This window comes from Macrobrachium nipponense, chromosome 5 (genome assembly GCF_015104395.2).
Source record: "Macrobrachium nipponense isolate FS-2020 chromosome 5, ASM1510439v2, whole genome shotgun sequence".
NCBI classification, from domain to species: Eukaryota; Metazoa; Arthropoda; class Malacostraca; order Decapoda; family Palaemonidae; genus Macrobrachium; species Macrobrachium nipponense.
This window is the reverse complement of record NC_061107.1, coordinates 141895776-141948275: the sequence shown is the minus strand read 5'-3', so window position 1 is coordinate 141948275 and position 52500 is coordinate 141895776. Positions and strand designations below refer to the sequence as shown.

The following is a 52500-nucleotide window of genomic DNA, read 5'->3' as shown; positions in this document are numbered from 1 at the left end:
GAAAACACTTAAATGAATTAAATAAAAGGTTGGATTTATGCTTACCTAACCTGGGGGGCCAGCGCCTTACTTTCGGTTAGGTTGTCTCAATCCTATCTATAAATTCACAATGCCCTATTTTATGTTAGGTGAGGGTCCAGCTGGGCAAAGCCCACCTTAGGTAAGACTAGGTGGAGAGGTTCCTGCGTGGGGAAGACCCCCAGGAAAGTAAGGACATGGCTTCCTAGGTTATGCCAAGTCAAACTCATCCTTGTATTTCATCCATTTAGTGTTTTCCCTTACTCAAAGGATGCCAATGAAATGGCCCTCAGAAATTTGTAACCCATATTCTAAACTCCAGAATGCAATAATGGTTTCAAGTAAAAATTTATCTGTTTGCATGTGTAAGCGTATATTTGACCAGGGTTGGGGTGGTCAATGCCAATGTTAAATAGTGAATGTCTCAGCTCACATTTGCTAAGTTTACGATAAGCCCGCCAGTCCAATCAACTGTACGTAATTGGGTAGGCCTACCTATTAATGTCTGATGGAAACTAGAAAAGGTGTGTGGGTCTAGCAATCTCATCCTTTAGAACTAGTTGAGAAATCAGGAGTCTGTAGGTACCCTTTTGGCCCAAATTTTCCAAAATGCAAAAATCCAAACAAGGAGTTAAGTCCGAAATAGTACATAACATTAAATAAACGGCTGACACATACCTCGTAATTAGTCTGGATGGAGAGGCGCAGACGTTAACGATGATGGCGCAAGTTTAGTTTTGAAATAAATGTAAATCTAGGTAATAACTCCGCGTCAGGTATTTCTTTGGAAATAACATTTCCGCATAGTATTTAGGATGCTTATTAAGAATTTATAGTTATTTCTCGGGGGTCGACTGTAATTAAGCCCCAGGGGAATACTAAACTTCGAAATATATTTGACGTCCCAACTCCTAGTGGCTGCCGTATTCGCGGGAACATTCCTTGCACAGTCCTTGCGGAGTTATCGCCTAGAATTACCGAAATAAACGTTAGATGACGAAAAAGTTTAAGCTAATGATGATGTGATCATGAATACCATTGCTAAAAATGCCACTTTAATCGTTGTGACAAGAATGCTAGTAACTTAAAGCGAAAATATACCATCAACAGTAAAATAAAAATAAAAGATTTTTTCTGAGGGTAGTGCACTAACTATATCTTCCAACCTCATCATAATGAATCGACGAGGTCGACGGAACAATGACATTTTTAAGCAATTCAATTCATACCTTATTGACGAAGCCACATACTAAATATTGTTGCCTTTTCCCCTCTAGCTGTTGTTAGGATTGAGAACTTCGTTCACCAAAGTGTGAAAGCTAGACAGACCGAACTCAGTTGTGGAATGTGAATGAAACTTGGTGAATCTGAATCGGGGAGTACTACTACTACTGAAAAATGTGTGCAGGTATGGGCCAGCAGAAGGTAGCAAACGCCGTTGAGTGTTCCCTACAACCCTACACGTCAATGAGATGAGCACTTAAACAGTCTGACAGATAACCTCTTACGTCTGGACGCTCATCCGTCTAACGGTCTTGGGTGGACTGACAGGGTAGCCGGCTTACGGGGTTAGGCAATAGAATATTGCAACTTAGGTAGAAGAGGCTAGGCGATAGGACCTACTTATGTAGCCATTCAGGATGAAAGGAAAATTCAGAGCAAAAGGTTACAAAGGTGTAACAGGAGGAAAATCTGGCAGTTGTACCAAAAAACAATATTGTTAGAGGGTGGGAAGTAAGATGAAAGAAAGAATATGAAAGGAGATACAGTAAAAACAATGAAAGGGTAGCAGCTAAGGACAGAAGGGACGCTGGAAAGAACCTGATGCCAAAAGTGTACCGCACGTGAGGTGCACAGTACCAGAGTCAAAATATAAAGGGTCTGCTCACGAGGCGGTACTAAAACCTATCCCCGCCCTTTGTGAAACATCATCAACTACAAAAGGACCATATCTTTATGAAACTATATTTACGATAACATTTTCATATAACTATTTTTGCAATGGCGTTTCTTTATATAAATTTTCCTTTTATTGCATGTTGCCGTATATTACGTTAAAATACAAAGAATGCTCTTTCAAATGATATATAGCATATTACAATTACGATTACTTTCAAACCAACAAGCGCGCACATAAAAAATTATCTACGCACACAAAAATGTGCAATTACTTCATCCGTCAACCTACATACATTCACGTTTCGTAGCGTAACTGACTAAGGGATGATGACAGAAAGAAACTGAAAAAGGGATTAGAAAGCTGATAGAATTTACTATATAATGCATAAATAAAATTGATAGGTGTTCTCAGAAATTTTCGAGTAATTCTAGGTCAAAGACGGACCAGAATTTTTAAATTTTATGTTTATATTTTCCACATTTTTCTTACATAATTTTTCATCTTATTACGTTTTGCCATAAACCATGTAAAAGTACAAAAAATGCCCTTTCATTTGGTATATGACACATTACAATTACAATTATTTTCAAACCCATTATCGCGTACAGAAAATACTATCTACGCACGCAAAAAAAACTTATAAAAAATTATACTTTCATGGAGATCTGAAATCTAGCCCCGCCCCTTGTGAAACGTCATCAGATACATCCAGCCAGACTGACGAATAACTTTTTGTACTTTTTTCGAAAATATTATAATCGTTTGAGGCATGCATAATTAATACCTTTATGTATACAGTTTGTTATATGTAAACTTATGTGTTCGGAAGTATATTTATGTGATATGAAGTGCTAATGAGAAATTTGCTGGAAATGTGTTCCCTGTATCATTTTCTTCATCATTTATTCCTTTGATACCTTTATCCGTATATAATGTAATTCTTATACTTTTGATATTGTTTTCTTTTTTGTGGCCAAGTCGTGCAAATGCAACTGCCATTTTTTTACACTGCCTGTATCACATTTTCTTTGTAATTATTGCATAACAATAAGTATTCACAATAAGATGGAAACTATAATTAATCTATCATTCTAACCTTTATCATAAAAAATTTGTTGGTTTTTCAAAGTGAGGTACGAACACAGTGATAGAACTAAATACATTTCTTAAGAATTATTTAAAATCTTGAAATATTACTACCTGAAAAGAGAAGACGAGAGAGAGAGGAGATGAGGAGTGAGAGAGAGAGAGAGAGATCGAGAGAGGAGAGAGAGAGTTTGTCATGTTAAAAGAAATGGACTTGAAGAGAATACAGCAAACCAGTATATAGTTAAGTGAATAAATAAGTAAAGAATAAACATATGAAGAAAGCTGGAGTAGCTATGTGTGTTCAAACTGGTATATTATGTGCAATAAAACAAGGTTTGGTGACTAAATGAGAGAATGGGTATTAAAAAAATCAAACATGTGACGTCTACAGATTTTATCATCAAGATTTTATGAAAAACACCACGCGATATGGATTAAATGTATATAAAAACTAAGGGTTCTTTAAGTAATTCAGTGGAGAAACACGGGAGTGTTACTCTTGTGACGTCACAGTAGTAGCTCCGCCCCCACTGCCGAGTTGAGCAGACCCTGTATACTTTGAATGGTTATTAAAAAACATCAAGCATGTGACCTCTTTACAGGTTTTATCAAGATTTAATAAAAAAGAAAACCATGCGATATGGATTAAATGTATAAAAACTAAAGCTTCTTAATTCAATGGAGAAGCACGGGCAGTGTTACTCTTCTGACGTCACAGTATTAGCTCCGCCCCCACTGCCGAGTTGAGCAGACCCTATTACTTTGACTCTGGGCAGTACTTCACCATCCTAAGGTGAGCGGGTTAGGCAATATTGATACCTGTTGGAATTCTTGTTGATTTAGATTCACGCCTTGGTGTCCGTAGTAAACAACCCTCTCCATTCATTGTCCTATAACATGCAAATTATGCTGGGTCAAATCATTACTACAACCACACCCCCCCCCCCATTTTCCTACAGCCTTGTAATAACAGCGGAAGGAAGATAGCAGCCACTGAATGAGCTTCGTGAGTATAACACTCCTCAGTGGCGTGGTTGGTATGGTGTTGGCGTTCCACCTTGGTGGTCGGGAGTTCGATTCTCGGCCATTCCATTCAGGAGTGAGAGATGTGTATTTCTGATGATAGAAGTTCACTCGCGATGAGGTTCGGAAGTCACGTAAAGCCGTTGGTCCCGTTGCTGAATAACCACTGGTTCCATGCAACGTAAAAACACCATAAAAAAAAAAAGCGAGTGTAACACTGGACTGATCGTATTATTTTCAGTTCCGCTCACTCACCCGGTGAATGTCTGCTGATTTTTGCTTAGTTGTATGTTCTAAAGGACCTATTCTCTTATCCTTACGTATATTGTGTTCAATTCTCTTTCTAAGAATGTGTGGGTTAGAGGGGGGACCACTTAGGATTATATATGATATATGTATTATATATATATATATATATATATATATATATATATATATATATATATATATATATATATATATGTGTGTGTGTGTGTAAAGTACACATATGGTATAAACACATTATATATATAAGCGCACACACACAGTGATTGTTAAAAATTTAATCCTCATTAAAATAAGCAAAAGTTTGGTTACTAAAAATTATTGATTGAAGGAAAACAATGTCCTATTATTCATAACCATGGGGAGCCACATGACCAGGTGCCCCCCCCCCCCCCCCCCCCCCCCCCCCCCCCCCCCCCCCCCCCCCCACCCCCCCCACCAAACGGCTTACATCTGCTACTGCTAAGAGTTAAATTATTTTCAAAGGCAATGTGACCATGATGAATTAGTTCTCTTGTAACCGCCATGCAGTTACCTCAGGCCACTTGTAGCATATTAATGTATCTGCAAAAAGGCCAAGATTATTGGCCAGGACCACAGATAGGACGTGTCATTCTTTGTTACAATTAATGTCTGTCCGGCAAAACGTTCACATGTCAGCCAGATCTAAAGATTTTTCTTTGCAAGCAAAATTATGTTGTGAAGGCAATAGAATCAAACGAGAGCAACCATATAAATACCTTTATTAAAGATACAGAGCTGCAATAAAAATTAAAATGCCGTAATTTGACTATAACTAGAACAAAATGCGAATAAAGAGACAAATACAAACCATCAATTAGGTTAATATAATAATAATTAATAATAATAATACTGTGACATGTCACAATTATCAATTACGTGACTAGCAAGGGAATTTGCAGCTTCTGTATACATATCTTACAGTAGGACTTTTTTTTTTCTTTTCTTTTTATCAGTATTCCACTTATGGTCATGGATTTCTCAAACTTGAATTTGGGTAATGCATTTTTGGTTTCGGTGAATCATCTTAACCATTAACAATTTCGGTAATTTTCACAGGAATAGAAGAATATAGATTTCAAGACATCTAAAACTGGACTGCAACATGAATTGACTCAAATGTTGACCGTCTGCATTTCTCTCCCAACAACCCAATTCCACCGAGTGTCATTAACAACCCTTTACTAGTCAAGAATATTCTTTGGCTTGGGCTTCCTCCAGGGTGACTCCTGACGAAAGAGGACTAGAGAGGATAAACCTAAAAACTGAGGGCCATGAGCTGAAATAAGCGCGGAAAAGAAGAAGGCATGGAAGAAACAGAATGAGCGAGAAAGACATAGTATTATTGAAGTGGGTCTATAATGAACTAAGTGGGTATGTGAGTGAAGCAAGTGAAAGACACCATCTGTCGCGAATCTTTTGGCAGTGTATTAGCACGTTGTGTTTTGGAATAATCTTCCACTTTGCTCCTCTCAAAGTCTGCCCCAATTTAAGGACAAACCTTTCCCAATTTTACAGTGGGCACAAGCACCTCACTGTGAAACATAATATAGCATGGAACTCAGTGGCATAAACCTTGAGTAAAAGATATTCGAAGTGAAACAGAATGGCAACTGAAGAGGCAAGTCAGAGCTTGTCTCTATAACTCCAATGAGATCTTTCATCATGCTGATATCCTTACGCATTCTAATACTACATATGACAGGATCAACACTGTGTTGTCCAGTAGGCAGGTATGAACAAAAGGTAAGGATTTTGTAAAGGATATTAGGGGAATTTAAGCCTCTTCAGCATGCTCCTCCTCATCCTCGTATTCTTCTTCTGCTGTGGCATCTTGATACTGTTGGTATTCGGAAACTAAATCATTCATGTTGGATTCTGCTTCTGTGAACTCCATCTCATCCATGCCTTCTCCTGTGTACCAATGGAGGAAAGCCTTTCTTCGGAACATAGCAGTGAACTGCTCAGAAATTCGACGGAATAGTTCTTGGATAGCAGTGGAGTTGCCGATGAATGTGGAAGCCATCTTAATACCTCTTGGTGGAATATCACAAACTGCAGTCTTGACGTTATTAGGAATCCATTCGACGAAGTAGGAGGAGTTCTTGTTCTGGATGTTAAGCATCTGCTCGTCCACCTCCTTCATGGACATGCGCCCACGGAAGACGGCAGCGACGGTTAGGTAGCGACCATGGCGGGGATCGCAAGCAGCCATCATGTTCTTGGCGTCAAACATCTGTTGGGTGAGCTCGGGCACAGTCAGAGCACGGTACATCTGAGAGCCACGAGAGGTCAAGGGTGCAAATCCAGGCATGAAGAAGTGGAGTCGAGGGAATGGGACCATGTTGACAGCTAACTTTCTGAGATCGGCGTTGAGCTGGCCGGGGAATCGCAAGCATGTCGTAACACCTGACATTGTAAGAGAGACTAGATGATTCAGATCGCCATAAGTGGGGGTGGAGAGTTTCAGTGTCCTAAAGCAAATGTCATACAAAGCTTCATTGTCAATACAGTAGGTTTCGTCTGTGTTCTCAACGAGCTGGTGGACTGAGAGGGTGGCATTGTAAGGTTCAACAACGGTGTCGGATACCTGCAGAGGAAATAGAATTCAGTGTCTGAATTTCCATACACATGATATTCTAATAAACACCTACAAAACTATAAATAATAATAATAATAATAATAATAATAATAATAATAATAATAATAATAATAATAATAATAATAACAAAAACAACAACAATAACAACTAGCAAGATTATTAATGCTGTACTTTAGTAACAGTAATGTTCTTTATCATCGCTATGTAAATATATTCATGAAAAAGGCAGTAAGAGCAGTAATTGTAAAAGACGTAATCACAATCATCTATATATACATATATATATATATATATATATATATATATATATATATATACACACACTAATATTAGATGGTATAATTCTCTTATACAACATTAATAAAAATATATTATAATAAATCTAAAAAATACTCTAGTAGCATGAGTCTTAAAATGGAGAAACAAATCCACAGTTGTGTATATGTATACTACATAGTATATTATAGATGAAACTGTACAGACAGCTTTCGGGAATCTGTTCGGTTCCCATTTTCAATCTGACGCGTTGGAGTCTTACATCAACACGTCAGCCTGAAAAGGGGAACCGAACAGATTCCCGAAGGCTGCCTGTAGTTTCATCTTTACATGTACATTTACGTAACTGTGGATTTGTTTCTCTAATAACGATTACTAATAAATGCATGTTCCCTGTAATATTCACGAACATTTACTTCGAACAAAAATCAGGATGTATGAAATATAAATGCAACTGATCAGTGCTGTTAGAAAAATATCTCATTAAAGTACTTTTGGGCTGGGTACGACGGAGAAGGTGTTCATGATACGGTCTGGGTATTCTTCACGGATCTTGGAGATGAGAAGTGTGCCCATTCCTGACCCAGTGCCACCGCCGAGGGAGTGTGTGAGCTGGAAGCCCTGAAGACAATCACAACCTTCGGATTCCTTACGTACTACATCGAGGACAGAGTCAACCAATTCAGCGCCCTCTGTGTAGTGGCCTTTGGCCCAGTTGTTGCCAGCTCCGCTCTGACCTGAAACAGCAATGAAGTTTGTCATTAGACGCAAATAAAGACTGCAGAGTCGATGGAAATACTTAGAAGTGGAAGAGAGAGAGAGACACTCTGTTCCTTCTTTTCATGTTTACGAGCATTTTCTTTCTATTTGACCTCTTTTCATTCTCCTGCCTACTATCAAGAATCCGACGATCGAAACCACAGTTCAAGATCAATCGGAAACTGACGAAAAGCAACGACAGGTAGCTTACCAAATACAAAGTTGTCAGGCCTGAAGAGCTGCCCAAAAGGCCCAGATCGGACAGAGTCCATCGTACCCGGCTCCAAGTCGACAAGAATGGCTCTGGGTACATATCTGTAAAACACAGAAGCAACACCACATTCACTGAATATAGAATCCTTTGAAGTCAGATGTGGTCTTAATAGAGAGCTGATGATATTTCACTATATCTTTTTTTCTGCTACAAGCAGTTTTACAAAGAGAAAATTCTTCAGGGATAAAGTTGGCTTTCAAAAGATATTTTTTCAAAACAAAAGTATGTAATGCAGTGATGTTGATTTACAATACACAATAGTTTTAACATGTATCCGGTTGTGTAAAATGCAATACCAACCATCTACTTAAGTCATTGAGGCAGCTAAAAATATACACAAGTTTGTCCAAATGACAAGATGATTCGCGTCTCATTTGATCTTGAAGGAAATAAATGAAAGGTAACTCAGCCTTTTTTAAAAATACTATTACTGAATGCCTATATCCCTCTGAAATCGATATATAAGATACTGTATACGCTGACCAACAAAACAGAGTACACCGCACTTTATTTGTTCGTACATTTTATTACAATTATAACTGTCCTAAAATGCTCAGGACAACATGTGACGTCACTGTAAACTCGCCTCTCGGGAGAAAAACGTTCGTAGTTTGTACTCTTCCTTTGTATAATTATTATTGTTGTTTAATGGTGTCATAACTCATTCCTTGTTATTATCTGTGATCATGGTTGATTTTAAGTTTATCTTATGCAAAAACCATCGTAATATTTATATTCGTTTTTTTTTTGTACATGACTTAAGAGTCACAATTAATATTGATATTTGTAATTTTCACACTGCTGATGTGTGAACAAGCATAAATAGTTGTAAGGGAGGTGCACAAATTCAGCACTATCTAGATTACTCATTAGTAAATTTATACATGTATATATGTATGATTAGTTGAAACTGTATCACATTCGAACACTGCTGGGTATGGCGGGATGTGTGGCTGGAGAGAACGCACATTCAGGCGTCCTAAGAGAACTCAGAAAACCATGGATCACGGTCTTGTTCTCCAGCCGTTCCCCTGGGTACCTTAGTCCCTTTACCCCACTGGTTGTTAAATATTGTGAAACATTTCTTGAGGGGAAGCTATATGCGATCCCACTGCTGTTGTCCAAATAGGTATAGTTGCTAGATATAAAGTGTTTTCTCCTGACCATTGTGTCAGTCGGTGTTTGTATTTCAAGCATGCCATTAGTGTAGCCCAGTGAGCGAATTAACTAACTCAGGTTAGGCATTGGAACTGCATTGCAATTATGTTGTGATGGTCAACTTATTGGTCATCGCTTGTATTCATGTATTCCCTTGTATTTATGTATGTTCACAGAGTCCCCCATTTCTTGGGGTGGTTTGGTAAGATTCCCCATTCATTTGGATGATTTAGAAGATTACTCATGTAACCTACTGTTATTTGGAGAATTGAACTTTATTAGAATTCTCTGATGCACTCTCACTACTTTAAATATTTCATTTTCTTTGATTAACCATTAATGAAAGAAAATTATTCTGTTTTGTAAGTTTGTTTTAATCACATTATATTATCTCTTAATTATCCATGGTATTTGATTACCCAGTAATAGCCTAGTAGCATATTTTTGACCAGTGCCTTGCGTTGTTCTGTGCCTTGATCCTTAAATACAGTCCACTCTTATACCTCTAGTCCTGGGAGATCCTCAGTAGACTTGATGCATGAGCCTCAAGCTGCTTGAGATGTTTCTGACTCCCCAAGTTTCTACTATATACAAGGTGGACCGATTCTAAGGGAGGGAGGGAGCAGAGTCTTTGGGTCCGACTTGACTACTTCCCAAACCAGAACTATTGGGAGTTAGGGTGTTCTCCACAATAATTCTAAAACTAGCAACAACATTTCTGACAAATAGCTGACGTTCTGTTTTATTCATGTTTCTTATTAGTAATTTTCTCTTTCATGTTTACATCAGATCTGAATTAGAATGCTTTGGTTGCCTCGCTGCTCGTTCTAATCGATTAATGTTTACCAGATCTCAATATTTTATGTTGCATATCCTTCACAAAAACAATTTTAAATACAAATACATTATTCAATATTGGTAGGACAGGTTTGCAGTTGGCCCAAGCTGATAACAAGATAAGCCCAAGGTAATTGACAGATCGTAAAAAAATATATAACTGACTCAAATTGCTATTAATAAGCTCTGCTGGAGGGTGGGTGACATGTTGGAAAGGCCACGTTGGAGACAGTCCACATAACTGTATTATTATTACTTTGAATATGTACTGTTCATAAATATTTGCGAGTGTTCGTACTGTAGCTGGACCAAATAGTTCTTAGGTGTCGAATTTCTTCAGTTCTTTCTCACTGACTCCTACAATCTTCATTTCACACCCGTTTCACTTTCACATTGGCTTTAGCTCTCATTAGAGTAGCTAAGTGTTTGAATGGGCAGCCGGACCGTCACCCATGTCATTTAAAAAAAAAAAAAAATAAACCACCCTCTTGAATGAAGTAAGAGTTCCTTATGGGCATAACTGTCAGAGGATTGATAAGTGACATCTGTAACGTCAAATCAGATTGAACTTACTTGCCACCGGTGGCTTCATTGTAATACACGTTGATTCGTTCGAGTTGCAGATCGTGGTCCCCACGGTATGTTCCCGTGGGGTCGATGCCATGCTCATCACTGATGATCTCCCAGAACTGTTGAGGAAAGATAATTAATAAATAAATAAAATACGGCATAGTCACGTAAATGCAGCATTAGTAGCAGCAATCTTTATTTCTTATCAGCGATGAACAATGGCCATTTTTAAAAAAATACTCGCACGCAATGATAAAGATAATTTTTTTCTTATTTTTAAGGTAGAAATACGGATAATTATATCAGGTCTAACGCAATATTCTTATGATTTCATGTCTTTCGATTTTCCTCTCTCTTTCTTCCCATTTTCCCCTTTGTCTAGTACAGGATCCATTTCAGGTGGTCTCCAAGCTATTTTTACGTTTCTATCATCCTCTCTTATGTCCGAAGCGTACTGGATGCAGTATGGCCTCGAGTGAATAAATATTTGCACGCAAAACTTTATTAAAGGGCAAGCGCATTACTTTTGTCATTGTTAATTCAAACACATATGGAAATATAAATGAGGAAGTACAAGCCAATGAAAAAAAATATAATCTGAATTGATTTATCAATAAGCTGGGACTAATTATACAAAAATTAAATCTGAGAGCTTCGTCTGCTACATCAGTCTGGTGATCGATGACATAAGAAGCTACACTCACAGCGAGTCGAGAGTCAGTTAATGCTGATGCCTTCTAGACAAAATGCTACTTTGTGACATAAAAAGTTAAAAAGTACTTATCGCGATGTACAGGGCACAAAATATTTCACAATTTCCTCTATTTAATACCAACCATACACACAGCCGAAATACATGCTATATAAATTATAACAATAAAGATAAAATGTACGTAGCAAAGAGTTTCTTATATGGCACACGTTTGGGCTGTAATCATACTCGGCAGTCCAAAGACACACACACACACAGATTTTTTTTTTTTTTTTATCAAATTAGCATATCTCTTTCTCACTCAACAATTTTCAAAAGTTTCAGAGAAGTACGATTTAAAACTCAATCAGATATTTGATTAGAAAAATTATGACTGTTTCTATGTGCGTGTATGCTCACGTACTTGTGTGGGCATCTTTGTTGGTTGTTGCTTGTTAAACATTACAAAGTTTTGCACAGTAAGGACGGTAAATACATTGAAGGAACCCATATAATTGATTACGAATTACTGGTACGGAAAGTTGCTAGACATTCATAAAAATTTACCACGAATATGGTATGTTAGCCTTGGTTTGAATAATAGGAGTTGCTATGAACGTTGGGACAGAGTTCAATATATCTTTACAATATTGTAGATTACATTTAATTTCATAAAAGAAATGAAATGCACTTCATCGAGGGCGAAAGAAATTCAATTCGGTAAGCCTTCAAATGCAGTCTTAGCTACTCAAACTTCTATATAGCACTAATGTTAGCTTATACTAAAGGCCTGTCATTTTGGTATCTACCCATGTCTTTGAATGAAGGCTGGATTTATACGAAATTTTCGACGAATCATCAGTTAAAACTCGTGTCTTCCTTTTAAGAACATATGTCCATCATGTAAGTACAGACTTTACAAGTTTGTTTCAGTGTTATTTGCATTCGTACTAGAAGTTGTGTATCGTCTGCCAGCAAGAGGGAAAAAAGGCATGCCATCTCAATTTTACGCGTGACGCCACTCACGAATGTAAAAAGAAAAAACTGAAAACAAGCCTAAAAATGCACAGTTCCTTTGATACATTGGGCTCACCTTTGAACTGTCGAATGTCATTTTTTAAATATTTATACACACTCGCATGGAGCCCTGGAAGGCCAAGGTCTCTCTCACTGCAATGCAATTGGAGGCAAGAGAGCGGTTGTCCGTGAGGAAAGAAATAGAAAGGTCGAGGGAGCAACAGATCCTGTATAAGAAGAACAGCAAAAGATGTGGGGGGAGAGAGAGAGAGAGAGAGAGAGGTCGCTTGGTGGGAGTGAGGGACAGGAAGTGTTAATGAGGGTCACTTATCCCCCCTCTCTCTCTCTCTTTCTCTTTGTCCACAACCAGCTTCTCTCTTTCCCCACCCATCGCTTTAAGGAGCTTTCTATTTGTATGTGGAACAACAAACAGCTTTTACATTAAATCGCGTTTCCAATCATGACTTGTATTTTTCTGTTGCTAAAAACATATTTATATCACTTATTGCAGCATGAACTCAAATTTGGTGCTTTGTGTTCAAGGATGGTTCTGAACCGAGTTCAACCGACAGTAAACTATTAGAGATTAAGGCAGAAAGACGGTGCGAGGAGAAAAAACACAAGAAGTGTCGCCATGTGTTTTGGGAAGACAGACTTGCAGGGATAGAGAAAGAATACAAACAGCATAATGAGGAAAGACATGAATGTGGGATATTCTTCCTTTGCTTTACTTTCTATTTAAGCCCTCTCAATTATTACCGATATGAGAGGTAGAATTCTAAGGGGGCATTGCACACAAGGAACGAGGATAGCCAGGTCGAAAACAAAGAAATAACTTATGAACCTGAAATCTTACTAGCTCCTATGACAGAGATTATCTATTTTTAATAAAAATCAGTTATGCAGACAGATTGCGTTGGTTTGGTATTCGTTCGCAACTCATCGCGATCTCTTCTTGTATTGTTGTCATTCATCAAGTGTTCGCTAGCGTTTGTGACACCATGGGAATGACTAACTTATTTCCATGCCATAAAATGACCAAATCTCATCAAACCATCTCATTGACTTTATGTATTGACTTCTTGCCTGATTTCCATTCACTTCTCTGTGCGGGGTTTCATCCTACAGTCACTGTTTAGTTTTATTTATTTATTTTTATTCTGCAGGGCTGGAAAATGTATTTCATTACCCAATCAGCCAGAATTAATCCAACAGGAAACTGGCAAAAATATCTGACTCAGAGTAGTCATGACGATTGCACCTGTTTATAGTTCCTTCAGCCTGATTCTTATGAGAAATCCTTCCATAACAGTCTACTAACAAGAAACGCTTCGCAATTAGGTTAGCATATGTCTAGACAGTACCCCGACCTGGACGTGCGTTACGCTCTCGTGCGTCACGAATGATTCATGGCACGGCAGGGAATACCCTGAAACTGAGTATAAAAGTCCATTCCACCACTCACGGAAGACCATATACAAATCGAATTCAAAGGCGTAAGCATTCTTGAAGTCACTGAACTTTTACGAACTTCAGGACTCGTTAATAATTCGAATACGAGGGACAAAATCGAGTTTACTTTGTGATTTGTAAGCAAAAGCCGACCACATGGAAACAGACATGATCTATAGGAAGGCAAATTCAGGCAGACCTCGAATGTACCCCACCAATAAGAGGTGGGGGAGGTTCCCTATCAATGATAATTCAGCCGTCAATATTTCTAAATTCGCCGAATAACGAATGCCTATTAAATTAATTTTTACATACGGGTAGACTAATCTAAGAAAAAGTTAAACTTCACGATGCCCAATTGTAAGCAACAAAACTTGAACGATCGATGAAGGAATTTCCTCCAAAAACAGACACCTGGAGACACTGAAAGGTAACAACATTATTTTTCAATACAACACCTGCTTCTGTCTAGATCATAAATGAAGGATTCTAGAGGGAAGCGATCGAGTCATTACCTTCTTTCAAATATTTTTAATAAGAGTTCCAGAGTTAATGATACAACGTTGGAGTCACCGATTCATAAGCGAACTCGGATGATGACTCTTGTCACTGGATTTTTCCCACCATTTTCATATTTCAGTTTCATTGATTTAATTCGCTTGATCTCTCAAATCAATAGATACTCCTTTCACTGGCTCTGATGTACGAATTGCAAGCTTTCTCTACGAAAGGAGAGGGTTCGATGGCAAAGATGAATCACCTTTTGCGAAGTGCTGCTGATATATAAAACAACGAAAGACTTAAAAAGAAAAATCCAGAATTGTTACGGGCTTTCAATAAAAGAAGTTAAGTCATTACATGTTCTCATCTGAAAGCTTTCGCACAGGAATTGGTTTAAATCGAATAAAGTCAAAACATCGCTGACATACGATTTAATAATGATTAAGAGTCCAAGCTAGCCTAAGAACTGCTAAAGTCTTGCAATAACTCTACCATAATTGCATTCATATATACACTGTACCTGTTAACAGCCGCTACAGTATCATCTCTAACTCTGTAGTGCTGACAATACCTTTATATATAATAACAATTTCATCTTTGCTCGTTTCAAACTAGCGTCACAAGGTTCTCCAGTATATTGTTAGTGAATAACAAGAACCGAGAGACACAAACATATTTTCCTGAAAGAATCACATACAAACATGGGCAATATCCATCCTCAACACCGGAGTCGCGGAACATTTTACGGAGCGCTGCGTTAAACGGTGGCAACGCCACCTCTCTTACTATCTTAATGGGTCTTTGGCTCGCAATGCCACATGAATGTGAATAGTGGCTGTCAATAATGTAGTGTTATTGACATTGCTTGGCTCTTGGAATGTAACTGAATACATTATGAATGGTTTCACTCCGACGTAGGTGTGAGTATTACCTCGTCGAAGCCTTGGCGTACTGGACATTCGCCTTTGTTATTTTTTCTCTTTTCTTCAGAATATTGTACATACACATATGTATATATATATATATATATATATATATATATATATATATATATATATATATTATATATAGTATATATATATATATATATATTTCCTCAGTCGCGACCAAAAATAGTTGACTGCCAGCTTGGTAACAAAAAAAATCACCACTGTAGTCAACAAAAAGCCATTGTACTCCCGCTTCATCCCAAAAAAAAAAAAAAATTCACGGCTCGAGCTCTGGTCACTCATTTCGTTGGCTGCGAGCTCTACCACAGTACAACAAAGCCAGAGAGAGGTAGAGAGAGATTCTGAGAACCTGTATGACGAATGGGTTTGCAACAATTGATTGACAAGAGTTCAGTGAACTGAGTGTTGACAAAGTTGGCTACAGAAAATAGACGAAAAATGTAACGCGCGATACTGTACGTATTACTTTTTTGTCTTAAATCCTTCAGTATTTATGAACTGATCTCCTCTTTCTGTAATCCAAGTCAATGGCTCCAGTGGGTATTTTTTCCATATAAATAGGATTCACCTTCTGAATAATTATAACAATACTCCGTAGGAATGTTAGTGCCGTCAGTGCACCTCATGCGGTACACTGTAGGCATTACTTCAGGGTCTTTGAAGCGTGCCTTCGGCCCCTAGCTGCAAACCCTTTCGTTCATTTTACTGCACCTCCGTTCATAATTTCCTTCTTTCATCTCACTTTCCATCCTCTCCTAACAATTGATTCATAGTGCAATTTCGAGGTTTTCCTCCTGTTACACCTTTCAAACCTTTTACTGTCAATTTTTGTTCAGAGCTGAATGACCTCATAGTCCCAGTGCTTGGCCTTTAGTCTAAATTCTATATTCAATTCAATAATAACAATGCAAAAGATATATTCATTATACTGTTAAATTTACTATTTAAAATTGGAATATTTTTCTGACTCCCTTAAAATCTTGTAAAATATATACTGATATTATTTCATGGAAAGATTCCGAGTCCTTCGATAGTCGGTCAATTTGAAATCTTCAGTTCAGTTTAATGTTATCATGAGACATCTTTGTAAACGTGACTTAGTCCTTTAAAATGTCAAATGTCAATTCTTTTCATTCGAGTCCAAAAACGTAATACTAATAAACGTAATATATAGCTTACATGCTCGCATAATACAGGACTGCAAGAACGTTCTACTCGACGTCAAGGTGTATGAAAATCTCTATGAAATAGTGTTTCAATTGTTAGGGTCTCAAGGTCGCTAATGCCTGGCAGCAGTCTGGAGTCTAGACTGCAGATAGGTGCGGAGGAGGCAAGGGGGAGGGGCACCAATGGGGAGAAGTTACGGGTGAGGGGAAGACTGAAGGAAGAAGCAGAGGGGTTACAGAAAGAGCCATGTGAGGGTGGGGAGAGGGTCCTTAGGACAGGAAGAGGAGGAGTAGGTAGAAAAGAGAGAGAGAGAGAGAGAGAGAAGACTGGGAGTGGGACTCATCGAGAAACCCCTTTTGGCACTAAGCTTTCAGCAAAGTCGAGGTAGAGGTCAAGAGGATTTGGGGGAGGGCAGAGTGAGGATAGATTTTTTCTTCAAGGGGGTGGAGCACAGGCTCCTGATAATCGATACTAGCATGTCGACGGTATTGACCTCCTCTCAAAGAGAGAGAGAAAAGCATCATGTACAACTGTCTCTAGAAGCTGTCTAGAGACGATGCCAGAACAGAGTAAAGTTCTTTTAACCAAACAAATTACAGAAGTTCAACAGAAAAAAAGATATAAAATATAAAACTAATTGTTCTAACTGCCACAAATCACACAGACGTATTTTCGACTGTGCCGGCTTTATATTCCTTGAAATTTCTCTTTTCATTCCTTTAGCTTCTCTACACCTTTTCCTCTCAAGGTCACATTATAATTTCTGTTTTTTATTAAGGCTCCCCTCTAGAAATAAGGAAGGTTCTCGTTTGAGGAGATGTTCTTCCATAGAGGTAGAAAGTTCTTCCGAAGGGGAAGAAGATACTTGGAAAAGGACGCGAGAGAGGTTCTCCCAACAAGAGTGTCAAGATTCTCTTACGGAGAGGAGGTTTCTCTCTAGGAGAATGAGAGTTAAGGCCCTTCAGACGAGGCCGAAAGCGGCTTTCCCCAAGAGAATAGGAAGGATCTCCCTCAAATAAACAAGGAGTCCTTTTCCAAAATAAAGGAGAGTCTAGAGTCTGTCACCGTGACAGAAGAAGGTTCTCGTCGCGAGGAAGGTGATCTTTCCAAGAGACTGGGATGGGTTTTTCCAAGAGACGGAATTATTCCATCTCAATATCCGCATTTCCTTCGAATCTGGAGTAAGCTAATGAGTGCACATTTTCTACCTGTAACAAGGCTTCTGTTGTTCATAGACAATGAAGACTAAAATTATGTAAACAAGTTAAAATATACAGAATTAACACGTGAACATCTAAAAGTATATGAAATTGGGTCGAGTAATTTGTAAATATTTGAGAGAGAGAGAGAGAGAGAGAGAGAGAGAGAGAGAGAGAGAGGCGAAATCAGTTTAAGAGATCTTGCACGCACCGAGACAATATTCTTTAATTGGTCGACGTGCCAAATCATTACCAGCATCACTGAGTCGGAACTCAGTCGTTTCACGAACCCTTTGCTTCGTGAATATTAACAGTTCCGAAGTCATGACATCAGAATCACAACGACATTCTGGAGATTCATACAATGAAGTGTGAATAGGCACCACACAGATTTCTGTTGCACAGACGATCTTTTCTAATTCATTAATGAACGAGAAATATGAAGTATCATATGTAAATAGAGTGCTCACTCGCACACGCACAATCGCGTGCCAACGCACATCACGCACGCACACACACACACACACACACACATATATATATATATATATATATATATATATATATATATATATATATATATATATATACATATAATTTATTAGTACATGCATACACAAATAAGTGAGAATAAGCGTTCCATCATATATATGAAGGTAATGGTAATAGAGGCTATTGTACGAATTACAAGGTCATTACATAATCTAGTACCCTACACATGGACAGGTGCATGTATGATTTGGATTGATTGGGGAAGTAAGTCAGATTACAGGACTGATATAATCAAGGAAGAGGGTGTGTAATGTTTGACTGGAGAAATGCGTGTCATTCATAGACCTAGGAAAAGCTTATGTTGGAACCAACAGAGAGACTACTATGTGTATGGTGTTGAAGATATATGATACAGAAAATAATCTGTTGAGAGCCATTTAAAGTTTTATGCTGGAAGCAAAGATTGTATTATACATTGACGGGAGAGAGGGTAGGCAATAAAGACAAAGATGTTATGTGTGCGTGGCTGTTCAATATCTAGATTCATGAACGGAGTTATGTCAGGAGTCAGGGAAAGGACAACAGATGTAGGTTCAAAGTTGTGGTAGAGAAAGATGAGTCGTGAATGGAGTGGTGATTGATTGATGTTTTTGAATAATACAACAATTAACTGGGGATAACCAGTAACGGCGTTTGAAAGCGTTTGCAGGATAAGAAAGTTAAGAGCAAATGTAAGAGTATGGTTCTCTTTAGTACAGTGGTAACAAATGCTTTTTTTTTTCTTTTGTCATTAAAATTGCACTCGATGTTGTTGGAGACATATTGTACCTACATGGCCAAATGTCCCTGGCAAGCCTTGAAAATGAATGAGATACATAAGAGTGGGTTGTGCCGAAATACAGCAACATACCTAGCCTGGGACTAATGACTCAAGATTGCTGTTGTGGAAGTACTCACGAAAAAATAACAGGGACAAAGATTAACCAATCAGGAATTGCTGACGAAAAGAGCAAACTGTCATGAATTGCTGACGAAAAGATAGACCAATCAGGGAATTGATAGCGAGAAAGACTGACCAATCAGGAACTGCTGGCGAAAATAAAAGAGCAACCAATCAGCAATTGCTGATAAAAAGGAAAAAACAATCGGGAATTGCTGGCGAGAAAGGCTGACCGAACAGGGGATTAGTTTCCTGGAAGATGGATGCTCGGGAGGCCGCTGGCGAGGAAATCCACTCAGTCGAAAGGGGTAGGGGGAGAGAGCTTGCTCACAAACAAGACCATTCAGGAGATTGCCGGAGAGAAAGAGCTACCCATCAGTGGATTGCTGACGAGAAAGTTTGACCAGTCAAGGAACTCCTGATAATATGAAAGAGAGCTTGAAGGCCTATCTGAACAAATTCAATCGCAAAACCTCCCTTACATATGGAAGAACATAATCTGTCATTTTAGAGGTAAACATTTCAAAAGTAGAATGATGGGGTCGTCAATAAAACAACTCCACCACCTTAATGCTCAGATTCTCGACAGTCACGACGAACTACATTAAAAGGGATAGGCGATAGAGTTTCATGACGTACGATAATTCAAGCACCAAAAAGAAAATAAAAAAACAGTATGATCTTGAGGTGGCAACACCATAGTGTTCATGATCCTCGCAATTAAATGCAATCTCGTAAACAAACAAGGATAAAACTGAATGTCAAGTCCATAGCTCTGATCTATATATATATATATATATATATATATATATATATATATATATATATATATATATATATATAGAGAGAGAGAGAGAGAGAGAGAGAGAGAGAGAGAGAGAGAGAGAGAGAGAGTAAAGACGTTCTTAAGTCACTTAGTACCATCGACTATGCAATCATTCCGTTCAACGCATGACATCTGCAGTACGTTGCTGAAACTGCCTGCTAGTCTTCACACCTGTCGTGGCATCAGTGAGAGAGAGAGAGAGAGAGAGAGAGAGAGAGAGAGAGAGAGAGAGAGAGAGAAGCCTTAGGGTTGGGTAGATGTCGACAAGCCCTCAACCGGAGAATACTGCATTCACCTTAATTTAATCATCATGATCACGACGGTCCTCGTCTAACAATCAGCATGACACGTGGGATAGGTAGTAAATATCCCTGCGGTTCACCCAAGTTGGGCTTGACGCTGTAATCGTCATCTGCATTAAAGGAAGACTTCTGCAGTAGGTTTTGGCCCACGCGACTAGCACGCCGAGGATGGATCAATAGACTAGGGGTCTCTCTCTCTCTCTCTCTCACATTTTCTCTCACGCTCTTTCCCTCAGTCCGCTCTCACTCTCTTTCGTCTGGACAGGCTCCACCCTCTTTCCGCCACGCCCTATGGCGCGTACGACTCTCACAAGGCAGCTTATTTCACTAAGTGACCTCCCCCGGAATTCCCCCTTCGCCTCCACCTGGATGGATCAAGAGATCGGCCTTTTCTTATCAGGTGATCAGCGACTTTGACCTGACTTGGTTACGAGGTGCCAAGGTTCCGTCAACGATCAACGTCCCTTATCTTTTTTTCCTTTCTTTGTGGAGGGTGAGCCAGTTTCCATTACATATAATGGGGCTGTAAGGCTGGCACAGAGGCTGATGAGGAAAGTGTCCGTCCGTCCGTTGGCTCTTTTTCTCCCTCTGCTTTGCTCGGAGAAACAGAGGGCGGGGTCAGGTAAGGAATAATGCTGCATCACGGGGTTTGTGGCACCGCTTTAGGGACAGAGCTGGACCCTTGCCTTTCCAGGAGACACACGAATCGCAGCCTCGCATGTTTGAATCCTACGATTTGACAAAATTACTTATACTAACTAGAGAGAGAGAGAGAGAGAGAGAGAGAGAGAGAGAGAGAGAGAGAGACATATTTACGTGATGACTCATCTATGTGGCAATGGCACGTCAAGGAGCATATTTCAGCTGAGCATTACAAGAGAGCTCTCTCTCTCTCTCTCGCATAACGTTTATTGTGGATAATTGTAAGTCAATTGAATGTTTAAAAACAACCGTAAGTAATCTATGGGAATCTCTAACAAAGAGCGTGAATTTAAAATGAAACACATGTTTTACTGGCAAGCTTAATTAAGTACGCCGTTATTGTCACGCCAAAGAATCTGGAACAAAGGATGCCTTCCGTCTGCAGAGCTTCGGCTGATCCAAGACCGGCAGCGATAAAACGTAATTGGAAGCCGACTGGCAGCGATATTACTGACTCTCACAAATCGGTACTGCAGTGAGGAGTCACGGCAGCTATGCCGCACACAAACCCAGTCCTCAGTTTGGACTTAATCTAGGAGTAAAAACTCCCTCTCAGACACGCAAGGCTTTCGCCTCAAATATTCCTTTGCTTTATCAGCGTATGCATTGATTTTCGTGAGTATACAAAGGAACTTAGCGTATCGTCTCTCTCTATATATATATCTAGTAGTAGACATATAATATAATATATATATATATATATATAATGATATATAATATATTATATATATATAGATATATATTATATATATAATAGTGCATATAAAACACACATATATGCATAAAGAGGAGACAGTTGCAGCAAGAAGGCCAGAATCAGAATTCCGACGAGAACAGGGCAATTTAGTTGCAAAGTGAGTGTAATTAGTGGGGAATAAGGGCTTGCGAATAGCAACCTCTTTATGCGACACTTATTAATAGACAGTTTAACACCTTCTGGCTTCATCCCTCTAAAGTGGAAAAGGTCTGCGGGAATCTGGCGATCCACCATCCACAGGCACATGACAGTTTGCCACTAATATACATGTGACATTTAAAGAAATATTTATACGCTTTTTTATTGTATGTATATATATATATATATATATATATATATATATATATATATATATATATATATATATATATATATATTTGTGTGTGTAGAACTTAGCATCCATGCCCAATAATTATACCGTATAAGAAACACGAGGTAAAATTGCAAGAATTGGCAAACAGAAATAGCCTCAATTCAACTGCCACGAAACAAGCTTTAACCACCACTATTTTCCCAAATGAAAAGCCTTCACCAATAATGTACTTCGCTCCAGTAAATTTTCTAAGAACACAATCTTTAGGAATGATAGAGTTCTGTGGGCCAAAATAAATGGTTCCACAGGAAATAATGACTACTAAGCGAGGACCTGTAAGATGCAGGGAGCATCAGGCAGCCACTTGACCGAGTTGTCACTCAACACCGCGCCAGGCCCTGTCCCTATCCTCTCTCTTTTCTTTTCACCATTGCCATCTTACAACGGTTGTCACCGCCCACCACCACTCCAATACATAGGAAACGGAATAAAAGGTGATCATGCACATATACCTCATTACTGCAGGGAATGGGCGATTTTTGAGAGGAACCGCTACACTTTCGATGTTTGCATTTACTGCATAATGACGAACGTATGGTTTTATGATAATTCATAAATGAAAAAAAAGTTATTTTTTCATTTTTAACGCAAGAATTCTTGATGACCTAATGTTATTATGAAATATTAGGACCCTCTTAACGTGTTTATACAGCTGGTAAAATTATAACCTAGCGGTGTATATGAATAGGCATGTGTATGTTCACAACTGTGCCAGTATCATTGTGAAATATTCAATCCTACTCTTAATTGAATTAATTCAAACCTTTACTTTAGAATGATGAAGCTTACACGTTTCCCCTATTACGTGAAAGAATCATATCTACATTATTTAAAATGATTTTACTTAGGGCTCCCCGGAATATCATTACAATTAAAGCAAAGAAAAAGTTATGTGGACCCACTGAGCAAAAAAAAAAAAAGAAAAGAAAAAAAACACCACCTTGTGCCTCACCTACCCCGAAGGTCATACACAACCATGTGTCGTTTTTTTAGCCACTTATTTTTCAAAGCACCTGAGATTGGACATGGAACGTCCGTCTTTTTAGGAGAAAAAGAAAGAAAACAAAAACAGGGGGTTCTGACGGTAAAAAATTTGAAAAAAGAAATGATGAAACTGAGGTTAAATGGAACACTACTGGTAGACTACCGCTGATATATCATCTATTTTGTAAAATACTAACGTACAGTATTGTGATAATCTTACATAAAAGGAATGTGTATCAATGCATACAATTTTGCGTGTAATAACTATAGTTTAACTGTATCTTAAGTCTGTCTCAGACGCCACCAGACTCCTTACTTGGCACAGGCTGCTTCTGACTTTCCAACCCTGGATATTAAGGGACCAATCTAAGTCTCAGCTGGAAAGAGTTTCACTTCCTACATTCCCTCTTTCTACTCTCATAATAGCAAAACATTGCCTCAGGCAGTGGGGTGACCAATCTGATGATATAGCAGGCATTTTCCAATGACGTCACGGGAGAAAATTGATGACGTCTAGGTTGCTTAAAAGAAATGCCAGGGGTTAGACATAATTCAGGGCAAAATTCTTATTTTATTTATCTTTTTTAGTATTATTATTATTTTTACCACAGTTCATCGGCAAAAACGAGCTCTGTAATTTCAATCAATAAAAAATAAAAATAAATGAAAAAATGTAAAAAGGAGGAAAGTCCTCAGTTCTTCAATTATTATCCATGACACAAATCGGAGTGGACGCAATCAAGCTCTCCATCTGACGAAGTGCACCCATACAAGTAGACCGACCACCATTAGCGAGCGCAACGCGCTTACCCCACCGACTGGTCTAAGGCAATGGTGTAATTTAACGCAGGCCCTGAGAGAGCTATTTGATACCAGAGAAGGGTAGAAAAAATCCCCACTTTTTATTTACAATGTATCGGTAATACTTTTTTCACAACAACATACATAACGATAACAATGACATCAATGTCCTCCAAAGCAAGCGACGACAATAACAGCAGCCATCATCTCGGAGGGTTCGCTCTTTAATAAAAAGCATTCTCTCAATGTAGGGAACGTCACACTTCATGACTGAAAAGGATCAAGATTTCTTAATCACTTGTTGTCTACCAAACAAAGAAGTACAAGAATTAACAAATACAAAACTGACAAGCATCATCAAGTGTCACTTTTTCTGTTCCTTCTCTTAAGACGACATTCAAGCATAATTTGAGAATCTCGTTTCGAATCTACGAGTCTCTTGCACAGAGCCATTTGCCAGTTGTATTACAGTGTAATATATTTCTAAACATATATATATATATATATATATATATATATATATATATATATATATATATATATATATAATACAATCACGCTACTTCATTAGACCCTGTGCATCAAAAACCGAGGTGCACACACTCGTGTCTTCCCGAAGCTTTCCATGTATTCAAAGCTCAACTTCTTTGCCCTTTAGCCTTTGGCGTCACAGCATAAAAGGTCAATGGAACTAGTACATGCCACAGACAAGCAAACTTGAGGTATCTTTATTTTAACTTTAAGAACCATCATGATTTTTTCTCTTTTCTGAGAAAGTAGTATAACAATAAGTTATTCTAGTCTTTTTAGACCAATAATATTATCAATGAAGTTCATATATGCAAGTTGGTTTTCACTATTATTATTATATCGTTATTACTTTCACCTCCATACCCCCATTTTTAATCGTTACTATACTTGAGTTGTTATTATTTCATTGTTATTACTATTATATTCAAGTTCAGTACTAATGACAGGGGTTGTTCCAGTTTGTGACTCGACTCTTTGGTGCACCGTCTAAGTATGTATCGTTTAAAGATGCTACGCCTCTCACAGGATGGGAGGGGGTGTCAAATGAAGTAGCTTCTCGCCAGACTTCACTTCCTGCACCATATATTCTTAAGAATTGTGAGTCTAAACCATTCTATGTACTATGGTGAGTCTGCTCTTCATTCTGCGGTCAAGCTTTTCATATTGGACCTAAAGCTGCTTTTCCAAAGCATCTGTAAATTTGAGATCTACAACGACCATCGATACGAATTAAACAAGACGAACTCTTGTGGCCTTTACAATTATTATTATCATCTAACATAAAAACCAGACCAGGACGTAACATATCTCTGGTATTGGCTAAATAATCCTTAAAACATTTCCGAAATTCAAACACCCAAACGCAACTCAGTAGTTCAAATAGTTGTAATTTTCAAAGTAAAGATTCGATAATGAGACCAAAATGCACTATCAATCGTTCGTCTCCATTAAGACGATCAGGGAAAATTATTCCGGTTTGTCATATATATAAAAAAAGTAATTCATGTCTACAGTTCAGCTTAAGTGTTACTGAAAAAGAAATGAGCTCAGACTCTTTCCAAAGATTATTGTTTATCATCTCTTGTCCCATCTGCAGAAGGCCTGCACCCTCCAGCCAAGGATGAGGGGAGAAAGGGGCGTGGCTGAGCACCTTTGGTGGAGGTTGAAATGGAGGCGGCGCAGAGAGGGGAAGGGAAAAAGGGGGCGTGGCCTGCCTTGGCAATGAACTTCAGGTCCAGAGCCATTATGAATCAGCCATTTTAATATTTCTCTTATTATTATTATTATTATTATTATTATTATTATTATTATTATTATTATTATATATGTTAGAATGTAGTACGTGCAAAAGTTACCTCATCAACATAACTGAAAGCAAACCATCCAAAGCAACTTTCACCAATAAAGGAATTACAAAAACAACTGCATTAAATCAATCGCACTCTTAGACAGCGGACTGTCAAAAATAAAAACATTGAGACATCAAGCAAGCAAGAATAGACTCAAGATACTAATATATTGCGACATCTACATTTATCACAAAAACTATTAAATATATACAGTATAGCCCGTTTAATTAAGAACAACACTGGGATGGCAGATTTTCAATATGCTCAAAGATACAGGATCCCCTGCTATTAGATGCTCTAACGTCGCAACTTGAGACATCAAAAACATGTGCGTTGGCGTTCACGAGAGAGAGAGAGAGAGAGAGAGAGAGAGAGAGAGAGAGAGAGAGAGACTAATGGAACAAGAATGTCTTGCTAGGACGTCTTATATAAAAATTAACGATGATTTCAGTCCAAAGTACACGACACGATTGTTTTTGTTTACCAGCTCCAAAAATAAAATAAAAACCGAGCGTTTTCTAAATCTCAACGGATTCGACAAACTTAATTGGAAAAAAGTTCCGGAAAAAATGTGAATGATGACTATTGAGGCAAAAGTTCACCAAGTATAGCAGTACTCTACCGTAACTACCCTAACAAAATGATTACTAAACAACTGTGACGAATTTATAAACCATGCAGGATATCTTTTTCCTTTATTTTCTTACCCTTTGGGTTTGTTTGTTACTTTTGGTAGGTCAAATGTGAATTGTCAGGTCTATCTATCAACAAGCGCATCTCCCCGAGGATCTCGAGTTACGTTACTTAGCCTAGGCCTTGTAACGGAAGGCGACTCGCATCTCCATCCATCCAACACCGCTAATATCATCGTTGCCAACGCCTTCCCCAAAACACTTGAAAAACTCAAACATATCATAATAACCCTCTCGCTACGAACCTCGTTTGCGTGTACTGTTCAGTACTGTATTGTTTAATATCTATCAGTAGCGCGACTTTAATGAAATCAATTAACCCTTCAGTCAGGCTGTATGACTAGTCGACCACTTGGAAATGCTCGTTTGTTATACGGTACAGGAGGATCTGACGAGATGATTTTCAATTGCGATTAGGGAATCTTAATGAGCGGGTAATGTGTAGAGGTTGCGATGTCTTCATAAATATTTTACACGTATACACACAGCTGTAGTCTGTCTCATGATCCCCTTCACCCACACCCAGACCAAGCCGGTAGTTGCTGATAGATATCAAATTATCACTTTTCTACACAAACAAATAACCAGTAGAGAACTTTTGTTATCAAAAACAGCACACTTACTTTGGCCCCAATCTGGTTGCCGCACTGGCCTGCCTGAATGTGCACGATTTCTCTCATTGTGTGGTAATACTTGTATATCCCTGTGAAGTTATAGAGCTTTGAATGCCTCGACAGCGGCTGCTTCGCGGGTTATAACGGAGCTTGGCCCTGGCAACGCGCAGGCGCTCTCCGCAATGCTGCCAACATTTCCGATCACGTGTGGCTACAAAATTAATAAAATTATTGTGAACACTCGAAAATATAAATATTGACTTACATTTTTCTATTTAAATGGTACACTTCAATAATCCATAAAGACATAATGGCATTTCATTCGAACAAATGAAGACAAAAGTGTTTTTATAGAGTTGGCAACTCCGACATATCGATTTTGGCGCGATCGATGAGAACACACCCATATCGATGCCAATCAAAAGTGTCATGCTACTTCCTAAATAAAACATTATCTGTTTAGAATGCTATAATTGCAGATAGTCAATTAAAAATTAAACTTCATAACGAACACGTGTGTGCGTGCGTGTGAATGTGTATTTTCTGCATCAAGTGAAAATAGTTTGTTTCTAATATTCTAACGTTCAAACAAATAAACGATTTTATATACTTAATTTTTAATTAAACAATCATAACATTATCTACAATTACTTAGATTTTCGCAAGCCTTTATGCTGGTGTTTTGTTTACTTTTAATGTTAATCACTGCTGCATATTTGTGATGTAATGTACCGGCTTAATGCAGATGAACTGACAAGTAAGTTAAACTATCTGTTATAATGCTTAATTTTTATTTGCCTTTCTGGAATTAAATGCATTCAAAATAGATCATTTAGATGCTTTCAAAACACCTGGTTTGAAGCTCATATAATATATATGTATATATATATATATATATATATATATATATATATATATATATATATATATATATATATATATACAGTGTGTGCTTATTAGTGTACAGTATAAGATATATTTATAAATGATCAGTTCAGACCAGAGTCAGTGCAAGAAGAAAGCAGAAGCTGTTGTTTGGTAGGGATGGCTATCTACTCTTAATGTATCATCAGGTCCAAGAAGTGTGAAGCTGCGTGTACTCAACTGATACAACCTGTGCAATGACAGTAGACAACTGCCATGAACCACAAGCAACTCATTCTTTTCTTTAAAGCGAAGAATTCTGGAAACTTCCTCCTTTCTTTTTCAACAGCAGTCATCCAAGATATTATAGTCATTTCTCAGTAGTGGATTAGACTTTAGTGCCTTGTTGAGTCTTACCTTAAAACAACAATTCTTATAAGGTTGTTTATAATTCTTTTTAAGAATCTCTTTTTCTTTACTTGTTTTAACAGTATCTACTCTTTTCCCCTTAATTCCTTCTATACTACAGTTCAGAATTTATTTATCTTTTTTCTCTCAAGTATATTATAGTCCAGAATCCAAATATGAAATAATGATATGCAAAGGGAAGACAAAGGATAAAGAATTATTCCTTAAAATAGATACTAATTGCATAAAGCTAAAAAAAATTAGCTTACGGAACTTACACAAACAGAGGAGCAGAAATAAAAATAAAAATTAATAAAGCAGAGGCGGGTGAATGAATATAAAGAAATTACGGTTCATCTCATGAGGAGGAAAAATCGAAACTGCCTAAATTGAATGCACCATCAATGTAGCAAAGAACGAAACACCGAAAGGAAAATACGTTTAACAAAACACTGAAATCAGGAAATGAATGATCTTTCGGGCAGCATAGCCAAATTAGAAGATAAAAATGAATATCTTAGAAATAACATGAACATGAAATGATGACAACTGTCATACATTATTAACATAATTCAATGGTGATGTGTCAAAGCGCCTTGAAAATAAGCATCTCCGAAACAACCCTTTAATAACTTTTCCAGACTTCGCCAATAGTAAATTGAACGCAATTCAAATTTCCCAGTTATTACAAAGCCCTGTTTCCGTTTGTGACGTTCTTGTAACACGCCTTGAAACTTATCGGTCTAATCGTCTTTCCACAGAGCGCTCTCGAATGAACGGGATCCATTTCCCGCATGAATGGCGCTCACTCTCATTTTACTTATTCACCTCAACCAATAAAAATTCTACTAATAATATTGGCAATGTGCATGTAGTTGAAAAAGATCAGTATTGTTAAATGCTCACATGGGGCTGATTAATGCCTTAAACGAGTGGTACAGTAGCCAAGTTCCTGGAATGTAAAAATACGTGGCTATAATGAAGAGAAAAAATTATCTCCGGGAGGTATGAAACGTGACGGACACATACGTGAATAATTATAGTATGTAAATAACACGACACAAAATAGATTTTATAACTGAGGCAGAATCTTAAAGAGCATGCAGTTCATTTGACAAGCAATTTCGTTGAACACAATTCAGTATTATGGGAAGAATTCTGCAATGTAAGTTTCTTTATGTTAAATATCAAACCGTGTATATACTTGACAAATCGTATTCTCCCGAGGGCCATGACCCATCAGGAGATTTAAGAATTTAGATTTATATTATCATGCAAGACGCTTCCCCTAACCAACGGGAAAACATGACTTCGTTGGTTTTCCTCCTCTAAAATGAAACCTACGGAACCTCAACGTGCTGTCAGGACCCACTAAATGGGTCGTCCTGCGTGTTGTCAAGTCTTGGTGACTCATCAAGCACAGCACCACCAAGGCAAATTAGCGTAGAAGAAAAAAAAATAACAAGGGTTGCGGTAAGGGCGACGCCTGTAGAATCACCTCTGCTCTTTTGTCTCCCCATCATTTAAAAACAGGGTTTGCTGATTAGCGTTTGCTGATGAATTTCACTCGCCATGTCTTCTGGTAGAAATGCCCCTAGAACTACGGTCCCTGCCTAGAACGACGGTCTAGGTATATTATACCTAGACCGTGCCTAGAACAACATGACCTCTTTCTGCGTCAAGACACCCTTGTCCTTCACCTTGAATCATAGCCAGCACCAGATCGGGAGTGCGTGATAGCTCGTTTCTGTTGCCGATGAGATGGTGGAGATAACAACGCCAGTTGCTAAGTTATTTGCTATTAAAACACTATAAATCAGACAAAAATTCTTTCAGAGACTGAAAGGATGGACAACAAACATCGTCAGTTTTTGTTGACAGCTGAAAAGCTGCCAATAGACGAGAATTCTCCCGGAAATCTATATGGAAGTATCTATTTTTATTCCCGAGGTCGTGCTCCGGAAAGTGAAAAAAAAAATTACGAAGCTATTCATGTTATATGATTGGAGCTGAAAAATAACCTGATTTATGGATCTCGATTTAAAAGTAATATTTCAATATTCCTAGGTAATTAGGTTACCTAAATCAAAGTGCGAGGAAATCGTTATTTTATATTGCTATGAAAACATAATCTGAAATTATACCTTGTTATGATATATATATTTTCCAGCGTTCTACATTATTTACATTTTTTAAACGAAATTTCCAGAGTAATTAAAGTTTCCCAATATCCAAAGCCCCAGTTTAGATCATTACAATACAGTCTAATCTACTCTATAACCAGACTTCCACACCTACAATTTCCCTGTACTTCTGCATCATAAGTACTAAGTACATTAATCAAAATATGAGCCACCTTTAACTTTCCGGCTTTCTTTTTGCAAGTTATGCAAATGCTGGGTACTCTCAAGGCATGGGAGAAAATCATCCCTACTTTTCAAAATTAGATCTTTATCCATGATCACAGACTACGGAGAGCCAGGCCACGTTCTCATATCCGACAGGGATTACTGCAAGCTGGAGGTATACCTTAGTATATATATATATATATATATTATATATATTTATAATTATATATCTATATATTATATAGTAATTAAAATATATAATAATATATATATAAATACTATCTTATATACATATAATATAAATAATAATATATATATATATAAAATATATATATAAATTCTCTGTTTTTTCTTGGATGTTCCTAAGGGCTTTACGTGTCTGTAGCCCGCAGTTTATTGACGCTGAAATTAAAAATATATGACATTGCATTGAAACTTAAATACCCAAGGACCTTTGTAGATGTGGCATGGAAAAGAGCTAGAAAAACATTTTATTCAACTAATGACAAACTTGAATTTAGTAAGCATAACATTCTAAAATTACCCTATGATGAAAGGTTTTTAGATATTCCTAGAATTTTAAAGCTTTTTAACATAAATGTTGTTTTCAGTAATATTAATGTCAAGAGTTTAATAATCAAAAATTCTCCTAAAGATCTTCCAGGCTGCATATATGAAATTCCTTGCAAAAAGTGTGATAAAGTCTATTACGGACAGACCGGTAAATCTCTTTCACAACGTCTCAAACAGCATCAATATTCTGTGAGAACTGGGCAAATATCGAATGTATTATTCGCACATATGAGAGATTTCGATCATCCTATTAACTAGAGTCAAGCAAGAGCCTTAATCCCATGTAATGACACAGTTAAAAGGAATATCATTGAATCTTGTTTCATCAAGTCAAATAATAGAAATGTTCTAAATTTAAGTCTTTGTTTATTTAAACTTAATTCTTTCATAATGAAAAAAGTTGTAGATAAATATAAGCAGCAAAATTAATGTATTCAGTTTTTACATGTTTTGGACTGTAAAGATACTTTGTAATTTCGGATAGGGTCAAATCTGTTTAGGTTTGTGACCGTGTGATATCCGATAATCCTGGATTATCTCTTTTAATTTTTACCCTTTTGACAATTAACCATTTGGTATTTTTGATCTTGTTGTGTACCTGAGACCTTTCTCTCCAAATGTATTTCATTAGCTCCATGACAATGTCTTAGTAAAGACGAAAGCGCTTGGATTTCTGACTATCATTTCCCTGTGGGATTCGCTTATACTATATATATATATATATATATATATATATATATATATATATATATATATGTATATATATACGTATATCATATCCACAGGTGATATATCATATATATATATTAATATATATTATAAAATATATACATATATATATATATATATATATATATATATATATATATATATATATATAGATTCATCAAAAGGAAATATTTACCTTACATCAACAGGATCACTTTTCTTGACAACAGAGAACATGCGTCGCACCATTGCGACAGCGAGAAATTCTGTTTTGTTAATTCTTTAAAACATGACAAACCATCTTAAGTACCTGTAAAGTTGTAAAGTTTAATGATTCCACTTAACATGAACATTATTGCGACATTTTACTATCTTCATCATTAGCTTACCACTTTCGTCATACTGTTCATGTCATAATTATTTCCAAATGCTATTATCGTCTCCATTCTTATTTTTACAATTACAGTATTCTTATTGTAGAGCTATAATATCATCTTCACTATTTTTACCTTCATATTCATCAAATAACTACTACTACTACTACTACTAGAGCTACTTAATAGTAGCACTATTACTGAAACTTGATTAAAATTTGCTTTAAGAGATTATTTTTCATTCTAATACAAGTGTTGAAAAAAGGTGACCAAGAAGCCTGAACACCGTTTTCTTTTTTCTGTTCGTGAACTTTAAGGTGCAACAAACTTTAAACCAAACCAAATATAACTGAGGAGGACCACTTTACCATTAATGAAATTAAAGCAATCCACTCATTAATGAAATGAAAGAATACAGGAAACAATCATTCATTATATATATTATGATATCAGTAGATAGTAGATAAAACCTATTCCCATGGAACAGGCACAAAGGGGCCATTGACTTGAAATCCAAGCTTCCAAAGGATGTTGGTTTCAACCTCCCACCGCAGACCCTACACAGGGACAGTAACTGATCATGATACAGAGCCAGAGATTTTTCATCGCCCTGGGGAGGCGCGAACCCTTGACATCTGAGAGGCATTTCATGACGCTAGGCACCATACCAGCGGACCAGTAAATTAGAAGAACAATTCATTTTGAGTGGCAAAATCTTAGTGAGGATGACAAGCACCATAAATGAAAGTAGAAGTGCGTGCTTAGTCGGTCTATATAGAAGTCAATCAAAATAAAAAAAAATAAAAAACTCGAAAGATATGTTAAAGCTGACAACACTAAAGAAATAAGAATTTCGTAATGCTCTGTCGGTCCTCGTTCAGGTATGCATATATGAATACTGAGCGGAAGTTTGCATGGTGCCTGTAAAAGTATGAATGAAAATATCGAGGAGTAAAAGTGTCGGAGAGTAAATAAAGAATTCGTGCAGCAAAGAGTTTGTGGCACTCACTTTCCAGAAGGGTTTACATTCATATGAATATGAATTTATAGGTATAGACGTTTTTGTATATATATATATATATATATATAATATATATATATATATATATATATATATATACATATATAGAAATCTATAACAATGGTCACACGGACATAAGGGCATATATATATATATATATATATATATATATATATATATATATATATATATATATATATATAAATATGTTGTGACGAAGTGCCAATTATCTGGTTACTACACTTACAATTCATTAATTGTTACCTCACAACAGCCAGACTTCTGAATGCTCTGAAGGCAACAGTGATTCCTTAACAACTTACTAGTATTGCAGAAAATCAGACTAACTTCATCAAAACAGGTTTGAGGTAATCTTGTAAGTAATTAAATTAATCAAAAGGCATCACTCCATCAACAACTTTAAAAGTCTAAGTACTTCCCTGGTTCAAATTAACTTCAAGTAAATTGAAAGAAAACAGACCAATTACCACTCTATGTTTCTACCTAAGCAAATCCTATAAATATACTGGTTTAAAGAAACACATAAAAATTTTAAAATACAAAAATGTATTTTTAAACTCAAAGTTTATAAGTGAAATTCACAATATCAGGGAATATTACTGTTACTTGAAAACAAAGTAAAGTTTAATTAATTCTTGAATCAATTAAGTAAAATTAAATCAATATTAATTTATCACAAAATTCAAGAAAATTAATTTAATTGAAATTCAAAAGTGTTAGGTAACATCTAAAATTTGGAAATTAATTTACAAGTGCTACACAATAATAAAGCTTGAAAAGAATTCTAAGTAAATGTAAATTAATTCACAAGTGTTACATTCAATTAAATGTGCAACAATTAAGTAATGTAAATAACTAAGTTAATTAAATTGTGAATGCAAATGAAAACACAGAAAAATGTGGAAAATACCAAATTGTAAAAAGCAGCAATCGCACAGAATATAAAATAAAAACACACACTTCAATAAGAAAATGGATAAATGCACCAAAAAATAAACACTTCAATAAGAAAATGGATAAATCCACTTCAAATGAAACAAACACAAAACACAAAAATTTGCAATGTGTAAAAATGTAAATCTTTTCAATCAAACCATTGTAACTATTAGTTATTAGTTTTTACCAAACCACTGTTACTATTAGTTATTAGTTCTCTAAACCATTAGTTATTAGTTGCAACTAATAAAAATATAACACACTTTACCTTGGTATACCAACTTCTTTCTTCAAAAAATTCACCAATTCACAGTATTTCACAAAATTAGGCGCCGTTACACTTGTACAACGTCTGTTCAGATTCCACAAAAAACACTAAATAATACTAAATAACTCTAAGAAATATCAAATCTGAAATCTAAAAGTTACGAGCGACCAATGTCTAAGAATAAATCTTTACGTTACTTTAATATCAATTATGGCGAGAGAGAAAGAGAGAGAGAGAGAGATGTCTGAACGCAACACGGTTCTAAGAAACAATGAAAAACTCTTCCTTACGAAAGCTGGACAGTGGAGATGGCAACAAAACGTTTGGGGCAATGAAAAAGATGATGCAGTTCTTTCTAGAAGCTTCTATTATGACGCAACTTTACAGAAAAATCGTGAAATCTACACATGGTTTCGGCAAAGACATACACGTATGAAACCAGATAGCTTAACAAAGACACGACTCGATTGAGACAGACTCGAGTAAAAGTCCCTATCAGACGTGATGACAGGAATCCAAAGCACAACAGAGATCTCTAATCAAACGTGTTGACAGACTAGGGAAGCAAACAGAGATCTCGAGTTCCTCTTATCTAGAGGCGATGACACAATAGGGAAACAATCCGAGTTTCGAACGGACAAAGATAATCTCTCTCTTTCTTTACATTCTACGTCATATACTTTTAAATTATGTTATGCGAAATCTGAAAAAATGTTGCAAAACTCTACATATAACATTTTATACAGTCAAAGAGAGGATATATGCATTTTGAAAGTAGTAATATATAACATATATATATATATATATATATATATATATATATATATATATATATATATATATATATATATATAAGAATTTCCTTTCGGCAAACCAAAATAAATTTGGAACCAACAAAGAGACTGCAAGTGAAGAAACTCTTGAGAAGGTGTTCTGAAAAAGGCTTGTTTGTCAGAGGCATGCAACCGTAACAGAACTAATTATTCATAAGCATTTTGGGAAGAGTAAATGGAGAGAATTGGGTTGTTTAAAGTGTGTCCCGACACAGAAGATAAAAGATGAGTTGATGCAAGGAAACAATGGGGTGTCTGGAAGGATCACAGATGGGATCACTGGGGCAAATGTAGGAATACGGTTAAGTATATCTTAGCTAACCAGACCATTGAGCTGGTGAACAGCTCTCCTATTGCTGGCCCCAAGGATTAGATATTTTTACGTGGCTAGGAACCAAATAGTCACATCGGGACCTACAGCTTACTGTGGGATCCGAACCACATTATATTGAGACATGAATTTCTAATCAACAGAAATAAATTCCTCTGATTCCACGTTGGCAGAGAGGGGAATCGAACTCGCGACTACCGAATCGGTAGGCGAGCACGCAACCCACTCGTCCAACGAGGAGCAGTAGGAATATGGTGGAAGTGTGGAGGAACCAAATCAGTGGATGGGAGAATTGTAAAATGCAAAGCATATTAAAGAGAAAAAAAGGAGTGTTTGGAATAGACCTGCAGTCTTAGAATGACGTGGCAGAATAAGAAAAAAATGAAATTAAGATGAAAGGGGCGGAAAAAAGCCGAAAAGCATGAAATTGTTAGGGGAAAATACGAGCCATACTACCGGGCAAATATAGATGTTTCTCTATACGTCAGTATACGTCTGGAAAAACCTGTGGAGTAAATGAATCTTAGCATTGTTAACAGATCAAGAGATGCTGGTTTTAGACGACAGTCTTGGTGAAGGGAGATGAAAGATAACTACGTAGAATTCAAACCAGAGTGAGATGCTTCATTGAAAGCCTCAGAATGCTAGCAAAAATAGCTGCCGAGACCTCCGAGAATGCTAAAATCAACGGCAGGAAAAATGCCAAAAATGGATTGTACTGAGAAGTGCGGCCATAGTCCTAGCAACTTCATCCCTAGAACACCACCACCTCCAAAATGGGCAACTGCTACCAAACTTTTCTTTCAGCCATTGCTTAAACAAACTTGATCACCCCAACTCATATTGACTAGAACAAGCTGCTATTCTAATTTTCTGGCTCGTGTCCTGCTTTCTATATAAAAATACCGTCGTATATCTTTCCAGGATGTATATCAATACAAGATCATCATAATTCTTACCCTTTGTCATTTGCCGTTTGTCTTATCTATAAAAGAATGATCATTCCTCTTCCATTCCCATTATTTAGACCTACGTTGCACATCCCAGTTTTTCTCTCAGTCACACTGGCAGTTGATCCTGTTACCCAATCACTGCTGGGTTAACTGGTGGCTGGTAAGCAAGGAATCGAACCTTGTACCCAGGAATGCGAACCATTGCCTCCGGCCCCCCAAATATGTAGTATAAGTATATACATATATATAAATTGTGTGCATATGCAAGTTTTCCAAATTGGAAATAGTTCTAAGTTTTAAAAGACAATGGGAAATTGACAATGAACTGAATTTCCATAATATAAACAAACAAGCCGCAACAACAATACCGAAAAATTCCCCCAGTCTTACAATTCAGAAGACCCTCCAGCTATACTTTCCCTGTAGGCGCAGTTCACGTCTATAAAAAGTGTGGTGACGTCACACAGGATGAGGGGATCACCGTCGCTGTAATCGTAGACCCATTCAGGGAACGAGCTTCTCAAAAGGGCAAATGGTGACCTCATCTATTTAGCTGTTGCAGTTATACTAAGACTGTGTATACGTTCACTTGTGTATGTATGAGAAGAGAGGATGCTCTTATATTTAATTTAGATGCCGACGTTGAGTGAGAACTCAAGGATTTGACATTAACACTCAAAATCGGTTATCAATTACGAAGTAATTATATTTGACTCATTCTCTCTTTCTAAAAGACACCGACAATAGATGTTGGTCAAAGGCCCATAAACACAATCTGATTGCCATTTGGAAAGTAAATATGTTAATTAAGTTTAGGACTTCAACCCTAATTACATTCTGATAAACGTAGTACTTGCTGAGTGTATGCTCAGGCAATGCAGAATTAAATCCATCTTTCAAGGAATGAATAAGCTTACACATATCATACAATGCTCATGCAATCACAATCGAGATGTCCACTCATATCTCTTGGAAGTTCGGTTTTCTTGATGATCTGTAACGAGTTTTCATAGGCTACATCCAGGTCAAAAGATCACCCTTTAGACCTTGGGATACGTGGTCTGCTTGATGAAGTAGCCCTCAGCAGTTGGGGCAGAGCCCTCTGGTTTCTCTGTTTGGCAACATCATGTCCTTTACATTGACCCCATCAGATGCTGGTACCCTTAGGCAGCTGGGTAAAAATATTAAGTCAGGCTATAGCTCTCGTTCTGATGCATACATGTATGTCATGTGTACACATAAATATTCTTTTCTCAGAAGTCTGTTCACAGAAACACCTGAACTGAGTTACGATCTTTGATACTGTGATTGAAACATTCGCTTGAACCACTCAGCTGGAGAACCATGTATGGTATTCTGATGTTCTGCTGTTCGTATGTATATAATTGTTAACTTAGTTATATACAATCGTGTAAATAAAAACTCACAAACCTATTAACACGTGCTCATACACATACACGCGCGTGCGCGCACACACAACACATATATATAAGTGGTTAGGGTGCAGTAATGGCAGACACAAAGGTTAACGAGCATATGTATCTTAGATAAACAGATGCAAATAGACAGATGACGTCTGATAAATTGCAGTCCTCTGTCGACTGAGTTTGAAAACTGAGGAGTTGAATATGAAGGCAAAGACAGATCTGAAAAATGCAAGGGTGGAAGAGGTTAGTGAATATTTGAGAGTGCTCGTTGAAGTGACTGTTGAAGATATGAAGAGGTCAGTCATAAAGCTGAAGAATGGAAAGGCGGCGGATGTTGATGGAATTATAAATCACGTTGCTATTAGGGAGGGCATTTAAGGCCTTCACCTGGTCGTACACCGTTCCATGGGAATTCATTCGATTATGGAGATTGTAGCCCGTGTTTTGACGATACCCATCAATTATGTTGTGTGAATATTACACCTAGCAATCACATTAATTTTTGACTCTGCACGTTTTCAATAAGAAAGTTTGATTTATGAAATTTAGGCCGTTAAGCCAAGCACGGGGCCACTTATGAACATTCAGTGCTTAAAGCAGTCAAAAGGGGGTGTTGGAGTCGTTGGATAGTAAGATAAAGAGGTCCGCAAAGCAGAGATGAAGTCCTTCTTTCCCACTGTTATACCTACATTATAGGGTCGGTTGCCTGATGCGCCTTCTTCACTCCCTTATATCAAAGGCATCATCAGGCATGGTTTATTGTTTGGTAAAGGGGGCTTTTACGACCCCATGCCCTTGCTGTCATCAACCACAGTTATTGGCGGTGGGCCAGCCTTTTACTAAAAAGTAAGACTGCAAGGCAGCAGTTTCCACAGTTGTTGGTGGTGGGCCTAGCCTTTTACTAAAAAGTAAGACAGCAAGGCAGCAGTCTCCACGGTTATTGGCGTTGGGCCTAGCTTTTACTAATAAGTAAGACTGCAATGCAGCAGTTTCTACAGCTGTGGCAGTTGGACCTGCTTTTACTAAAAAGTAAGACAGCAAGGCAGCAGTTCCACCGATGTTGGTTAGTGGACCTAGCGTACTAAAATAAGACCTGCGAGGCAGCAGTTCCCACAGTTGTGATGGTGTGGCTTAGCATTTTACAAAAATGTTAAGACTGCAAGGCAGCAGTTTTCTACAAAGCTGGTTGGCAGTTGGGAACCTAGCCTTTTACTCAAAAAGTAAAGACAGCAAGGGCAGCAGTTTCCACCGCTGTTTGGTAGTGGACCTAGCCATTTTACGAAAAGTAAGACTGGAGGCAGGCAGTCAGTTTCCCCACCTGTTGGTAGTTGGTTGGACCTAGGCCTTTTAATAAAAAGTAAGACCTGCGAGGGCAGCAGTTTTCCACAGTTGTTGAAAATGGTGGGCCTAGCATTTTACAAAAATGTAAAGACAAGGCAAGCAGCGGTTTCCTACAGCTGTTGGCAGGTGGACCTAGCCTTTTACTAAAAAGGTAAGAAGCAAGGCAAGGCAGCAGTTTCCCACCCGCTGTTGGTAGTGGACCTAAGGCCTTTTACTAAAAAGTAAGACTGGCGACGGCAGCAGTTTCCACCAAAGTTTAGTTGATGGTGGGCCTAGCATTTTACAAAATGGTAAGACTGCAAGGCAGCAGTTTCCCGACAGCTGCTTTGGCAGTGGACCTAGCCTTTTACACTAAAAACGTAAAGACAGACAAGGCAGCAGTTTCCACCGCCTTTTGTTGGCAGTGCGGGCACCTAGCCTTTTACTAAAAATGTAAGACTGCGAGGCAGCAGTTCCACAGCTGTTGGAGGTGGGCCTAGCCTTTCGACTAAAAAGTAAAGACAGCAAGAAGGCAGCAGTTTCCCACCGCTGTTGGCAGTGGGAACCTAGCCTTCCTTTTTACTTAAAAAGTAGGAATGCAAGGCTGCGTTTCACAGTTGTTGGCGGTGGGCCTGGCCTTTTACTAAAACGGTAGACCTGCACAGCCAGCAGTTTTTCCACAGTTGTTGGCGGTGGGCCTAGCCTTTTACTAAAAAGTAAGACTGCAAAGCAGCAGTTTTCCACAGTTGTGCAAGTGTCTATCCTTTTACTACTAAAAAAGTAAGACTGCGAGGCAGCAGTTTCCACAGTTGTTGGCGGTTGGGCCTAGCCCTTTTACTAGTAAGACTTGCGAGGCACAGGCAGTTTCCACATTGGTTGGTCGGTGGGCCTAGCCTTTTAATAAAGAAGAGTAAGACTGTGAGGCAGCGGTTGGTTTTCCACAGGTTGTTGGCGTTGTTGGTGGGCATAGACTTTTACTACAAAAAGTGATGACTGCTGGAGGCAGCAGTTTCCACAGTTGTGGATGGTTAGGGCCTAGCCTTTTACTAAAAGAGGTAAGACTGCAAAGGCAAGCGGTTTACCACAAGTTGTTGGAGGTGGGCATAGAACTTTTTACTAAACAAAAAGTAAGACTGCGATGGCTAGCAGGTTTCCCACCAGTTGTTTTTTTGATGGTGGTGGGCCTAGCCTTTTACTAAAGAGTAAGACTGTGAGGCAGCGGTTTTCACAGTTGTTGATGGTGGGCCTAGCCTTTTACTAAAGAGTAAGACTGCAAGGCAGCGGTTTCCACAGTTGTTGGCGGTGGGCATAGACTTTTACTAAAAAGTAAGACAGCGAGGCAGCAGTTTCCACAGTTGTTGATGGTGGGCCTAGCCTTTTACTAAAGAGTAAGACTGTGAGGCAGCGGTTTCCACAGTTGTTGGCGGTGGGCGTAGGTACTTTTGGCTAAAAAAGGACTGAAAGGCAAGGCCAGTTTTCCACAGTTGTTGGCGGTGGGCCTAGCCTTTTACTAAAAAGTATGACTGCAAGGCAGCAGCTGTCCTTTTAGTCGCCCTTGACGGTACCCAGGACCTACACCGACACCCCCTACCACAGGATCGACAAAGCAGAGATAAAGTACAAGGTTCTAATTGTGGAACTGGAAGGAAACTACACTCTTACAGTGTGAAGTAATAGTTAGAGGGGCTGGACAGCAAGAATGAAGAAAGGACGCAGGAATGGCGATAAGGTAACAGACCAAAGTGGGTACAGCTAGGGACCGAAGGATGCTGCAAACACACTTGAGTATTGCCCAGAACACAACGTGAGGTGCACTGATGTCACTACACCTAACCTACGGAGTAATGGGATATCGTGAACTCTGGGTTACGAACAGTGAAATCATAGTTCCAGAAATTACTTAATGTCAAGGTAAAAGATCTGCCAGTCTCATAAATGTGATGCCATATTTAATAATAAATTCATGATTATCAAATCTTTTTGACGTTGAAATGTGCTGAATTTGAGGATGTCGACTTTTGGACTATCTTAAGTTAACGTTTTTTGTCTTGAATTTAGTGAATAAAATGTTTTTGCAGAACTTTTCTTTTCTGCACTTTACTTTGATTGCCATCTTCGTTCAGTATTCTTCGGTGTATATGTATATATATATATATATATATATATATATATATATATATTATTATTATAATATATATGCGTTTAATTGCAAATATATTGAATTAGCCGGAATAATAATAATACTAATAATAAGCTAAACTGACATATTTAGGGATCAGTCAGTTTTTTTATTTTTTATTTTTGTACATTAAGCAAAACTCTGAATGATTTACAATATCTAATTTACATAAAGTAACCTTTCATACGTTATTAGCTTTGGAAGTAGGTGTGATGCAAAAGGAAGACTAAGAATGGAAATCATAACACAATAATGCATGCAGATTTTATATGATTTAATGATTAATCAAAACTCCGTCAAGAAGATTTTATGAACAGCGAAAATAATAATAACAGAATACGACAACTAAATAATAACTAACAATCATTGTAATTGCTTCTTTGAATTTTTTATATTTCTATTTATCTCTTATTTTTATTTTGAAGGAGCTTTTTTTTTTCCTATTCATCTACGTGTTATTCTTCACGTTTCTTCTTACTGGATGGACCAGCGAATTTCCTCTGAGGCCCAACACCATAATCGTTGCGTGCACCATCCATTTTATGACCTACTTCGTCATCATCATCATCATCATCACAATCACTTCCCCTTATCTATAGTCATTGTATATCGATATCGAGATCTGAAACCTCTATTCTTTGGGAAGTCGCACAATCACGGCTATGCTTTTGAACAAGGCATAATAATCGCCTTTAGTGATTTCGTTCTTTCTTTCGCTACCTATTTTTTTTTTTTTTCACCTACGCTGCGCTTATCCGAGTCTCCTTTATCAAGACCACGATACCCACTCACCAAGAGGTATGTCATTTGTATGTAATACCATAAAATATTCTTTATATATATATATATATATATATAAATATATATATTATATTATATTTTATAATTAATACATATATGTGTGTGTGTATATATATATAACTGAATCACGAAAGTTTGGAACGTGATAAATCCATAAATAAAGGTATAAGCCACGAAGGAAAAATAAACAACGGAGTCCTGCAAGATCTTTTGAACGTCGAGAGATCTTGCAGAAACTCCGTTGTTTATTTTTCCCTCGTGGCTTATCAATATATATATATAATATATATATATATATATATATATATGAAGATAAAAGGCCCATGAAACACCATTTTAACGTTGCCACCATATAATTCGAGCACTTCCTTCTGTGCTGATCACTGGTAAAGTATGAACTATGCATATATGCATCACGTTTCAGTTCACTGTATGCATACATATGAAATATATATATATATATATATATATATATATATATATTTGTGTGTGTGTGTGTGTATTTAAAGCCACTGCATAGTGAATGAAGCAATTAAATCATCAGGTAGTTTGTTAAGGCTCTGGAAAAACAATTAAGCCGCCATGTCTAGGCTCTGCGCTGCCTCGTCTCTCTCGCTCTCTGTAGCGAATATTACTGCTTCCTGGGAACGTCGTACCGAAGAAGAAAAAAAAAAAGTTTTATGAACAGCATCAATGGATTAATCAAATGTTATTGGATTTAATAACACGTTAGGGGAGACGAAGGAAGCGAAAACGTACGCTCACTCACGCACGTGGGCTAAGTCAATAAAATCATCGCCTTTATTCCCCGATACACGTTATCTGTGGACTTGGGGGGGAGGGGGCGGGTAGGCTGGTAGTACTCTGGGAGAGGAGGGGAGGGGAAGACAGAATTCTCACCTGACCACCTGCCATATTGCCTCTGTTCAGTCCCAAAGTTAAACTTGATTGTAACTGACCAGCAGGCGCCCCAGGGAGAGACTGATCGGAGCATGCGCCCAATCGATGGCATCTCATAAAAAGGCAATTAGTGATTATCATATGGGGTTTAACGATGGGCGATGTCATGGTGATATGAAACGGAGGTGTGTTGGGGAGAAGGAGTCGCCGGATGAGAGACAAAAACGACTCCTCCCACAGAGCGGAGCAGAGCGAAAGCGTCCCTATGTTGCCATGGCAACCGTCCTGCCAACACATGGTAATGTAATACACGTGTTTCTGCAGCACGGCAAAGCGTCATCAAAGACCTGAAAACAAGATTTAATTCAGTGAGACTTCTCAGTATTCCAAAATGAAGAGTAAAATTGTATTTACTTCAGCTAAATCTGATTTCAGATGAAGGATTTAAGGGTAGGGGCCACTTCGTTACGTGCCCCCAGTTGATATGAATATTATATGAACATTGGTCTCTTTCAATATATCATTCTTGGTAGCAAAAATGGGCTTAGTTAATGATTATTTCAACAACAACAACAACAACTACTACTACTACTACTCTACTCTCTCTCTCACAGACACACACGCGTATATATATTATACACGCACACACACACACACACACACACACAGATATATATATATATATATATATATTATATTATATATATATAATATATATATATAATATATATATATATATATGTGTGTTGTGTGTGAGAAAGAGAGAGAGAGAGAGAATAGTGTAGTAGTAGTAGTAGCAGTAGTAATAGTTGTTGTTGTGTGTGTGGTGTGTGTGTGGGTGTGTGTGTTCTCGTGGTGTGTGTGGAGGAGAGAGCGAGAGAGAGAGAGTAGTAGTAGTAGTAGTTGTTGTAGTTGTTGTTGTTGTTGTTGAAATACTCATTAACTAAGCCCGTTTTTGCTACCAAGAATGATTTATTGAAAGAAAACATTGTTCTGTTAATAATATTCATATCCCGCCCCGCCCCATGAAAGAATTCTAGATCTGCCACTGGCACACGTAAAAAAAAAAAAAAAAAAAAAAAAAACGTTACGTCTGCAAGCGTATTCACTCGCCATTACCGTCCTAAAAACAAGACCATTCTTTAAATCCTCTGAGTTACTTGAAATCGAACAGGGCGACAGCGGCCGGCAGTTACATCACGTGATCGAATCTCACTCGCACAACGGCAGCCCACTGCCCTTCCCTCAACTGTGGGGGGGGGGGGGGGGGACTGGCTCGTCACCTCGCATTCAGGTGATATGGAACAGACATGTGTAACCAGGCCGATAATCACTAAACTGCTCGGGCAAACAAACTCGTCACGAGATCATTCCAGGATGGAACTAACGTATCTACGCAATATTTTTACCTTTTCGTAATTTTTTGAACTCTAGGAATTGTGACATTAGGTTTAATATTTTATGATACGAAGAATCTTGCTTTTATAAGAAAATGAAAATTAAAATGGTTACCATTACAGCATTAAAACGAATTGAAGGGTATCTAGAAGCGAGGCAAAAGCTAACAGCGTTTTAAACTGAATTAATAGAAAATCATAGCAAATAAATAAATAAATAAATAATAATAATAATAATAATAATAATAATAATAATAATAATAATAAATAAATAAATAAATAAATAAACTTTAAGTTCAGCAAGAGGAAAGGTATTGTAAGTCTATATTGAGAGAGAGAGAGAGAGAGAGAGAGAGAGAGAGAGAGAGATGAATATTCCCAGCCTTTCAGATAATTATTGACGCTCCAGCAAATAAATTTTGTCGAATACACAAAGGTGCATTACAACACCATGCTCAACAATATGACGGTCATGTTATATCTTATCAATGCAACGACTGAAGTGACGGCCAACGAACTCATTGAGACCAGATACGACTGAAGCAGAAAAAGGAGGAAAAGACGAGAGGATTATTGTCGATAAAAGCGAAAGACCGAAAGGCGCAGCTGCAAAATGAGAGGTTGAAGGAATAAAAGATAAAACCGAGAGGTGGACAAAGACTGATGAATGAGGGGGAGAAACAATAACCGCAAAGAGTCATGGACGGTGGATATTGGAGGAATGGCCTGAGGACACCTGAGAGAATAAGCGACGCCGTTTCAGAGAACAATGGCTTCAATACTGTCTTGTCTTGTTTCAGTCAAACAAGTGAACGCCTGTGTCCCTTGTAGGGAATGGAAAGAACACCCAGAGATGCGGCAGTAAGGTGGTCACCAGATAGAACTCATTGAAAATGGTTCTTGTCTGTCGAGAAAGAAGGAAAATATGCAAATACCGCATATTTTTAAAAGCATTTCAGACAGGGATGAATAATAATACCAGAACCTCTGATAATTGGGACAAGGGGCACTTTTGACACTGAAACGAAATGTGTTTCTTCAGAAGTTTATTTGTCAGTATGAATTATGAGATCTGCAATATGAGATGTGCAAAGTTATGTTTGAAGAAACGTGAACTTCCAACATTTTAATACAAGTGAAAGGTTAAACTGTACACACACAGAATAGAATGGAATGTTAGGAGGTAGATACGATGTTTCTTGGAGCATTTTAGCCGCTAAAAAGCAGGATTCCCCTTTAGAACCCGCTTTATAGATCGATTAGATATAGAAGAGAGCTATTTTAGATTGAGTGACAAAAATGGAAGATGTCACGCTTGTGAAAAACAAAAAGGTAAGGAAGGCTAAATCGTTTTAAAGCTATGATTATGAGAAATAAACTAAAGAAAAGTGTAAGAGAGATGACAGAACCTGAGGAACACCACCAGGAATGAGAAAAGGAAAGATATAGTGCTGTCAACAACAAAAGGTATATAATAACTTGAAAAAAACCTTAGCGCTTGTTGAAAGGAGAGAGAGAAAGTTATTAAGATAATTCAAAACAGGCAGTTTCTTTTTAGAAATAAAGTATATATACATACCCAGAAGTCTTCATGGGTATTTCAAAAGCAGAAAGTTCGATGCAAGACTTGAGTAAAGCTCTGAATAATTTGGTGACGGCCGAATTTAAACCGAAAGGATCGCTGTTAAAAGGTTAAAGTGGTCTACGTTTTTAGGATATAATTAGCCAGCTTGATGAGGAGTGCAAGATTAAACAGATATTTGAAACACATGTGAATGCGCAGAATCAGTTTGATTGCAAATTCCATGTCGAATTAAGCAGGATTACAACCCAAACCAGTGGAAGCTACTGACCCTTCAGTATGGAAGCAAGGAGAGTTGGATCTGCGCTTGTTGAGTACCTTTATTAGCAGATTTAAAAGGGGTGTGACCGGCAGTAAACAGCGAAAAGGAGGAAGACAAGGGTTGACTAATGAACTCACTTCCCCGGCTGAATTATTAGGGAACGGGAACGGTCAAAATCAGGTGGAGGTGGAGAATTACTTTCCAAATGGTTCTGACCGCAAAAGTAACAATTCCCCAAGTGAAATCAGGAGGAAAGGGTCGTATGTCAACCTACCGACAACTTCTAAATACCATAGTTGGCTTGCTTTATAAGGAGTATCACTGAAGAGACGGAGGATAGATGTAATAGGAATGAGCCTTTCTTAGGGCTAAAGAGAACCAAACAATTAAAAGGTACAGAAAAGATTAGAGTAATGGATGCGGTTACACAATGAATCTCCCTTTCCTTTTCGGCAAAGAAATGCCTCATGAAGTCAGTTATTCTGGGAAATACGTGACTGAACTTTCGTTGATAGAAAACTTGAGAAAAGGTAATATGATGACAGAAATACTGTGCGCGGATGTAGGTAAAGAAACGCCCTGCTCTTCCAAATTATGACTTAAAAAGGATTTGAAGCCTCATTATATAATAGAAGGCCCGTGTTGAAAACAGGATTACTCTCAGAACGCAAATAATGTAGTAACAAGTTACATCGAAAATCTTCTATCTCGCACATTTTTTTTCTTTCAAATTCCTTGCAGTTTAGATCATTTGAAGCATATTTTCAAAAGTAATTTTGCAAAAACTTCACTTTCCTAAAAAAAGTTTACTGTTTAAAATTTGAAAAATACACAGAACACTGAAAAATTCGAAAGTTTGAACAGTGTATGGTCAAACCACGCGCAGGCAAACAAAGGCTTTAAAAATGATTACTCATGAGTAAGCCAATTTTGTTTCATGAATATGTAAGGGAAAACTGTGAATATAGATGTTCATAAAGATAATGTCTAAATATGCAAAAGCAAATGTCAATTCATGAAATAACAATGTATCGTATTCATATAATATAAACATCCACTCTAGTACTAATACGGATTTAGTGACGCATCCTCATTCACCCGTTTGAATGTGCAAGTGTATGGAAGGTGCATTGTCGATGACTCACCATTTGAAAACGCAGCCAATCAACGGCTCCGTGGATGAGTCACGCTCTCTCTCTCTCTCTCTCTCTCTCTCTCTCTCGACGAATTGATTTTGGCCGTGATGCACTACAGGAACGATGTTGTTATTGGTCTGATTTCATATAAACAGAATATGCAATATACTAAAAAGGGAACATGAAAATAATGAATCATGAAAACAAGTATGGTAGAAACCAATTTGACTAAGGAGTAAACATTCTTATCAGACGAGACTAAATACCATTGTGTTCCCATTTCTTGCTATCATGACTCCTTGCTCCTAATTTCCCTGGTTGGCAATTACGTTCTTGGCATCATTCGTCTTGAATATTTCTTGTGTTATTTGGCTCATGTGGGGTACTTAAAATAATACGTTCTATCTTTGCGTTCAAGCTATTATCTAATGACACGCAGCCATTTTAATATTGCTTTTCATATAAGCTGAATATTTGCATTTGCGTTACTTGTGTTAGTTTGTGTACTGTATCTCTTGTACAGGTGTTCATAATTTTTTCATATATTTCGTTTTTATGATAATAATCAGGCAACTGTACAGTTCAGTGAGCTTTTCCGTTACACATAACTGTCTAATCTCCTGAAGGGGGAAACGCACTGTATTTTAAATCCATGTAACTCTCAACTTACATCAATCAATACTGTGAATGAGCCAGGCGTTACTGATTCTTGTACATACATGGACGAATTGCATTATGCTTGAAAATTATGTCACTGCGACATAAAGTTTTGGTAGTTCATTCCCTCTCTCTCTTTCTCTGTTAAATACTCGGTTGTATTTTTGCCAAACCTTCCCTCCCACGGTAAAAGCAGAGGGCGTTATGGGCATTTAGTATTCCACTTTTTCGGCTCATTTCAGTGCAGTATTGAGAGGGCGGGCGAGTCAGCCTTCGCAAGACTTTTTTTTTTTTTTCAATTTGACATTGGGGAACTGATCGACTTCAAATATTAAAACCCTCAATGAGAACCTAAGTACCATTTCAATTGATTCCACCTTTTTTTCAAAAAGTTCACATAATGTGGTGCTATTTTCGGACCTCCCTCTTTTTCACTCATGGGCTACGATACATCATATTCATAAACAGTTCTTAACAATGAAATGATCTCAATCTTTTTTATGCTCTACATGCCCCAAATTCGCTCTTTTTAAATTTTTATTTCCTTTGGGCAAAGAACCACGCTTGGGTAGGGGTAGCTTTATTTTAACTAAGCGGCTGGAATTTGCCCCTTACACCTTCCTATACCTAAACCTTTCTATTTTTGCTGTAAGTCTTCCTCAACGCCATCTCTAGGATTTCATGCAATTATAGATCACCAGATATTTGACATATTTGAAGTCCTTACTAATGATTTTTTTTTCGTGATCCTTCCTCTATGCCAAACGATTCGTTAATTCGTCACTATTTTGTTGTCAAATACAGTCACATTTTCCTGTAGATGCGGTTATAGAGGAGTGAATACCAATCATAGCGTAAAATGGGACGGTAATTACGGTAAATAGGAATATCATAGTGGCACAACAAGGTGTATACTAAGATTTTGATTGACAACGTAAAACATGGCAGAAGGACTTATTGGTGCAGGCAGTGGGTTCAGTAACGGAAGGTGAATCAAGACAGTGTTTGTTAAGAAAATCGTTTGCTGAAAGTGTAAAACCAAAATAAAAAGCAATTTAGAACATACACTAAACATGGGAAAGGTTTTGTTAAAATTCATAATGAGGGACAACCAAGTCCCTACTTAGGTATGACCATATTGTATCTATACAAGAATATGTAGTTCTACGTTCAAGAGGGAGACAACAGAGGTTCTTCACAAATGACTATGACCACACTTCTTACCCCGCACTTAGTGCCTTACCTTGGACTTTAGTGCCCTAGAAACCACCCTGGCAGCTATCAAATCATGCTCTTAGAAGCGTTACATATGTCAAAAATATAAACATCCCCAAACATTACGCAAGTTATACTCTTCCTGCCATCCAATCTATACACATCAACTGTGCACATTCTCTGAGACATAATAACAGCTTGGCTGAAGGGTTGTGACCCCAGAAGCAGAGGCCAGCATACGGTGCCAACCATCACTAAGATCATCCAGGATTCAGCTGCGCACTGAACGTTAAGTAATAGGCAATTGACCAATCGCAGACAAATGACTTCAGCAGTATGTGACACCATTTACCACCTTACGGCCTGCTAACTATTCATATGAAGTTCCTGACCCTAAGTCTTAATCCATAACATAACAGCCGTGAACTTATTAAATGAAGAATAAATTAAATAAATAAACTCTTTTTTAAAATAGGTTAGGAATCAGAACTGTAGTTTCTGCTAAGCTAAGGACAAACCTTTTAATAAACACACTTACAATTCCCAGAAGCATCATTGCCTGCCTCGTTGGAACAATTGTTAGGAGAGGGTGGAAACTAAGGTAGAAGAAAGAGAATATGAACGGAGGTACGGTTAAGGGAATGAAAGGGGTTGGGAGAATCAGAAGGAGAAGCAGCAGAAAAGGGAGTCTGAGTCATTTAAGACTTAATGAATGTAGATTGCATTCAGAGTATCGGCTCATAAAAGGTACAGCTGATAGTTAATTTGAAAATAAAGTGAACCTGGAGATATATCTTACTACAAAAAAAAAAACAGTCTGTTGTCTGTAGGCACTTGTCACCGGTGTGGAACCACACGTAAGTGCTTAACAGCTGACGCACTAATTTATTAGCATTAGGGGTTAAAGAAGGGTGAAGGAAAGAGGGGTTTTCCCTACTCAGTGACTACCTAACTAACAAGACCAAGCCATTTTCAAATCGTTGCTGCATATGGTAAGATACGGGTGAAAATTACATCCGGCAAAAACTACTGCTCGATTGGTAGTTTACGGTAAACATTGGATTGCGAATTCTTGCGTTCTGACAAGTATGGCAGGTACAACTACATAGGTTTGTTTGTTTGTATGGTGTTTTACGTTGCATGGAACCGGTGGTTATTCAGCAACGGAACCAACGGCTTTACGTGACTTCCGAACCACGTCGAGAGTGAACTTTTATCACCAGAAATGGAATGGCCGGGAATCGAACCCGCGACCACCGAGGTGAGAAGGAAACACAAAACCAGGTCCCTAACGAGTTTTCCTACACAAAAGAACTTTAACCATGCAATGATGCTACTGGGAATTGTAGGTGTTTAAAAGGTTTGTCCTTAACTTAACAGAAACTATAGTTCTGATTCCTAACCTATTTAAAAAGAAGAGTTTAATCTATTTTTCATTTAATAAGTTAACGGCTGTTATGTTATGGATTAAGACTCAGGGCCTAAATTATACATTCAAATTCCTATTTCTGCTTCTAACCTTTTTACCTTTATTGAGTTGAACTGAATATAGAATTTAGGCCAAAGGCCAAGCACGGGGACCTAGTATGTGGTCATTCAGCGCTGAAATGGAAAATGACAATAAAAGTGTCAGGAGAGGGTGGAAAGTAAGATAAGAGAATATGAAAGGAGGTACAGTAAGAGAAACGAAAGTGGTTTCAGCTAGGGGGCAAAGGCACGCTACAAAGAACCTTAAGTAATGCCTACAGTGCACCGCATGAGGTCCACTGACGGCGCTACCATCCCTACGGGGCTTTTGCCTTTATTGTTCAGCTGCCTCTCTCTATCTCTTCACATCCATCCCGTTCACATTGTCGCAGCACCTCACCCTTCGTTCACCGTTTTATGATTCCCAAATATGATTATGTAGCAATATTGCTTCGCTGATGCCCACTAACTTAAAGTGTGCGCTAAAATGAAAATGATAAGACGAAGGGTGTCCAAAGTATTATTTAATCAAGATAACTTGAAAATTCCCTGTTTGTTTGCAAATATAGTCTGTTTTAACTTTAACAACAAAGCTTTCAATAAAATGGTATATATCACTTCGTGACGTTGGTGCTAAGAGACGAGCTCTTAGAAGTTAGTCCAAGGTTTAGTGATTGGAATGCCATGGAATATGACCTATAAATATTTCATGTAATCAGCAAATGGACAGAATAATAATTAATAATATTAATAATTCACTGAAAAAACAAAACATCACTAAGAACTTTAATGATAATGATATTTATGTTGCTAAAGAGTGAACGGTCGATATCTGTCTCGCTTGATCTTCCTTGAAATTCTCTCAAAACTGTCAGGCAGTTTTGATAGATAGTCACTAATCGAAAAATAATAGACAAACATTGGAAAAAACACAATGAGCAATATTACTACGTAATTCCTAACCCATGCCAGCACGTTGCTATTCAGAAGACATTCCCCTAATTGATTAATAATCAAACAAATTCGTGTACCATCTGCACTATTTTAGAGAACCTGTCGTCTGTCTCAAGGGTAATTCGAAGAGTAACTGGTTTTTGCTTCGAAAGGCGCCAAGGATGTTCTTGAAGCATCCAGCATAAAACATCAGTTCAACAAATCTCGTGTACGCCCCTTTTTTCAGCAACTAACGCCACAGTGTATTTTGGTATTATTATCGAGGACCATAATTAGAAAGACAATTACAATATGGAACGTATAGAACACTATAAATTCAAACTTACAATCCATGGCATTTAAAAGTAACTTGCCACTGACTGTGGGCAAAACAAATTCTGCTTTATCATTTCGTTGACCAAAGAAATCTCAGTTTTCGAAGCCATAAAAATTGC

General features: G+C 37.7%; 1 protein-coding gene across 1 annotated transcript; it reads right to left on the bottom strand.

The window, feature by feature from the left end:
* Window positions 1-5020: 5020 nt before the first annotated feature.
* Window positions 5021-27297, bottom strand: LOC135215679 (tubulin beta chain). Its single transcript, XM_064250624.1, has 5 exons — window positions 27141-27297; window positions 10795-10910; window positions 8164-8267; window positions 7686-7930; window positions 5021-6905 (listed from the first exon to the last, which is right to left on the bottom strand). Exons 1-5 carry the CDS (start codon window positions 27195-27197, stop codon window positions 6093-6095), a joined length of 1335 nt encoding a protein of 444 aa, XP_064106694.1. The 5' UTR covers window positions 27198-27297; the 3' UTR covers window positions 5021-6092.
* Window positions 27298-52500: the final 25203 nt, after the last annotated feature.

Bases quoted from the DNA above. Each gene is read 5' to 3' on its own strand.
- LOC135215679 (XM_064250624.1), bottom strand. From the start codon at position 27,197: ATGAGAGAAATCGTGCACATTCAGGCAGGCCAGTGCGGCAACCAGATT. The intron at 8,268-10,794 runs GTAAGTTCAATC...TGTGTTTTACAG, and splicing joins AATGAAGCCACCGGTGGCAA to ATATGTACCCAGAGCCATTC. The intron at 6,906-7,685 runs GTACTTTAATGA...TTTCCTCTGCAG, and splicing joins CCGTCGTACCCAGCCCAAAA to GTATCCGACACCGTTGTTGA.